Consider the following 61472-nt stretch of genomic DNA (forward strand, 5'->3'; position numbering starts at 1 on the left):
GTAGGCACCCTGTATATAGAAATGAGCAAACCAGTGATAGTTAAGGAGCAGGCTAGAAGGCCTTACATCTTAGGAGCCTATACAACACCAAACAATGTTGCTGTATGCAGGTTTTACTTTATTTCCGCAGGGCCTGCAAGACAGAGCTGTTCCGCCTGGCCTTTGGTTTGCACTCAGTCTGACCCTTATGCTTCCCGCCCCTTATGGTTTTGGCTACTTTTAAAATGAGGCTGCATTTTAAATTGTATTTTAACCTGTATTTTAAATTGATCTCTCCCCCCTATTATGTTTTTATTGTAATTTTACTGGTGTTAGCTGCCCTGAGCCCAGCTCTGGCCAGGGAGGGCGGGGTATAAATAAAAATTATTTATTATTATCATTATTATTTGTTTTTTATCTTATATTTTGGAAATGTACACCCAGTTTTTTCCCTTTACATTTTTTTTGGGGGGGGGGCAAGAGAGCTATAGCTTGTTTAGCTATATGTAAATCCGGCACTGCACCACAGTTTGCCCGGGCTGGTGAAAGTTAAGAGTATGAACACAGCTAGAATGCCACAGGTTCCCCCATCCCTGATTCAGAGCCTTCTTCATGGAGCTGTCTGGGATAGTTCATGTGGCAGAGACTCTTAATCTTAGGCTCATGGGTTCAAATCCCACATTCTGCTGCCTGAGGCGGCTGCTTCACCCCGCCTCATGGGTGGGTCGGACCTGCATGCAAAGCAGATGGTCAACCCTTGAGCTGTGTTCTTTCCAAGGAGAGCATCGGTCGGACGTGGATTTAAAGGACAGTTCCAAGCCTTTAGGGACGCGGGTGGCGCTGTGGGTTCAACCACAGAGTCTAGGACTTGCCGATCAGAAGGTCGGCGGTTCAAATCCCCGCGACGGAGTGAGCTCCCGTTGCTCGGTCCCTGCTCCTGCCAACCTAGCAGTTCGAACGCACATCAAAGTGCAAGTAGATAAATAGGTACCGCTCTGGCAGGAAGGTAAACGGCGTTTTCATGCGCTGCTCTCGTTCGCCAGAAGAGGCTTAGTCCTGCTGGCCACATGACCCAGAAGCTGTACGCCGGCTCCCTCGGCCAATAAAGCGAGATGAGCGCCGCAACTCCAGAGTCAGTCACGACTGGACCTAACGGTCAGGGGTCCCTTTACCTTTTCCTTCCAAGCCTTTAACGCCCACCCCCTTGCCCCACAGCACAGGGGCCCAGGGCTGGCGTCCAAATAGTGGACATTTTCCCAAGGATGCTATGTGTTGACACTGGATCTGCCACAACCCCACTTATACCTATGTTATAAAAAAAGTTCATACTGCTTTTCCCTGGTCTCTCTCCATGATAGTTTGTAAGGCAAACTTAATAAATATTCCCCACCCTTCTTCTCTCATTTCTTTTTCAGTAATGGGGGAAGGGGAGCCAAAATCCAGCTCCGCTTAGGAAAGAAGCAACTGTTCCAGTCCTGCTTGAAATTCCAGATTCTTTTTCGTTGGCTTCCGAGAGCTAAAGTGAATAAATATGCCCCTAAGTGATGCTAGGAGGTTGTAATTATTTTAATTAGAAAAGGTGGCCTCGGAGAGTCCCTGGGTCTCAGTCTATTTTATGAAAATGCGGGGGGGGGGGGGAGGGAGAGAAAGGATAGGAAAGGGGGGGGAGGAGGAGAACCACCAGGAGGTCTAGCACTTAATAAATGTGAACTGATTACAAATCTTCCTCCCGACAACTGTGCTTTTGTCTTAAACTGGCTTAATAGGGTTTTTGTGCATGGGCCCACGTGCGTTGTTTTTGTTTTTTTAAAAAGGCGATATAAAGGGGCATGACAGCTTAGGAAATAGAGGTGGATTTGGAATTTTAATTTGTAACACTGTTCCTGGGGAAAACAACTTGATTTGTGTTTGGCCTGGTGGAGCCCAATTGGAGGAGTTTGGGATTCATGTCCAGACCGGCCCTTGCAGCCAACAATTGATTTCATTCCCACGGCTGATATTTTTCACTCTAGGCATTCATCTTGTTGACAGGTGGATGTCCAATAGAGAGTGAGCCCTCCCTCCCCCAAACTCAAATTTTAGAGGGTTTTTTTCCTTCTCCCCCAGACGCTCCTTGAGAAGCTCTGCTGAGGTCAGCAGCAGCGGAGGATTTCAAGGGTTTAGGAATTCCTGGTGGAGGTGCCTCTGCATGTGTGAGCTGTTTTCTGATGGGGAAAGGCTAGGGAACAACAACAACAACAACAACAACAACAACAACAACAACAAGACTTGCCAAGTGTCCTTGTTTTCCAGGATCAGTCCTGGATTTACAGAAGCTGGCCCAGTTTCTGATTTGATCCTGGAACGTCCTGCTTTTCCTTAAAACGTTCCTATTTTCACCAGAGAAAGGTTGGAGGGAATGAAGTTATGTGGCCCCACGCCCCCGGACAAAGAGAAAAGTAACAATACAACCTTTAGAAGGCATTGAAGGCAGTCCTGTACAGGGAGGGTTTTTTAAAATGTTAAATGTTTTATTATGTTTATATAAAATGTATTTTTATTATATTAACTTATTATATAATTTATTATTATATTAATTTATTAATATTTATTTTATTATGTTTATATAGGGATGCGGGTTAAACCACAGAGCCTAGGACTTGCCAATCAGAAGGTCGGCGGTTCGAATCCCCGCTCCCGTTGTTTGGTCCCTGCTCCTGCCAACCTAGCAGTTCAAAAGCACGCCAAAGTGCAAGTAGATAAATAGGTACTGCTCCGGCAGGAAGGTAAACGCGTTTCCGTGTGCTGCTCTGGTTCGCCAGAAGCAGCTTCGTCATGCTGGCCACATGACCCGGAAGCTGTATGCTGGCTCCCTCGGCCAGTAAAGCGAGATGAGCGCCGCAACCCCAGATTCGTTCGCGACTGGACCTAATGGTCAAGGGACCCTTTACCTTTACCTTTATGTTTATATATGTCAGAAGCCGCACAGAGTGGTTGCAGCAACTCAGTCAGATGGGCAGGGTATAAATAATGAAGTTGTTGTTGTTGTTGTTAATGAAATTGTTGTTGTTGTTATTGAAAGGACGTTCCTATTTTCATCAGAGAAATGTCGGAAGGTATGCAACAACACACATCCTTAGGACAGCATTGTGTTTGAATCCTACCAAGTTGGTAAGAAGCTGTTGGGGAAAAAGCAAAAGAGGAAATTATCGGCCTGCTAAGACATTCCAAGCAGAGACAAAAAAATATTGGACTGGCTTTCCCGCAGCACTGTTAGAATGTGCCTGTTTGCTGCCAAACAAGGGCCGTTTTTCTTGTGGTCATTCCAAGGGACTTCATTTCCCATTCTGTCCCCACTACAGCTAAGATATTCAGAAGCCTTTATGGTGTCGCATGGAATTTCCAGTCCAGATTTTTTATGAGGACACTGTCGTAAGCGATGTTTAAATGGGTTTTCGAAAAAGCCTCCTGGCTAGCTTGAGGAAGGACAATAAAAATAGCCCTACTTGATCAGCCCACAGTCCCATCTAGTCCAACACTCTGTTCTCAGAGCAGGAACTGAGCTCAGCAGCCCTCTCCCCACTCTGTCCTCCTACCCTTTGGGAACTGGTATTCAGCAGTTCAGTTCTTCCAGAGATGCAGATTTTGCTATTTGCCATCCTGACTCATGGCAAATGGATAAACTTGCCCTCCTCCGTGAATTCGCCTGATCCTCTTTTAAAGCCTTCTTCTTTTTATTAATGCATTTTATTTTAAGTATTGTTAGGGGCAAAAGCCCTCCTAAAATGGCTTAATACAGCTGTACCTCGGGTTAAGTACTTAATTCATTCTGGAGGTCTGTTCTTAACCTGAAACTGTTTTTAACCTGAAGCACCACTTTAGCTAATGGGGCCTCCTGCTGCTGCTGTGCCGCCGCCCAATTTCTGTTCTTACCCTGAAGCAAAGTTCTTAACCTGAGGTAATATTTATGGGTTAGCGCAGTCTGTAACCTGAAGTGTATGTAACCCAAGGTACCACTGTATTTCAAATTATAATGCATCTGAGCTAGTGGCCAACACAACACTTTGTGGCGGCAAATTCTATTGCCAGTTCTTTTCCCCGAGTGACTGTGAGTTGTAGGATTATGGGAGAGTATGGATTTTTTTCCCCATTGGCCTTTCCTTCCCTTTCTTGCTACTCTCTTTCACCCCATTATGGAAGCCTCTGTCGCCTGCTTTTCCCTCAGATCCCGGCTTCTCAGCAGATTGCTTATTCTGCAGCTGTTTTGCATCCAATGTCCTTGCCCCTCAAGCTTCTCATGCTTCTCAGAATCTCTCCCACTATTTCGCCTGCACTGCAAATCTGCTCTTGGCTCTAGGACAAATTTCCGTCCTCCCACAGAAGCTGAACTGCAAGCATTCGGACAGCTTTTTGCCCTGAGTAGCTGGAGTGTTTGGGAGCATTCTGTGTCACCACGTCAGGTCAGCTAATGAGTGTCAGAGACATCATCATTATCATCAGAACAACGTAATATAAGCTAATCTAGAGTTTCTAGTGTGCCGTAAGCTTTGTATTAATATTTCAGTACCTTCTAAAATTTAGTTTATCAGTATTATTTATTAAATTTCTATAGCACCCTCTACCTGCAGGTCTCAGGGCGCTTCATGGGATAAAGCCACAATATGGTAACACAAAATATGACCCAATATGACCCAAAAGACAAGGAGGAAATGATACATTAATCTTATCCTTTTAAAGACTGGATGGGCTTTAGGTTGAAGGGAAACCCTGTGTGTGAAGCCATCCTGTTGCATAGCAGGCAACAGGACTGGCAACAAGGACCAAAATATACTTTTAAAATCTGGAAAGGTGTGCCCAGATGTTGTCTGGCTGTCAGGACTCTTAAAACCAAGCAGGCTACATAGCAATGGTCCGACTGTCATGGTGATCTGAGGTAGAGGGCTTCTAAATAAACCTATGTCTGTATGCATAGGTGTCTGCAGCAATGTTTCGCAGGGTTTCCCCAAACTAGGGTCTCCAGCTGCTTTTGGACTACAATTCCCATCATCCCTGAACACTGCTAGCTAGGGATGATGGGAATTGTAGTTCAAACTTTTTTTGGAAACCCTGTTTCAGGGGTGAGGAATAGTAGAACACCGAAAGGGAGGTGCAAGCTGGTTCTTCAGGGAAAAAATAAAAGAAAAGAATACATTGCCTGTATATTTCACCTCATATCTCAGGCTCTACAGATCCTAGAATCTTACTCCTTTTTGAAAATGGCATCTGGGGATTATGGTTCAGCTGGATGACCCCTTGCCACCACTCCCTGCAGACACTTATATGGATTTGGCTATGAAACTGGTGCAAGCACTCCACGAGGGCATTTTCACACATTAGCACATCAGCTCTTGAATAGCTTCCATAATAGGCTAACTTATTCAGTGCTCAGTTGCTAAAAAGAGAAGTGCCAGGGAGGCGAGCCTTTCCACAACTCTGAAGCCCTCTTGGGTTCATTCCAGATGGGTCAGAGCAGGCCACACAGGAAAGTCTGTCTTGCATGTTTTCAGATGTGCTCCATTATTGCTTCATATATTCCCAGGGCATTCAGAGAACGTGGGTTGTGTTGCGTGGTTGACCCTGCCGAGCCCCTGCTTCAGGTTGTGCCCCGACGGTAATATCAAGGGACAGGACAAGTTGGGATCGAACCAGATGTGGGAAGCTGTGTTTAAGACGGAGGACATGGGTGCAGACCCAGGCACTCCTTTTTGTGCCACCTGTAAATGTTGCGAAACGGGCCTCAGAAGCTCTCGCTTCCGGGGCTGATTGTGCAACAGGATGAAAGAGTGGTACGCCGTGTTGCTGCTTCTGAGAACCGAAGCATGCTGCGTTTGAGGCCTTGTGCCTGAAGCGCTGCAAAATTGCCACACCGTCATCCGCCCAGCCTCCCAGCTGCTGTGCTTTGCCTCCAATGCTAATGGCTTTTTAGCCTCTCTCTCTCTTTCTCTCTCCCTCTCCCTGACTCCCTGCTCACCCCCAGCCCGCCCTGTTGGGCCTGATTAGTAATGAGAAGAGAGCCTGCCATGCTCTCCATCGCAATCACTCAAGCTTCCTTCTGGGAAAGTTCAGCAATTAACTTTGGGTGAAGATGCTTTTGAAGCGCACAAGGCATCTGAGAGCCAAAGGGGAGGAGGAGGAATGGAGTGGTGAACCCAGGGTTAGGGTGGGGTGAGGCACGCCGAACCCAAAGGCATTCCACAAATTGGAACAGGCTGGGGCTCCTGGGAAGGGAAAGGAGGGGGCTGTCCCATATGGCAACAACAGATGTTGCTTCCCTCCTCCGCCCACCCCCCCTTCACCGTTGGATGCAGGGTCAGCCCAGTTCCAGAAGCACGAAGAAAAAGAAGACTACACTCGCTAAAACCAGAACTCCAAGGGTCAGAGGCATGAGAGAACAGAGGTCTTTCATGCAGCCTTAAGGAACTAGATTAGAAAGGTCTATGGAGTTATATGGTGCTGCGGTGGGCTGGGTAATCTGTGGGTCCCACGAGAGCTGGGGTTAACCATCATGCTGAGTAAACCGTAGATTGCTCTTGCTGTTATTACTGGTAGAGGCGGGTTATTACTGGTAAAGGTAAAGGGACCCCTGACCATTAGGTCCAGTCGTGACCGACTCTGGGATTGCGGCGCTCATCTCGCTTAATTAGCTGAGGGAGCCGGCGTACAGCTTCCGGGTCATGTGGCCAGCATGACTAAGGCGCTTCTGGCAAACCAGAGTAGCGCACGGAAATGCCGTTTCCCTTCTACTTATACCAGTGTGCTTTCGAACTGCTAGGTTGGCAGGAGCAGGGACCAAGCAACGGGAGCTCACCCCGTCGCGGGGATTTGAACCGCCGGCCTTCTGATTGGCAAGCCCAAGAGGCTCAGTGGTTTAACCCACAGCACCACCCACGTCCCTTGTTATTACTGGTAGAGGCAGGCAAATGGCATGGCTGTCTCCATTTGGTCATTAGCTTTCTGGGAAACATCTGGCCAGCCACTATTGGAGAGAGAAAGCTGGACTCAGCAGTAGCCTAGGAAAGCAGGGTGGCACAGGGGGGTGCAGGACAGCAAGGGGGCTGCAGGGTGGTGGAGCCACTGTCTGTCCCTCTAAGAGCCCCCCCCAAAAAAAAACCTCAATAAGTTTGACTGATCTCCGTAAAAAGCTCAACAACTTTGGGCAATCTCTCGCTCTAGGACTCCGTCTGATTCAGCAGAGGCTGCTCTTATTTGTAGGAGGGCAAAACATGGGAGGCCCCTGCTGTGGTCTCCTTGTGTGGGAATTAGTTGGTCTGGAGAGCACACTTCTCCTTGTTGTATAAAGCTTTCAGAACCCTCCACCACTCAGAACTAGAGCAACTCTCCAATGCTAGGCCTGGCTGTCAAGTCTAATGCTCACCGCTGGCTGGGTCCATTTGCCTGCTTTACTCTCACTCCTGCTGCAGTAAACAGGATCCCGGGTTTGCCCCAGGCAGCAAGACAGAAGAAACTTCTGCAAATGGAAGGCACATCCAAACCTGAAGGAGGGACAATCCCCAGCTGCATATTGCCTTGCTGCCCTGGAGCTCTTAGAGTTGGCAAGTAGAGTCTGGCAGCCCTAGACGCCATCACAAATTAGAGGAGCAGAAACCATTTTTCCAGGTGTGGGAAAATAGCAAAATTTGCCTGCCTGCTGTTACAAAAAGAAAAAGACTGTCTGCACAGCTGATACATGCGGGAATAGGACAGATTGAGGATAGAGTAAAACTGTATGTGTGTGTGTGTTTAAGGGGACTCTGTATGCTGGTGCTGGTGGAAGAACAAGTGTCATTAATGGCATGGATGGGAGATATGTATTGCTGGCCACAGTATAAGTCAAGGCAGGGCCCTATTCTATTTCAGGCTGCAAACCTATAACCACTTCCCTGGGAGTAAGCCTCACTGAGTTTATTTCTCAGCATATGTGCATGGGATTTTTGCTGCTCATTTCCTTTGGGCTACACAGGAAACTGAAGGAGTTGTACTATTCTACTGTTTTTGCATCACCAAGGAATAGGGATGTTTCTGGTCTGTGTCTGGCTTACAAGTTTGTGTTCCTTCACAAGTCTGCTCTATCCAGTTTCCGTATCAATCTGCAATGCATGTTGTTGTTGTTAACCCTACAAAAATAGCCCTGTTGCCCCCACAGAAGTCTTTGCATAGGTTGAACCTGGCCCGATAGACTGACGTTTTCAAAATGTAAACAAGTTTGATACCCTCAAATACATAAGAAGGGAAGGGCCCTCACAGCTCAGCGACAGAACACATGCTTGGCATGAAGAAGGTCCCAGTTGCAGCCTACAGCCCTTCCAGTTAAATGACCAGGAATTTGGTGATGAGAAAGACCTCTGCTGGAGACCCTGAAGAGCTCTTGTTAGTCGGTGTAGGCTGTAATGCTGTACTAAAGGTAAAGGTAGAGGGACCCCTGACAGATAAGTCCAGTTACAGACAACTCTGGGGTTGCGGCGCTCATCTTGCTTTACAGGCCGAAGGAGCCGGCGTTTGCCCACAGACAGTTTTTCCGTGTCATGTGGCCAGCATGACTAAGCCGCTTCTGGCGAACCAGAGCAGCACACTGAAACGCCGTTTACCTTCCCGCCAGAGTGGTACCTATTTATCTACTTGCACTTTGAAGTGCTTTCAAACTGCTAGATTGGCAGGAGCAGGAACTGAGCAATGGGAGCTCACCCCGTCGCGGGGATTCGAACCGCCGACCTTCTGATCGGCAAGCCCTAGGCTCAGTGGTTTAGACCACAGCGCCACCTGCGTCCAGTGCTGGACTAGATGAGCCCAAATTCCTGGTCTGAACTCATCATCTTCCTAGGTTTGCAAGATCCATTTCCCAGCAGGACCCATTATAATTGTGCCAGACTAATAGCTTCTGTATCAGACACATCAGCCCACGTCAGTTACAGGGAGTGGGGGGAAAACAGACACCGTGATTATTAAATAGGTGCTCCGGGAAGGAATGTGCTGTGGCAGTTGAAACTTCAGAATCAAGCCAGGAGTTTCCTTGTTACTGAGCCGACGCGGAGCCAATTTTGTGATGTGGGAAAGCATCTCATGACTGAACGTTGTTGTTGTTTTCCTCCTCCTCCCCCTCCCTAAAGCTTATCTCCTGTACCAGCCTATGTGAGGAGAGAGGGGTGGGGAAGATGCAGGCAAAGAACACAGCACATTGTAGGCCAGCTGAGGGCATATTAGCAATCAGCGTGTGAGGCTGTGCATGTAAGAAGCAGAGCAGTTAAGTAATGGAGCAGGCTGCTGTACTCTTGCAGCAAGCCGCATGGTGTCTTCGCAGGTACGTATTTTGTTGTACTTCATGAAATGGAGTACTAACAAGAATTCTTTCAAAGCGTTAATTCTATCACGCAATAACAAGCTATCACTCAGCTTTGGAACACATTTTTAAAAGAAAAGCCTGGCTAGCTTTTCCGACACCTTTTAATTGAATAACTTTCTAAAGAAATGCCTGAAGTAACTGATATTATAGTTGAAGTCTTGTTTATTCTGTTATATTTTACTCCCAGGAAGATACATTTATCCTAAATAAGGCAGACATTTTTAAATATGATCCCTTTGAGATCCCAAGATGAAATTTTGCAGGTAACTCTTAGAAATATTAAATAATCAATACAACTTTTCTGGAAATTTTTAATCAGATTAATTTTTTTAAATCACTTTTTTTTAAAAAAAAGTTGAAATTTTGTAACTTACGTTTAAACTTTAGAGTAAGTCCATCGTGTGACATATCATATTAAAGACCATGAAGTTCTGAAGAGATTGGTGTTTTTAGTTTTCATATGAGTCCACAATGTGATGCAGCAGCAAGCAAGCAAGCAAGCAAACAAACAAAAGCTAATGTTATTCTAGGCTGCATCAACAGCAATATAGTTTCCTGATCAAGGGAAGTAATAGTACTGCTCTATTCTGCCTTGGTCAGACCACACCTGGAGTTCTGGGCGTCACAATTTAAGAAAGTTATTGTCAAGCTGGAACATGTGCAGAGGAAGGTGACCTAGATGATAATGGGTCTGGAACCAAGCATTAAGAGGAACACTTGAGGGAGTTGAGTATGTTTAATAATAATAATAATAATAATAATAATAATAATAATAATAATAATTTTTATTTATATCCCGCCCTCCCCAGCCGAAGCCGGGCTCAGGGCGGCTAACAACAATAAAACAATACAAAAGTACAACACAAACAACACTCTAAAATCATTCATTATAAAATTAATTAAATTCAAGCCACTGGCCACCATTGGGCCAGAGCTCCACAAAGATTGCCGAGGGAGGGAGTCAGGCTGTGCCCTGGCCAAGGGCCTGGCGGAACAGCTCTGTCTTGCAGGCCCCGTGGAAAGATGTCAAGTCCCGCAGGGCCCTAGTCTCTTGTGACAGAGTTTTCCACCAGATCGGAGCCACAGCCGAAAAAGCCCTGGAGAAGAGACAACTGAGAGGTCATGTGGAAGATGGAACAAGTTTGTGTTGTTTTTTTTGTTGTTGTTTTTTTTGTTGTTGTTTTTTTGTTTTTTTGTTTTTTTTGCTGCTCCAGAGGGTAGGCTCTGAACTACAGGGTTCAAACAGCAAGAAAGGAAAGTCTGACTAAACATTAGGAATAACTATGATAGTAAGAGCTGTTTTACAGTGGAACGGACTGCCTTAGGAGGTGGTTGATAGACTCTCCTTCACTGGAGGTTTTTTTAACAGCTGGTACGGTCATCTCTCTTAATAAGGACGCGGGTGGCGCTGTGGTCTAAACCACTGAGCCTCTTGGTCTTGCCGATCAGAAGGTCGGTGGTTCGAATCCCCACGACGGGGTGAGCTCCCGTTGCTCGGTTCCATCTCCTGCCAACCTAGCAGTTCAAAAGCAGCCCAAAAGTGCAAGCAGATAAATAGGTACTGCTCCGGTGGGAAGGTAAACGACATTTCCGTGCGCTGCTCTGGTTTCGCCAGAAGCAGCTTAGTCATGCTGGCCACATGACCCGGAAAAACTGTCTGCGGACAAATGCCAGCTCACTCGGCCTGTGAAGCGAGATGAGCGCCGCAACCCCAGAGTCGTCCGCAACTGGACTTAACTGTCAGGGGTCCTTTATCTCTCAGGGATCCTAGGCAACTAGGATGATGAAAGATCTAGAAACCAAGCCTTATGAGGAATGGTTGAAGGAGCTGGGTATGTTTGGCCTGGAAAAGGGGAGACTGAGAGGAGCTATGATAGCCATCTTCAGATATCTAAAGGGCTGTCACATGGTGGGTGGAGCAAGCTTGTTGTCTCCTGCTCTGGAGGGTAGGACTCAAACCAATGGATTCAAGTTAGAAGAAAGGAGATTCCGACTACAGGAAGAACTTTCTGACAGTAAGAGCTGTTCAGCTGTGCAACGGTCTCCCCCAGGGGGTTGTGGACTTTCCTTCCTTGGAGGTTTTTAAGCAGAGGTTGGATGGCCATCTGTCATGGATGCTTTAGCTGAGATTCCTACATTGCACTAGACTAGACAACCCTCGTTGTAGAGTGGCTTCCGACTCTACAACTCTCTGATTCTACTGCTTCCAGATTCCTTGGAGGAAGCCATGTCTGTTTAAAGCGGCATCATAGATATATGGAGTAAATATGGCCTTGGCTAGACGCACCTATGTCCCTGTCACAATCACATGGGCCCTCTTAGCAGAATGGGCAAAAGATGTCGTGTGGGTCCCTGTGGTGTGGCCCTTTGGTTCTCTGGGGCCCTGGCACACCCCATTCCCAGAGGGCCACATGCAACACAATCATGGCCTTTCCTCCGCTTGCTGCCCTCTTCAAGCTCCCCTACAAACCAACCATAATTAGCCAGCGCTATTCAGGTCTAATGGTACAGAGTTTACCTCCTCCAACTAATGTGTGCATATCACTCCTAATCTGTCTCCATGACAACGTTGTTTGACATCTTGGCTAGCTAGCGTAGGTTTTATACATATATATCCAAATACACCCACTTCCACAACAGTTGGGTGGTTTTTCGTTCTACAGCAGCTAATTCCCCTGTCTGTAATTAAGACAAGAGGCATTGCTCCAGAAGAACACAGCCTCAAGCCCAGCTCAGGTTCAGCCATTTTGGGGTGTTTCTCGAGCATACTTAACTTGGAAGTAAGGTCCCATCAAAGAAGTGGGCTCCATAGATTTATTTAAGTATGTGACAGAGTAATCAGATTTTCTTGATGGTGTGAGCGGTTCAATAGTCAAACATTGCCATACAGACTGCACGATAATGTGCATTCATTGCTGGATTCAGGTGTCTTTTCGTGGTGCTGTACACACAACAACATTATTATTATTATTATTATTATTATTATTATTATTATTATTATACCCTGCCCGTCTGACTGGGTCACCCAAGCCACTCTGGACAGCTTTCAGCATATGCAGAAACATAATAAAACATCAAACATTAAAAACTTCCCTATACAGGGCTGCTGACAGATATCTTCTAAAGGTTGTATAGTTACTTATCTCAACTGATGGGAGGGCGTTCCACAGGGCAGGTGCCACTACCGAGAAGGCCCTCTGCCTGGTTCCCTGTAACCTTACTTCTCACAGTAAGGGAACTGCCAGAAGGCCCTCGGTGCTGGACCTCAGTGTCCGGGCTGAACGACGGGGGTGGAGACACTGTTAGAAAATACCCTGGGGTGCCCCTGCAGCCCCTGAACTCCGAACGTCCCCCGGTACGCGCAGCTCTAGAAAAGGCATTTCCCTTCTTCTCCAGTGTGCTTCAGTAACATATATCAAATGATATATGCACACTAATCTTCTAGCATAACACAGCAAGAAGTATGAGACATCATAGAGCTAATCTACGTATTTATCTACACACTATGTACAGACAAGGAGTCATGGTGTCCTCTCTCTCCAGCTCCGAGAGAACAAGAACAAGTAAAAGCAAAAGTACAGTACAATAGTACATACAGCGGAAGAGATAAGACTGTCTTCCTTTCCCACACTCTTCCCAGACAGGCGTGTGGTTTACACCAATCTCATCTGCAGCATCGGAGGTGTGAAATACTAACAGACACTCCTTCAGGTATACTGGGCAGTGGCCGTTTAGGGCTTTAAAGGTCAGCACCAAAACTTTTAATTGTGCTCGGAAACACACTGGGAGCTAATATAGGTCTTTCAGGACCCGTGGCCTAAAAGCCACATTCTGGTCCAGCTGCCACATTCTGGATGAGTTGTAGTTTCTGAGTCACCTTCAAAGTCATCCCCACATTGTCCTTGTCTCATACTATTGGTCAATCCAAAGTACATTCTGCTGGGACGGAGAATTGACTTTTCCAATATGCATGGGTACACAGAGAGCACTTTTCCCAGGTCACCTCCTACTGGGGCAGACCTAGTGACATGGCAGGGCTGGGCCACTTGCCCTCACCATGTTTAACTTGCCTGTGAATGAAATAGGATGCATTGCAGTAACTGAGCCGCCTCCGTATACTGATATATATACCTACGGTATATCAGTACATCGACACACCAGTTTCCAGTCCTCTTTCGAAAGACAGTGATAAATAATTTGTTTTTGTTTTTGTTTTTTTTAAAAAAGAAAAGTCTGTGGAAACGCTAATTGAGGGGTGGGGAATAGAAAACACCACTGCTCACTAGTTCGAAAACGTGCCCACCTGTGTGTATGGACAACATGGATAGCAGCTTCCGCTTTGGATGACATTGTTGCACGGAGGTGTGTACAATTGCAAACTGCTACGCACAAAAACGCACTGTGGAAAAGCAACCCCTCTTCACACAGCCTTGTAGGTTTTCAAACAGAAAACCGATCAAGTGGATCTCCTACATCCCAACTCACTGATTCCATTTAAGGATGCAACCTTCACGTTTTTAGCTAGCATCCCCACCCCACGCTGCCCCGAATTTAAAAACAAAACAAAGCTGGAAACACAACATATATATGTGAAAGCCACATATACTACTGAATTTGTTCTTTTTTAATCATATGATTTGTAAGCAGAAGATGTTGAGAGAAGTTTGCTATGGTATTAGCTTTGTTTCGCATCTCTGACAGCTCTTGCCATGGTGACCCTAGAAAACATGGTTATTTAAATCATAATAAAAAAGGTAAGATACTATGCTTGCATTAGTTCAATTCTGTTGGTGAGATTTAGCCCCATCTTTTCCTCATCCTGCTGCTTTTTGACCTCCATTGCCCAGATATGGTTGCTGTGTCGCAGTGCTGAAGTGACTGTAGACGTGACAACTGGGAGAATCCCCTTTTTAGGGTTTAGAGAAGATAGTAGGTTTAAGAAGCAACCCGATCCCTCCCTTGTCTGCTTTCTTCATTCCTACTAATAATGCACAATGCCTCAAGGCTCTGTTTACACTTTTTACCCAGTCCTGCTTTCTCCTTGACTCTTCTTCAGCTTCATGTCTCTCTCTGCTATCTATTTGTTTCCTCAGGTTTCTGCTTTTAAGGCAACTGGCTCCTTCCTTTAGCTGCTCTGTCTCTTGACCCAGGGCTGGCGTCAGAGGTAGGCAAAGCTGGGCGCCGGCCTCGGCCCACGTTCCTGCAAGAGGCCGGTGTTGACCCTCCAAGCCTCTTCTGCTTTCCACTTTCGGGGCCTGTTCACCCACCGTTTCTGAGCCTAGAAACAGCGAGCAGAGCACGGAGGAACACCCTTCATGTGCCTTGCACATTCCTTCTGGACAGTTGTGTCGACTGGGCCCACAGAAAGAGGGGAAAAGGAATGGGCAGTGATGAGCAAGAGGGAGAGGTCCACTCAGGGCATCTTGCTGCCCAAAGGCCCTCCAAACTCTAGAGCCATCATAGGCTTGGTCAGCCTCCCTAGTGCCCCTCTCTTTTCCCCCAGAGGAGAGAGCCTCTTTCCTTCTGGAGAGCCAGTGTGGTGTAGTGGTTAAGAGTGGTAGTATCGTAATCTGGTGAACCAGGTTTGCATCTCCGCTCCTCCTCATGCAGCTGCTGGGTGACCTTGGGCCAATCACACTTCTTTGAAGTCTCTCAGCCTCACTCACCTCACGGAGTGTTTGTTTTTGGGGAGGAAGGGAAAGGAGATTGTTAGCTGCTTTGAGACTCCTTTGGGTAGTGATAAAGTGGGATATCAAATCCAAACTCTTCTTCTTCTTCTTCTTACACACTATGATGTTCTTCCAACCCCTTGGCCTTCTGATCACTCTATCCTTGCATCAGTTCCTTTATGCACCTGTTTCCTCACAACTCATTCTGTGCAGCGGTTGTGATGGAAACACCAGCTGTATGAAATTGTGCATCTTACCCATTCAACAATCTGTGTGCCATTGGAGTACTCAAGGAGAAATGCAGTTCTCTGCAACAGAAGCGTTACTGTTTTCTTTTAATTCTTTTGGCGTTAAAATATGAGTTAGGCAAGTAAAGTAAATTGGATCCAGAGAGCGACAGAAGAACCATACACGATGGACGTAGTCTTGAACTCACTTAGCAGGGCACCAGTATTTTGGTATGGTCAGTGAAATATTAAAATGTCTCCTGTGCTAGTACCAGCAGCATCCTGGGCTGCACAACCTTCAAGTCCTTACTATTGCTTCTCCTACCAATATTATGACCCATTCGCTGCCTTCTTTGCACCCTTCCTTCAACATCTTGCCTCCTGGCTTCTTCTCCTTTAATTCATCTCCATCCCATAACCTCTTTGCTGGCCTCAATTTATCCTCAGTTTTAACCCCATCGAAACGAACAACTTTCCCAGTCCTGCATAAACTCTAAACTGCAAACTGTTTGATTCTTTTATTCCAATTCCAAGTCCCCACCACCAGCTACTTGGCCAGTGTGGAAGCTTTTGCTGCCACAAACACAATAGAATATGGAATATGGAAACATTCTGGGCAAATGGTTTATTTTTCCGGAGGGAGGGCCAATGGGGTCATTTTAGGGCGGGGGATAATATCGCTACCACAGACTATCTAGCCACAGTTTACATGAGGGGGGCATGGGCCAGAAAGTGATGCCTTTTACCAGTTTTAAAGTCTGTTTGGCCCCTATTTCAGCATTGCTTGCTGCTCAGAGGACTTCTAAAGCCTAGCGCTTCTGGGAAGAGCTGTAAGGATTTATCTAGAAGATCCTGCAAAGTCAACTCTGACTGCAATTCTTTGCCCCATTTGCACAATACTCCTGCAATTTCCTCTCGGCGCATTATCCGCTCCTCATGGGACGCGATGGAGAGATCAGAGGGAAGGCCTTGTTGTATAGCTTTGTCGCTTCTCCCTATCTAAAGCAGGGAGTTGAAATTGACAATAGTCCTTTCTGAAATCCAGGCAAGATGTGCCCAGAGTGGAAAGCATGCAGCCTTCTCAAAAGCTGTGCCTTTTAAACAGGGGAAGGTCAACAAAATGGTGAGCATTCTCATAGACATGGGGAGGGGGGAGGATGTTTTGCTATCGATCACCATTTTGGGGGCCTGAAAGCACTAGACCAGCATTCCCTTGCTGAGTGCTACATCGGAGAAGCCGTCAGCTTCCAATTATTTATTTACCTTGTGTTGTCATTCATTGGTGAGATCACTCACTGCATCACCAATCTGACATGAACTCTGTGCAACCATGCAACTGTGCAGCGGTTGTGATGGAAACACCAGCTGTATGAAATTGTGCATCTTACCCATTCAACAATCTGTGTGCCATTGGAGTACTCAAGGAGAAATGCAGTTGTCTGCAACAGAAGCGTTACTGTTTTCTTTTAATTCTTTTGGCGTTAAAATATGAGTAAGGCAAGTAAAGTAAATTGGATCTAGAGAGCAACAGAAGAACCATACACGATGGACGTAGTCTTCAACTCACTTAGCAGGGAAACAGTATTTTGGTATGGTCAGTGAAATGTTAAAATGTCTCCTGTGCTAGTACCAGCAGCATCCTGGGCTGCATAATCTTTCCTCAACCTTACAGCTTGGCATCACCGTGCTGTGGTCTAAACCACTGAGCCTCTTGGGCTTGCTGAAGGGAAGGTCAGCGGTTCGAATCCCCGTGACGGGGTGAGCTCCCGTTGCTCGGTCCCAGCTCCTGCCAACCTAGCAGTTTGAAAGCATGCCAGTGCAAGTAGATAAATAGGTACCACTGCAGCAGGAAGCTAAATGGCATTTCCATGTGCTCTGGCTTCTATCACAATATCCCGTTGCGCCAGAAGCAGTTTGCTGGCCACATGACCTGGAAAGCTGTCTGTGGACAAACACCGCCACCATCAGCCTGAAAGTGAGATGAGCAGAGCAACCCCATAGTCACCTTTCACTGGACATAACCATCCAGGGGTCCTTTGCCTTTTACCTTTGCCTGCCCCTCCATTCATATTCACATATATAAATCCCCTACATGGCCTTTTATCACATTTTCCGAGAAGCAGGGCTGAGACAAGCAGCAGCTCACCTCCTCAGATAGCTCAGTCGGTTGAGCATGAGACTCTTTATCTCGGGGTCATGGGTTTGAGCCCCACGTTGCGTGAAAGATTCCTTGAATTGCTGGGAGTTTGACTAGATGATCCTCTTGGGTCCTTCCAACTCCACAGTTCTGTGATTCTATATGGGATACACTTGGGAAGACAGGTGAACTAATAGCAGTGTACTGGAAGAAGCAAAGATCACCAGTGTTGAAGCAATGATTCTTCAACATCATCTTCGTTGGACTGGTCATGTTGTGCGGATGGCTGATGATCGTCTTCCAAAGCAACTACTCTATTCCGAACTTAAAAATGGAAAGTGCAATGCTGGTGGTCAACAAAAGAGGTTTAAAGACTGTCTCAAGGCAAATCTTTAAAAATGTAGTATAAACACTGACAACTGGGAAACACTGGCCTGTGAGCGCTCCAGTTGGAGAACAGCCGTTGCCAAAGGTGTCATGGGCTTTGAAGATACTCAAACTCAGGACACAAGGGAGAAACGTGCTGAGAGGAAGGCACGCTTGGCAAATCCATACCGTGATCAATTCCCACCCGGAAACCAATGTCCCCACTGTGGAAAGACGTGTGGATCCAGAATTGGCCTCCACAGTCACTCACGGACTCAATGTTAAAACCGTGTTTATGGAAGACAATCTTACTTGGCTATGAGTGATCGCCAAAGAAGAAGAAACATCCAAGGAAAAGAAGATAAGGGAGCTCTGTTGGAGAGATGAAGGGTTGTCCTTTACAGGGCACATCTTGCAAGTTAGCAGCCTTTTCTTCTTCTTCTTCTTTTTTGGTCCCAATTTTATACCGATGCAATAAGGAGAGACAGATAAAGCAAAACACAGCTTGTGGACGGGAGGGAAAGAAAATGAGAAACAGGAAAGTAGGGGGAGAAACAAGTCTGCGATTCACCAAGTCTCACGCTTGAACCTCCCAAGAACCAACCTATGAGTCTTTCAAAGAGGAAGGCCATACACCTCAGTTTCCCTGATAGTGCCACTCATCAACACATTTGGGAGGCAGTGAGTAGCCCTCACAGGTGGAAAGATGAGAGGTAGCAGCTCTAGCAGCATCTGAACAGCCACCCAGCTAGCATCAATGAGGAAACGAACGGAAACAAAAGGAGGAAGGGAAGATTGGGACATTTGCCGCTCCCTTCAAGGAGCTGCAACATTATTATTTTTTGACAAAATTGAAGAGGGAGGCCAGCTTGCTTATTCATATCTGCCATGGCTGTTTTGCCCCTGATCTTGTCAGTTTGTAAATGCCATTTCTGTTATCATCTCCTTCTATTTTACACGCATCTTCCTGCTCTTCAGAGATGCTCCTCTTGTGATTTCCCCATCGTGCAGGTGGCGGTGATTCTCTGCCAGGTTGTCAGACATAAAAAATTACAGGATTAGTTATAATACGGAGCTTGATGGATTTATGGGTGGCATCTTACAAGGGGCTGGGCCACTAGTGCGTAGGAAGGAGGCTCCTTTTGTAAGCTAGTACTACTTCAGTCGAGTTGCCTGCAGAGGTCACAGAAGAATTTCTGCTCAAATCTATCCCGTGAGTTCCTGCCCCACCCCCCTTTTTGTGTTTTGTTTTGCACTGTTTCTTTTCCCTTGGATCTCCAAGGCAATTCTTCTCAAAGTATTAGGCAGGTCTCCATAAGGAAACATGGACTATTGCCAAGGCAGGCAAATGAATGGGCCAGGAAGCACAGCGCAAGCCACGCCTTCCTGCTTGGTGCAATAGATTGTGTAATAGCCACCCTGCGTACTGAGTCTCACTTTCGACACAAGAGTTTGCATCTCAAAGAGCCAATGTTTTAGAGGGACTTGCCCTTTAGAGAGATAAATTGCCCCTTTGTGGAGGGGTATGTGCATGAATGATGGGGGCAGGGAAGGAGTAACTGGAGTGCCCCGATTGACATGGTTATTATGGGTATTTTAGATAGGCTGTAAGCCACCCAGAGTGGCTGGGGAAACCCAGCCAGTGGGTGGGGTATAAATAATAAAATTATTATTATTATTATTATTATTATTATTATTATTATTATGGCGCTGTGGGTTAAACCACAGAGCCTAGGACTTGCTGATCAGAAGGTCGGCAGTTTGAATCCCCACGACTGGGTGAGCTCCCGTTGCTCGGTCCCTGCTCCTGCCAACCTAGCAGTTTGAAAGCACGTCAAAGTGCAAGTACATAAATAGGTACCGCTCCAGCGGGAAGGTAAATGGTGTTTCCGTGCGCTGCTCTGGTTTGTCAGAAGTGGCTTAGTCATGCTGGCCACATTACCCGGAAGCTGTACGCCAGCTCCCTCGGCCAATAAAGCAAGATGAGCGCCGCAACCCCAGAGTCAGCCATGACTGGACCTAGTGGTCAGTGGTCCCTTTACCTTTACCTTTAAGGCCAAGCCTTACCTTTACCTTAGAGATGGCCAAGCCAGGTAAGGAGATGGGGCAACAGATGTCTCAAGGCTGTTGCCCTTCCTTGGCCACTTCCTTTCCATCAAGGTTTGAGTTGCCATACCAGCTTGCCATCCCAACTGATGGTGCTGTTGCTTAATCATAGAATTGTAGAATTGGAAGAGACCCTCAGGGTCATTTATTCCAACCCCCTGCAATGCTGGAATCACATTATAAAAAACCCTGATTATGGATGAGGAGGTTGACTTGGTGTGTATTACCGAGACATGAGTGGGTGAGCTGGGCCAAAAGGGCCTGGCCCAGCTGTGTCCCCATGGACCTGCAATACAGTGCCAGCTAGGGATGCCAGAAATCCCAGTGGCAATGGAAATGGCTGCAGAAATTGCTACTGATGACATAGTCACTCATTGTTACTCCATGCGAATGTAAGCAACATTTGTTGGCATCAGATCCTTCCCCCCGAAAGCTGTGAATATTATGTAATTGTTGTTGTTGTTTAGTTGTTTAATCATGTCCGACTCTCCGTGACCCCATGGACCAGAGCACGCCAGGCACTCCTGGCTTCCACTGCCTCCCGCAGTTTGGTCAAACTCATGCTGGTAGCTTCAAGAACACTGTCCAACCATCTCGTCCTCTGTCGTCCCCTTCTCCTTGTGCCCTCCATCTTTTCCAGGGAGTCTTCTCTTCTTATGAGGTGGCCAAAGTATTGGAGCCTCAGCTTCAGGATCTGTCCTTCCAGTGAGCACTCCGGGCTGATTTCCTTCAAAATGGATAGGTTTGATCTTCTTGCAGTCCATGGGACTCTCAAGGGTCTCCTCCAGCACCATAATTCAAAAGCATCAATCAATTAATGGTGTTATTGAAGAGAGGATTCTTCACCTATCTCAGCTGCGAAGGAAGGCAGGGGCGGGGGGCGCACTGGGCGCCAGGGGGGATTGCAGGGTGGCATAGGGGACTGTAGGGCTGCTGGGTGTCATCAGGGACTGCAGAATAGCAGGGGAGCTGCAGGACAGCACAGGGGTTGCTGGGCATTTCAGTCTTTTCTCACACGGTGCCTCACAAAGTTGTCACAGCTGGCTGCTGAAGGTCCAAATGGCCACCATTTGGGTTTGGTCTATCCGGCACCCTAATCGGCTTTTCTACATGGCTATCCAGAAATGCAACAACGTTGCGGAAGTGTGCTATTTTTTCACCTCCTTTGCCGGCCCAGGGCAGCCACCATTATACACTCAAACCTGTGCTCTGTCAAATATGCTATGAAATATACGTCCGTCCTCTGGTCTGTTTCACTGCTTGCCATTCCCTGGAAAAGTAGGGAGATGCACAAGCTGTACAGTGCCCAAGAGAGTACAGTGGTACCTTGGGTTACAGACACTTTAGGTTACAGACGCTTCAGGTTACAGACTCCGCTAACCCAGAAATAGTACCTCAGGTTAAGAACTGCTTCAGGATGAGAACAGAAATCGCGTGCCAGCAGCAGGAGGCCCCATTAGCTAAAGTGGTACCTCAGGTTGAGAACAGTTTCAGGTTAAGAACGGACCTCCAGAACGAATTAAGTTCTTAACCAGAGGTACCACTGTACTCAGGAGTGATGGAGTCCAAGGCTCTTCCCATCTCACAGTTCCATAGCGAGACCATCTGCCATGACAGTCAGAAACTCTTCAAAGCATTCAGGAATCCTTCTGATTCCATTCATCTCTGGGGACAAACCATCTGAATTGGTCTCCTACACCTGCAGGGGGGAACTGCCACTGCCAAACCAATCCTCACCATGGAATGAACCATCTGTGGCAATGGGGATCTTAAGTCTATCAGCTGATTGTTTCCAATCAATTCTGCTGCAAAAACTGGGCTGAGAGTGCAGCTTGCCAATGATGTACTGAGATAGCGCTAGGGTTGTCATGGCGGCCATTAAGTCCTGAGCTGAGCCAGATAAGGCAGCCATAGTGTGAATTTTCTCCAAAACCACCTCTGAGCTCACCTCCACCAGCTCAGGCAGAGGAGGTCATTGGGCAGTGGGGTGGGTGATACAAAATCCCTGTATTGTTTCTTTGGCTCAACACCGGAAGCAAATCTCCAAATCCACCTGCCAAATATATGGGTCTCCTGGTCAGAAAGTTGGAATTTCTGTGAAGGGTGCCCTCCCCCCCCTCATGCCAATCATCCAACCTGTGTTGGAGTTAGGGGTGTAACATGCTGTCAATTTCCTTGCTAACATGCTTTCGTTAAAGAAAGGACATTCTCCATCTCGCTGCTGCTTCCATTTAGCATCGCAAACCACAATTCAGTTTGTTTTGTTTTTTCACTGCTGAGTCTTTATATAATTAATATCATCATGTTTTCCTTTCGTATTGGCTCTAGAGGCAGACATGCCTTATCCCCTCAGGAGGCTAAAGAGATGCCCAGCACAACTACCTGCGGCGGAGAGAGCTTCCATATGTCTGATGCTCAGGCAGGGGCAAGTACTGATGACTGAGCAAACGTCTTACATTTTGGATACAGATAGGTAGCCGTGTTGGTCTGCCATAGTCAAAACAAAAATTTTTTTTTCTTCCAGTAGCACCTTAAAGACCAACTAAGTTAGTTCTTGGTATGAGCTTTCGTGTGCATGCACACTGTGTATCTGAAGAAGTGTGCATGCACACGAAAGCTCATACCAAGAACTAACTTAGTTGGTCTTTAAGGTGCTACTGGAAGAAAAAAAAAATTTTTGTTTTTACATTTTGGAGGAAAAGAAATTGCAGTTATAGTGCAAACCTAGATATGTCTGCTCAGAAGTGCCATGGAATTCAATGGTACTTATTCCCAGTAAGTGCATAGGATTGCAGCCTTAAATATTTAACAGTTTTATTAATAAGTCTTATTATAGTGGTACCTCGGGTTACAGACGCTTCAGGTTACAGACGCTTCAGGTTACAGACTCCACTAACCCAGAAATAGTACCTCGGGTTAAGAACTTTGCTTCAGGATGAGAACAGAAATCGTGCTCTGGCGGTGCAGCAGCAACGGGAGACCCCATTAGCTAAAGTGGTACCTCAGGTTAAGAACAGATTCAGGTTAAGAACAGACCTCCAGAACGAATTAAGTTCTTAACCCGAGGTACCATTGTATAATAAAGCTATACGGTTCTTTGTTGCTGTCATAGACTAATAATGTTTTCATTCTAGATCTTCAAAAAAAGCAGCCATGTCAAAGTTATTATTTATTGATTAAATTTATATCCCACCGGCTCCAGGGTGCCAAGGCTCTGTGGGCCCCCTCAATATTTTTTTTTAGCCCCCCCCCCTTGTTGAGACCAAATGTGGAGCCAAGTGCAGAGCAATGTCAGGATGTTGCGCGTGCGACATCAGGACATCGCATCGGGGTCCCTCAGTGTTACTTGGAAGATGGCGCATCTGCTTCCCAAGGAGTCCTAACCCCATAAGTGGTTTAGAAAGAACAGCACGACATCACATGTTGAAGGACGCCCCTCTATTTTAGAAATCCCCCAACTACTTGCTCTGTTTATGGAAGGAGCTCCAGCCTAAGATGTGGTTTGGAAGGCACAACATCCCTGAGGTGCAACATCTTGGACACATTGGGAGCAAAACTTTTCTGTTTTAGGAATCCACCATTCACCTGCTCCGTTTCTGGAAGGAAGCGTTTAGAGCCCTGAAAGGATGGTCTTGGTCAGATAGGCCAATAGTGTAGGAACCCCTGCCAGCGCCTGGGGCAGAGCTTTTTTTTAAGAGGCCAAAGTAGTTGAGATTTTCTTTTTAGGAGTCAAAGATGGAGTTTTTTGCGCACATGTACACACCACATGCATACAGACTAAAGACACACAAGCATCTCTCTGCCCAAGTGCATCTCTTCTTCTCTCTCACAGACCACACATTCACACTTCCACATGTACCTTCCCCCCCCCCGCTCACACATTCACAGACCTTTCCTTCTCACAGAACATACATACATACATACATACATACATACATACATACAGTGGTACCTCGGGTTACCGATGCTTCAGGTTACAGATGCTTCAGGTTACAGACTCTGCTAACCCAGAAATAGTGCTTCAGGTTAAGAACTTTGCTTCAGGATGAGAACAGAAACCGTGGTCCGGCGGCACAGGGGCAGCAGGAGGCCCCATTAGCTAAAGTGGTACCTCAGATTAAGAACAGTTTCAGGTTAAGAATGGACCTCCAGAACGAATTAAGTTCTTAACCCGAGGTATCATTGTACATACATACATACATACATACATACATACATACATACATACAGTATATCTCCCCTCTGTCTCAGTCTCTGTCTCTGACTACATGTGCATCCCTTCCTCTATCACAAACAACAATATCCACAGGATTTTTTGCAAGGGGGAAGGGTTTTTCCAGGAGGGCATTTTTTTCCTTGGTAGTGGGGGAGAAAGTAAAACACTGAAAACACTGGGTAGGCTAATTTCTCACAACAAAATGAGAAGAATTGTATCTGTACATTTTTGCTTCGCATTTCAGGTTCTAAGAATGCTAGAAACAGCATTTTGTTTTGTTAGAAATGAAACCTGGGAAACTGGGAATTATCGTTCATCCTGGGGTCACCAAAGGCAGCCTTTATGGCACCTGAGGGCACCAGGTTGGCAACCCCTGCATTAACAGAGTTGGTAGATACTCCATCAACTACAATAGCTAGAAGCAGGAATGTTCACATTCAGACTCAGCATAACTTATTGCCAAAAACTGGGAGCAAACAGCGAGGGGTGCCTGTATTCCTCATGCTCTGCTTCTAACACTTTTTCTGACACAGCTGCTCTGATTTGGCACGGCAGTTCTTTCATTCTGAAATCAATGCAGAATTGTGCTATTTTTTTATGACTGTTCTTTCCTTGGAGCAGAATTTCAGGTTTGCCGGAGGAAATTTTCCCTCCAGCTCTGAGCGTAGAACTGCAGGACTCCACGAAAATACTTTATAGAAAATACTTGGAAGTTGAACAGCTTAGTTCCCGAACGTTTTGGCTCCCGAACATTGCAAACCCGGAAGTGACTGTTCTAGTTTGTGAACTATTTTTGGAAGCTGAGCGTCCAATGCGGCTTCCGCGACTTCTGATTTGCTGCAGGACCTTCCTGCAGCCAATCAGAGGCCATGCTTTGGTTTTCGAATTTTTTGGAAGTTGAACGGACTTCCGGAATGGATTTCTCTTGCAGAACCTCCAGACTGTCCCATATTCTGATTGCTGCTCTAGCCTGCAATGCCCTAACACAATCTTGTGGCTTCTGTGGAAAATCTAAACAAAATTGTAGCATCGGGGCATGTGAAGGGAAAAGACACCAGCATTTTATCTGGGCTAGCCTGAGTCAGTCTAACTGCGTTCTCTAACCACTCCATCCTAGCCAAAATTTCTTGATAGCACAATTGTTTGAGTTGGGGCCCACAGTCTCAAGGCTTCCTTCCACCATGCACGTGGGTCTCGGCTGTTTCTCAAGTGTTGCTTGTTCTGCCATCTGAGTTATAGCAAAGGTGGAATGGACGCACTCTGTGTGTGCTTCTCTTTTTGAATTCAGTAACTCTTTGTCCTCCGCAAACACGCTAAGGAATAGTCATCAGCGGAGCAATTGGGCTCCTGCGCACGTCTCCTGCCATTTTTCTCCTTTTCGTTGAACGCGGAACTCTCCTGGCGTCAGACAGATGCCTGGCAGGGCCCAATGAAGAAACTCAATGAGGATTTTCCAACATAAATTAAAACAAATTGCATTTTTATATCGCAAATAAGGGCAGTTTTATAGTTTTTATTGCATAACAACCATTAATGAAGTGCAGTTTCAGGAGGCCTTAATTGCTCAGAGACTAAAGTTCAATTCATATCTTCAGTGCACACTAGAAAGATGCAATGTGTCATTGGTCACGTATCTGGCATATTAGAAATGTAAATAAATTTATAGTCACTATTAGGAAAATGGGAGAGAAGGGGCTCTATTTATCCCATCTATGTATGTTAAAAAAAAAAAGGTGGTTAAACAGCGCAGGAATAAAAACTCTGAGGAGAAAAACAAAGAACCAGGAGGACTTTTATAATACCTGCACCCACTGAAAAGCGCCAAATATATGCTCAAGACTAACAGCACATAGACTTTATCTTAAGGAACTGACACCCTCGGGAATTAGATGGAACTTTAGGACAGTTAAGGCAGGAATAGTTGGGTTTTTTAACATGCTCTGCTCCCATTTGGCAAACTGTCTTAAAAATCTGAAGTATGGAGCAGTGACAGATTCTGGAAGATGTGGACAGTCTCCAGAATCCTTTCTTCTAAGTGAACCAATGACTCAATATGAGATGTGTATCCCAGGATCCTTTGCAAAGCCAAACAGTTATCTAGGTCCAAACTCCCAGGCTGTCCATAGTTAGGCAGCACCCAGGAGTTTAACTGCAGCATCCTCAGTGACCTTGTAAAGCATCTTTTGAACTTAAGAAGGTGTACTGTTACAAGTATTGGGGACCTCCAGCCCATGGCAATATTTGACTCACCAGGCCTCCATTTGGCTTGAGATCCCATTTTCAAAAAAACACACGGCCATTTGCTCCACTCGTGATGTACTATCAGTGGCGGAGCAAGACGATCGGGCGCCTGGGGCGGCGTGCTTGCCCTGTGCCCAGGGGCAGGGCCAGCCAGGGCAGAATGCTCCATGGGGCCTTCGAGGAATCTGCCTGCCTCCTCCCACTCAGCCGCCCTACAGCTGAGGGGGAAGAAGAGTTTGGATTTGATATCCCGCTTTATCAGTACCCGAAGAAGTCTCAAAGCGGCTAACATTCTCCTTTCCCTTCCTCCCCCACAACAAACACTCTGTGAGGTGAGTGGGGCTGAGAGACTTCAAAGAAGTGTGACTAGCCCGAGGTCACCCAGCAGCTGCAGGTGGAGGAGCGGAGACGTGAACCCGGTTCACCAGATTACGAGTCTACCACACTTAACCACTACACTACACTAGCTCTCAATTTGGGCCACCGCGTCACGCCCAGGAGAGATCTGTGGCTCGGGCATGCTGCAGGCCCTGCGGTGAGTTGCGCCCGGCATTTTGTCACCCCCTCAGTGGTGACACCCGGGGCGACCCACCCCCACCACACACCCCTTCCTCCGCCCCTGTGTACTATGTGTTGTGGGGCAGGTAAAGAAGCAGCTGGATTTGCTGCTCATATGGCTGGTTTCTGCTGAAAGCAGGATTGAACTTCCTGCTCGTCAGCCACTGCACAGGGAGTTTAATTCTATTTGGTTCAAGTGTGCAAGAGAGCTCCCAATAGGAAATTCACACACAAACCCTGAAGAAAGCATGACTGAATTTGTTATGTACTGAAGTTCTCACCCTGGGCCAGCAGGGGGGATACTGTAGATAATTTTCACTCAGGTCCACATATGCAAATAAGGAATTGAAAGTGACGTTCAGTGACTGGATAGTTATAGAAAGTTGTTACTGTTGCGTTGTAGTGGAGCTCTATAAAAGCAGGCTGGCTGAACCCTTCAGTTCAGTTCACTTCTGACCTGTGAATAAACAAGAGCTGTTGAAGAATCGCTGTGTCGTCTGATATGTTCACCCACAAGTTAACAGAATTCCCCATGGATCAGCTGATGCACACCCCTGTGGAAAGCACAAATCTGCACTGATTTCAGAATGAAAGCCGATTTACAATGGAGTTCAATCCCCATTGGTCACTATCTCCTCCCACCCCTGCTGCCCACCTTTGACAGGTGGGCAGGACCAACTGCCTTTCAATCACCTGACCATATTATGACACCAGATAATTGACAGGTGAGTGTTTCCACCTAGTTTTCAAACTGGGCCGGGGGTGGGGTGGGGAGAGAGATAAACATCTCGCCCACCAGGCCAAAAAAGATTCCCCACCCAAACACTATTAGATTGGAGCAAACCATTTGTCTAATCCACATCCTGTTTCTATCAGTGGTCAGCCAGATGTTTCTGGGAAGCACCCAATATAGGCATGGAAGCAATAGCCCTTCCCTGTTGTGACTTCCTAGAATCTGTTTGGCAGAGATTTACTGCCTCGGAACACACAGGTTCCATCTAGCATTCGCAAATAGCTGCTCCTAATAAGCAAATGGTGCTTATAAAGCCCTAAACAAGTTGGGACCCAAGTACCTGAGGAGCTCCTCTCCCTGTTTCAGCCTGCCCATGTAATGAAGATCTTCTGGAAAGGCCCTACTCCAGGTCCTATCGCCAGGAAGCATGCATTCCCTGCTGGCGTGAGAAAGGGCCTTCTCTGTGGTGGTGCCCTGCTTAAGTAATGCTCTCCCCCCTGAACCAGTTCTTCATCCAGGCATTTGTGGGAGGTTAATACAATCACATGATGCCCAGGGTTGAACCACCTGCCCTGTAGTATTTAAAGGCTGCTTTGATATGTAATTTATTGATAAGTGTTTTGATTGTGTCATTTATTGTCTCTGCTCCGCTCTGGCTTCACTATAGCTTGAGATTATGTTTGATGTTGCGGTGAACTCTGGATCAGTTATGATGGGAGACAGGTTTAAAATATCTTAAATAAATAAATAAATGTCCACTATAGTTTTTTGTTTAAAAGAACATGATCCTGCAACCCCCAAGCAACGTTAAAAGTCAAACAGACAGACAGACATAGAGATACAGTGGTACCTCGGGTTACAGACGCTTCAGGTTACATACGCTTCAGGTTACAGACTCCACTAACCCAGAAATAGTGCTTCAGTTAAGAACTTTGCTTCAGGATAAGAACAGAAATCGTGCTCCGGCAGCAGCGGAAGGCCCCATTAGCTAAAGTGGTGCTTCAGGTTAAGAACAGTTTCAGGTTAAGAACAGACCTCCGGAACGAATTAAGTACTTAACCTGAGGTACCACTGTATATACCTTTCCTGCAGCTTACCGAGCTGTATAAACCTATGCCATATATCCTATTAGACTGCGACCCATATTTCAAGAAGTAAAAATAGGGGCACAAAAGGTGGGTTTTTTTAGGGGGAGGGGAATTGCCCAACTCAAAAAGTTGTTGAGAAAATTTTTCAAAATCCCCCCACAGCCAAATCGAAACGTATGGCAACCCTTTACCATCCTCCAGCCTTTCTCGACCTGTGGGTCCCCAGATGTTGTTGAACTACAACTCCCATCATCCCTAGCTAGCAAGGCCTGAGCTCAGGGATGATGAGAGTTGTAGTCCAACAACATCTGGGGACCCACAGGTTGAGAACCGCTGCAACACAAACTTGGTTTTTTGGACTACAATTCCCATCATCCCTGACCACTGGTCCTGCTAGCTAGGGAAGATGAGAGTTGTAGTCCAACAATAGCTGGAGACCCAAGTATGGGAAATCCTGCTGTAAACACCTAAGTGGAAGTAGCTCACATTGAACTCACGTTTGGGCTTTTACTGCCAGCCCTATCTTCTTCTACGGCCGGCATGGGTGGTGCAGTTGCTTGGAAGCCGCAAGTGTCTTTTTGGCTAGCCTTTTGTTGGTGCGGGTGGCGCTGTGGGTTAAACCATAGAACCTAGGACTTGCCAATCAGAAGGTCGGCAGTTCGAATCTCCGTGACGGGGTGAGCTCCCGTTGCTTGGTCCCTGCTCCTGCCAACCTAGCAGTTCGAAAGCATGTCAAAGTGCAAGTAGATAAATAGGTACCACTCTGGCAGGAAGGTAAACGGCGTTTCCGTGCGCTGCTCTGGTTTGCCAGAAGCGGCTTAGTCATGCTGGCCACATGACCTGGAAGCTGTACGCCAGCTCCCTGGGCCAATAAAGCGAGATGAGCGCTGCAACCCCAGAGTCGGTCACGACTGGACATAATGGTCAGAGGCCCCTTTACCTTTACCTTTACCTTTCTTGGCTGAAGTTTGTATTAGCCACTCAGCCTGGGACAGCAGTGTGAACTCTCTCTCTCTCTCTCTCCCTCTCTCCTGCCCTGCATTCCACTCATTCCAGGACAAGCCAGCCCATGGTGTCAAAGCAGACAGGCCTCCTTTCCCTGCTGCATGTTGGTAAATAATGCTAATTGCCTCCAGTTATCCTGAAATACCAAACATGTGGAGGTAGCCAGCGGGGCCAGCCTAGCATCAAAGCCAGATAAATTTGCACCAGTTTCTGCTCCTGGACAACTGCTGCCTCACACAGAGGCTGCATCTCCCACTTACGCATTTATTAAATCAGGCTCCAAACATGACAGGTCTAATACCCATAACAAAATACAAGGAGTGTGTTATACCCCCACAATGTACAGTTGTGCCCATTCCATCACGAACCAACCGTGTTCAGCTTCGTGCCCGGTACATTATGTCCAATACATTCAACATAATACATTAGATAGATTACATTCAGTGCAATGCATTACATGCGACGTTGTACAAGATGCCCTTCAGATACAGCTTGTCCAATGAAGCATATGGAAATCATTCCTTTGGCCACATTTTCTGGGTGCTGACCATCAAATGGTAGTGCCCTTGAATTATGGGATCACTCTTTACTGCTTCCTGCAGAAAATGATCGCCTGCCTTCGTTTCTGCATCTGCCTCCGCCTCTCGTCTCTCATTTGTGTACACACCCAGGGAATCTGAACTAGGCTTGCCATGTCCTGAGCTTCCTATTACATTGGCCACGCAACGCATCAATGAAAAGAATCAAATGGACCACGAAAAAGGATGGCATACATATATTTTTTTGGCATAAAATCTGCAGTGGTCAATTTGTGCGGATAGATGCAAATTTAGAAATGATTGCTATTACAGTTTAAAGAGAGAGACAATAAGTCTCACTGTTGTAAACAAAATCTGCCCTTTTTCCCTTATGGGGTATCCAAGAGCCCATATAGAGTCCTTACGTGGGTTCCCTGTTGGTAGGAGAAAATAACAGAGGCCGACCAGAGAATATTGAGAAGCAAAGCAGCTAGTAAGCCTGATCTTTTATTATTACATCACCACAGCGGGGAAATCTGTGTGCTTTCACAGTCTGTGTGCTATCTATTGATGGGCCATGTTTTAAGGTCCTTGCTGCTCTCCCTTCTTAGGGTCCATTCCCTTTAAACCAGAATTGAGCCAAATGGGGCAGGGATGGGGAACCTGCGGCCCGATGGATGTTTGTTGGACTTCAACTCCCATCAGCCCCAGCCAGCCTGCCCAATGATCAGAGGTGTTGGGAATCATAGTCCAACAAATGTCAAGAAGAAGAAGAAGAGGAGGAGGAGGAGTAGTTTGGATTTGATATCCCGCTTAATCACTACCCTAAGGAGGAACTGTGGGTCAGTGGCGTAGCATGGGGGGTGCAGGGGAGGGCCAGCCGCACCGGGCGCAACATCTGGGGTTAGGGCAAATCCACGGGTTAGGGGGCGCAAATTACTTGCCTTGCCCCGGGTGCTGACAACCCACGCTACGCCACTGCTGTGGGTTAAATCACAGAGCCTAGGACTTGCCGATCAGAAGGTCGGTGGTTCAAATCCCCACGACGGGATGAGCTCCCGTTGCTCGGTCCCAGCTCCTGCCCACCTTGCAGTTCGAAAGCACGTCAAAGTGCAAGTAGATAAATAGGTACTGCTCCGGCAGGAAGGTAAACGGCGTTTCGCTGCTCTGGTTCGCCACATGACCCTGAAGCTGTATGCCAGCTCCCTCGGCCAATAAAGTGAGATGAGCGCCGCAACCCCAGAGTCTGCCACAACTGGACCTAACGGTCAAGGGTCCCTTTACCCTTTACCTTTAAGGAGTCTCAAAGCAGCTAACAATCCCCTTTTCCTTCCTCCCCCACAACAGGCTTCCAACCCCTAAAACAGAGGATGCCTTCTAACAGAGGACGACGCTCTGTAAAGTGGGGCACACTTCCTATATTTTGCTGAAAGCGCTGAGGCTGGGGATAACCTATTGGGTTCTCTCTCTCTCTCTCTCTCCTGACACCTAACTGGCGGGATCAGAGAGAAGCTTGCAGCACCCTGATGATATAATGCTGCTTCCCAGGAAAGCCAGTCTCCTACTTGAAGAACCATGCATGACCTACACCTGCAGTTCTACAGCAGTTGGAAGGCTTGCTTCTTAGTGTTGCTGACCCAGCGATGATCAGTGATCCCCTTTCAGTTTTGTGGATTTCATGAAGCATGAAACTTGAGGCAGTTTCATGGCGAGGGGTGCACTACATTCCCCACAATCTGGGAATGCAACTGCCCTGCAACTCTAGAACAATTTTTTTTTTAATAAAACCTCGATTTGTTTAAATGCTTTCTAGCATTAGTACCACTGCTCCTCAGGGTTTCCAAAAGAGCTTGGATCCTGGTGTTTTTTTTTAAGGAATGGGGGGAGGTGATTAACCCTTTTAGGGAGGGAAAGAAGAATCCTCCCTTACTTTTCCCTGGAAGGAGTGACATGACAGCCTTCTGCCCTCTGTGCACGGAAATGTCAACATGAAGGGAAGCCAGAGACTTTGTCTCTCTGCAGAGATTCTCCCAGAAGGGGGGTAAGTCCTGTAATGTTTAACATCAAAACAAAGAGGCCCTTCTCTGAGCTGCTGAAATGGTAACTACAGGGCCCTGTTATCTCTTCTCTGCACAGAATACCAGCCTCAGCGAGGTTGGCTGCTCGGCTTGTTTAATTTTTAACCAACTTCTGATTGCAGCTTGGGGGGGGGAGGGGAGTTAAAAAACAACAACACAGGACTTAAAACTCCTTCCCCAAGACTGAAACTAATCTCCAGACTCTGATGCTTGTGTTGCTATTTGCCTCTTTTAAAAAAACAACAATTAATTTTGTCTTATTTTCCAAAATGGGGACCTTGTGAAAACATTCCAGAAGTGCAGCCATGTCTGCCACAAGAGAAAAAAGACAGAAACGTCCTGCCCCTTTAGAAACGGGTTTATTTTTCGGCAAATTTGCGTAGAAGGGTAGGTCCTTGTGTGATAGGGCTTTGAGGCAGCTGTCTATTGGAAAAGCAAAACAAAACCCTAAATTGTTACTTACGTGAGTATGTTAAGCCATCAAAATGTATTCCAGATGAAAACTGCCCATTGCCCAGCGCTGAGGTTGGTCTTTAAAAGAGAAGAAAAGTAACAGCCAGATTGGAAAAGCAAAACAGAATAAAACAAACAATGCTTCAAACCAATTCAAAATTCATTATGTGATGTTCTCCTGAAGCCTGACAGAATATATGAAAACTTGTCTATTTCACATTCTTCCTGATTTGTTCACACAAAGTTTACACAGAGGTTAGACTATGCTCGGTCTTTATTGAGCGTTTATTCTGACCTGCATGCATAGATGAGCATTCATCTGATTTGTCTGTTCAGTGGTTATACATCTTCCTGTTAATCATTTGGTCGCTCCTCACTTTTCAGTGCATTTCCCTCTCATTTTCCTATCTGAAAAAGTGCATTTTTTAAAAAGTGGATTTACTTTGTTTATTAAATTTGCATACCACCCTTCATCTGAGGATACAGTATAAAAATACAAAAATACACAACGAACAAACAATAAGACAGTGTGTGTGTGTGTTTTTAAAAGGCCATGTTGTTGTTGTTTTTTTTTTTTTTTTAAATATTTTATTAAGGGTTTTCTTGTTTTACAGTGTAAGTGTAATGCCTCGTATTTTTTTTTTCTTCCATGTAACAATTTTACAAATCTGTTTCATTTGATGAGGCATTAGGGAGAGAAGAAAAGAAAAAAGAAAAAAAAAAGGAAAGGGGGTGGAGGGAGGGGAGATGGATGGGGGTGGGGTCGGGTAGCGGTGTTTCTGTTATGCTTAATGTATGTAGAGTTTGGTGTCAGCGTGCTTGTGTTGTTCACTTGTGTTCCTTTGGTGGTGAGAGAGGTTGGGGTTGGCCTAGGGTGTGATTGTTTGTTTGTGATTGGCTGTGGTGATCTTTGTTTTCGTGTGTGAGTGAGGTGGGTGGGTGTTTTGGATCAGGTTAGCCATATTGATTTGTATGCTGTTGGTGGATTATTGTCGTTGTCCTGTTGGGCTGTGTATGTGATAAAGGGGAGCCATACCGGGGTGAAGGTGTCTTCTTCTGTTTGTCCCCGTGTCAGTTTCAGTTTATTAGTTAATTTTTCTAGTAGGGCTGTTTCCCATACTATTTGGTACCATTGGTCCATGCTTACTCCTGACAGGTCTCTCCAGTGTCTGGTTATGGTGTTTCTGGCTGCTGAAAGTAGGTGGGTTATGAGTTCTTTGTGGTGTAAATGGGCATTGTTGTCTTGGAAGATGTTTAGTAGGGCCAATTCTGGGGTGATGTCTATTACTTGCTTAGTTATTTTACATATTTCTTGTATGGCTGTTGTCCAGAATAGTTGGATTTTGGGACACTCCCACCACATGTGGAGGTATGTGCCTGTGGAGGTGCACCCTCTCCAGCATTTTGGTGAGGTTCCTGGGTGTATTAGCGCTAGTTTCCTTGGTGTTAGGTACCACCTGTAGGTGAGTTTCAGTGTGAGTTCTTTTCTTTTCGTTGATATGGATTTAAAGGGGGGTTTAGACCACATTCTGGTCCATTGAGTGGGGTTAATCTCATAGCCTATGTCATTCTCCCATTGTTTTTTGATTGCGTCTAGGGGATTTGCGGGGTTTTGGAGTAGTATTTTGTATATTGCGGATACCGCCCCTTTACCGTTTCCCTTTGTTGTTAGGAGGAGGTTTTCAAAGGTTGTCAGGGGTCTAGTTGCTGCTGATTTTACTGTTGGGTTGTTTAAGAGGGCATGTAGTTGGTGTTGTGTTAACCAGGGCATTTGGGTGTCTTCTAGTTTGTCTTGTATTTCTTGTGTTGACAAGGGTTTGTTATTTTTATAAAAGTCTATTAGGCGATATAAGCCTTTGGTTCGCCAGGTTTTTATCTGGAGGTTTTGTGCTGCATGGTGGAATAATGGGTGGTACGCCAGGGGGATTAGTGGGGATGGGGTTGGGGATAGTTTGAAAAGGCCATGTTGTTGTTTAGTCGTTTAGTCGTGTCCGACTCTTCGAGACCCCATGGACCAGAGCACGCCAGGTAAAGCGTGTGTGTGTTTTTAAAAGTGTGTGTGTTTTTAAAAGGCCATAGACTGCTTAATTAACCAAAGGCCTGGGAGAAGAGGAATGTTTTTGCCCAGCACCTAAAGATATGCAGTGAAGGTGCCTGGCAAGCCTCCACAAAGGGGGAGCCACTGCAGAACAGGCCCTCTTTCATCTTGCCACCTCTCGTGGAAATGAGAGGTGATGAACTCAGGGTCTGAGTCGGTTCATATGGGGAGAAGTGGTCCTTGAGGTAGTACAGTGGTACCTCTGGTTACAAAATTAATTTGTTCCAGAGGACCGTTCTTAACCTGAAACTGTTCTTAACCTGAGGTACCACTTTAGCTAATGGGGCCTCCCACTGCCGTGCGATTTCTGTTCTCATCCTGAGGTAAACTTCTTAATCTGAGGTACTACTTCCAGGTCAGCGGAGTCTGTAACCTGAAGTGTTTGTAACACAAGGTGTTTTTAACCCAAGGTACCACTGTACGGTCTGAGCCATTTAAGGCTTTATAGGTAAAAACCAGCACTTTGAATTGATACCAGAAACTGATTGGCAGCCAATGCAGTCAGGCCAGGGTTGGTGTTATATGCTCAAACCGTCTTGCCCTGGTGGGCAACATGGCCGCCAAATTCTGCAGCAGCTGAAGGTTCCAAACTGTCTCCGGAGGCAGCCCAATCATAGAATCATAGAATCATAGAATCATAGAGTTGGAAGAGACCACAAGGGCCATCGAGTCCAACCCCCTGCCAAGCAGGAAACACCATCAGAGCACTCCTGACATATGGTTGTCAAGCCTCTGCTTAAAGACCTCCAAAGAAGGAGACTCCACCACACTCCTTGGCAGCAAATTCCACTGTCGAACAGCTCTTACTGTCAGGAAGTTCTTCCTAATGTTTAGGTGGAATCTTCTTTCTTGTAGTTTGGATCCATTGCTCCGTGTCCGCTTCTCTGGAGCAGCAGAAAACAACCTTTCTCCCTCCTCTATGTGACATCCTTTTATATATTTGAACATGGCTATCATATCACCCCTTAACCTCCTCTTCTCCAGGCTAAACATGCCCAGCTCCCTTAGCCGTTCCTCATAAGGCATCGTTTCCAGGCCTTTGACCATTTTGGTTGCCCTCCTCTGGACACGTTCCAGTTTGTCAATGTCCTTCTTGAACTGTGGTGCCCAGAACTGGACACAGTACTCCAGGTGAGGTCTGACCAGAGCAGAATACAGTGGCACTATTACTTCCCTTGATCTAGATGCTATACTCCTATTGATGCAGCCCAGAATTGCATTGGCTTTTTTAGCTGCCGCGTCACACTGTTGGCTCATGTCAAGTTTGTGGTCAACCAAGACTCCTAGATCCTTTTCACATGTAGTGCTCTCAAGCCAGGTGTCACCCATCTTGTATTTGTGCCTCTCATTTTTTTTGCCCAAGTGCAATACTTTACATTTCTCCCTGTTAAAATTCATCTTGTTTGTTTTGGCCCAGTTCTCTAATCTGTCAAGGTCGTTTTGAAGTGTGATCCTGTCCTCTGGGGTGTTAGCCACCCCTCCCAGTTTGGTGTCATCTGCAAATTTGATCAGGATGCCCTTGAGTCCATCATCCAAGTCGTTGATAAAGATGTTGAATAAGACCGGGCCCAAGACAGAACCCTGTGGCACCCCACTAGTCACTCTTCTCCAGGATGAAGAGGAACCATTGATGAGCACCCTTTGGGTTCAGTCAGTCAGCCAGTTACAAATCCACTGAGTGGTAGCATAGTCAAGACCGCATTTTACCAGCTTCTTTACAAGAATATCATGGGGCACCTTGTCAAATGCCTTGCTGAAATCAAGGTAGGCTACATCCACTGCGTTCCCTTCATCTACCAGGCTTGTAATTCTGTCAAAAAACGAGATCAGGTTAGTCTGACATGACTTATTTTTCAGAAATCCATGCTGACTATTGGTGATCACAGCATTCCTTTCTAGGTGCTCACAGACTGTTTGCTTAATGATCTGCTCCAGAATCTTCCCTGGTATTGATGTCAGACTGACTGGGCGGTAATTATTTGGGTCCTCTCTTTTCCCCTTTTTGAAAATAGGGACAACATTTGCCCTCCTCCAGTCTGCCGGGACTTCGCCTGTTCTCCAGGAATTCTCAAAGATGACTGCCAGTGGTTCTGAAATCACATCTGCCAGTTCTTTTAATACTCTTGGATGCAGTTCATCTGGCCCTGGAGACTTGAATACATCTAGACTAGCCAAGTATTCTTGTACTATCTCCTTAGTTATTCTGGGCTGTGTTTCCTCTGCTGAATCATTTGCTCCAAATTCTTCAGGTCGGGCATTGTTTTCTTTATCGGAGAAGACTGAGGCAAAGAAGGCATTGAGGAGTTCAGCCCTTTCTGTGTCCCCTGTTTGCATTTCACCATCTTCTCCTCTGAGTGACCCCACTGTTTCTTTGTTCTTCCTTTTGCTACGAACATACCCATAAAAGCCTTTTTTGTTGCTTTTAACCTCTCTAGCAAGCCTGAGTTCATTCTGTGCTTTAGCTTTTCTGACTTTGTGTCTACACGTGCTGGCTATTTGTTTGAATTCCTCTTTGGTGGTTTCCCCCCTTTTCCATTTTTTGTACACATCCTTTTTTAATCTTAACTCAGTTAAAAGTTCTTTAGATAGCCACCCTGGCTTCTTTAGGCACCTTCCATGTTTCCGTCTCATTGGTATTGCCTGAAGTTGTGCTTTTACTATCTCCCTCTTAACAAACTCCCAGCCATCATGAACTCCCTTTCCTTTTAGTATTACTGTCCATGGGATCTCACCAAGCACTTCCCTAAGTTTTATGAAGTCGGCTTTCTTAAAGTCGAGAAATTGAGTCCTAGTATGCTTGGCTGCTCCTTTCCGCTGTATAGTAAACTTCAGAAGAGCGTGATCACTCGCGCCTAATGATCCTTCCACTTCTACCCCACTAACCAGGTCATCAACATTGGTTAGGACCAGATCTAAAATGGCTGTTCCTCTTGTTGCTTCTCCCACTTTCTGGACAATGAAGTTGTCTGCAAGGCCAGTGAGGAATCTGTTTGACCTTATGCTCTTGGCTGAGTTTGACATCCAACAAATATCCGGGTAATTGAAGTCCCCCATTACTACTATCTCCCTTCCTTTTGCATGCTTGGCCATCTGTTCCAGGAAGGCATCATCTATGTCCTCCGTTTGGCTTGGGGATCTATAGTAAACTCCCACAATGAGGTCACTGTTATTCTTCTCTCCCTTAATTTTGACCCAAATGCTCTCACTTTGGCTTTGAGGTTCTAAATCTTGGATCTCTTCACAGGTATACACATCCCTGACATATAACGCCACTCCTCCTCCTTTCTTGTCTGGTCTGTTTCTCTGAAATAGATTGTATCCCTCCATTATTACATTCCAATCGTGGGACTTATCCCACCAGGTTTCAGTGATTCCTATTATGTCATATTTAGTTTGCTGTACCAAGAGCTCAAGCTCATCTTGTTTATTTCCCATACTTTGCGCATTAGTGTACAGACATTGAAGTCCATTAATCATTCCCCCGTGTCTCTTATTTAAGGATTTTTTCCTCCCACCACTAGGTCTGCGTGCTGTTTGCTCCGTTCGGTCTATGACATTTGGATGATCATCTTCATCAATTGATAGACTCCTACCTTCAGGAGCACTGTCTCCCTCCCCCACATTAGTCAGTTTAAAGCCCTCCTGATGAGGTTTCTGAGATTTTTTGCAAAAACATTCCTCCCAACCGTTGTGAGGTGCAGCCCATCGCTTGCCAGAAGTCCATCTTCAAGAAACTGCATTCCGTGATCTAAGAATCAGGGCAACAGCCCCATCATCCCCATTCATTGGGCAAATCTAAAGTTCTGGTATTCACTTGTCAGGGACTGGGCAGAGGAGGAATGGTGGAGACCGCCTGCCCAGCCTGACCCTTCCAGAGAAGAAGTAGACAGTCCAGAATTACAACAGGGGTTTGAGGGAGATCACAGCTCAGAGGCAGATGAGGTGAAAAGTTGGGAAATAACGGGAGAGGAGGAGGAGGCAGAGCTGGAGCAGCTGGCTGACACATTATCGCTAGAAACCATTATCCAGACTCACCATCTCCCAGAACCTGGCAAGCCTTAAAAGTAGGAGAGCAAAGGCCTCAGAAGCAAAGGGATGACAAATAAGGAAGTGGGAGAGAAGGAGAGGGGAGATTTACTCTGGGCAATGCCATTACAGTGGTACCTCGGGTTACATACGCTTCAGGTTACATACTCAGTTAACCCAGAAATAGTGCTTCAGGTTAAGAACTTTGCTTCAGGATGAGAACAGAATCGTGCTCCACTGGCGCAGCGGCAGCAAGAGGCCCCATTAGCTAAAGTGGTGCTTTAGGTTAAGAACAGTTTCAGGTTAGGAACGGACCTCCGGAACGAATTAAGTTCTTAACCTGAGGTACCATTGTATTCCAAGAGGCAGCATTTCCAAGCCTCTCTCTGTGAATATTGAATAAAAAGCAGTTGGTAAGAACTTTTCCTGGTCTTATCCATTCCTGGCGACTGGCCGTGGGGTTTGGATCCACTGCCGCCTGACATCACTTTAGAAGCAACCTACGTAAGGCTAATTTGGGGGGGTTTAACTTATTGCCCATTGTTTTCTTTATGGGACACCCTTTAGGTAAGGAGCGGAGGTCCCAGAGTAACTGTCCATTCCCCACCATCACCTCCAAATTCACAGCCAGTGTTTCAGACCACAGCTGCTTGTTCCTCTGGACCACCTCTGCTTCTGGCTAGCTTACTCATTCTACACACCGACTATTCTTACGCACAATTAAAAATGGGGATAGGTATGAATGCCAAAGGCATAAATCACGTTGCTGCTTTTTTTTTAAGGTAATTGTTTGACATGTGTTGATATAGCACTGCTATATATAAAAATGTAACCACAACAAACACTGGGGTAAAATACGCACACCCTGATCTAGCCCTAGCCAGGAACTAGTCATGCAGGACATTTGATGCCTCCAGGCCTGGATGTGCATCGGAAGAGACATCCAGCCACTTGGGGGGGGGCATGGCGAACACGACAATACAGATGGGGATTTGCATCTAATTGCGGAAGAGGAAGCCTTTAAACTTGGCTGAGGAACTTCCTCTCTCCCCACGGAAAGATCGCCCCTGACTTGTGGTGTTAGGTTGCCTTTCATTTTTAATTGCTGCTCTCCACTTGTGAGACATAATGTTGAGAAGCGGCTTATAAATTTCTTAAATTCACACAAGCAAGGATGGGCAGAGATACAATGTCCACACTTCTGGTTGTGTGTGTTTGATTTAGGCCTGCAGTTTGTGATCCACCACGTGAGAAGGAACATAGAAAGCTGACATACCAGGTTAAGACCTGTTTCTCCATCTAGCCTGTTATCATCACTTCTGTGGTCTCGTGTACAGGTGATTTCCTCTTCCTTCCTATCTGGTCTTTTTTAAACGGGAGATGCCAGGGATGATCTACCAGTGAGCCATGCTCTCTCCTTGTTTCCATGCATAGATCTTATTATATCAGAACCATGGGTGGGAGATGCAGATGGAGGATATAAGGAGAAAATGTATACAGTGGTACCTCAGGTTAAGAACTTAATTCATTCTGGAGGTCCGTTCTTAACCTGAAACTGTTCTTAACCTGAGGTACCACTTTAGCTAATGAGGCCTCCCACTGCCGCCGCAGGATTTCTGTTCTCATCCTGAAGCAAAGTTCTTAACCCGAGGTACTATTTCTGGGTTAGTGGAGTCTGTAACTTGAAGTGTCTGTAACCTGAGGTACCACTGTACTCCTGCTTGCTCTATCTCTTCCTCCTCCTTCATCGCCATCAAGAGTGTGAGTAACCTATAGGAAACATGGTAGTTTGTGCGGGTATATACACTCATATCTATACAGTATATGAAATTATATAGAGCTGCCATATGTCCGGATTTCCCGGACATAAACGGGATTCGTCTGTCAGAAATAACGTCTGGGCAGAATTTCCAAAAATCGGTAAAAATGTCTGGGGAAACCTGGGTGTATGACAACCCATGTCATAAGTGTTGTTGTTTTTTGGTGAATGTACTAAAAAAATAGCTAAAAAACCGCAACAGGTAAAGGTAAAGGGACCCCTCAGCATTAGGTCCAGTCATGACCAACTCGGGGGTTGCGGTGCTCATCTCGCTTTACTGGCCGAGGGAGCCGGCGTACAGCTTCTGGGTCATGTGGCCAGCATGACTAAGCCGCTTCTGGCGAACCAGAGCAGCACACGGAAACGCCGTTTACCTTCCGGCCAGAGCAGTACCTATTTATCTACTTGCACTTTGACATGCTTTTGAACTGCTAGGTTGGCAGGAGCAGGGACCAAGCAACGGGAGCTCACCCTGTCGCGGGGATTCGAACCGCTGACCTTTTGATCAGCAAGCCCTAGACTCTGTGGTTTAACCCACAGCGCCACCCGCGTCCCAAAAACGTCAATAGTATTGGGGGGGGGGGAAAGATCAACAACTTTTGTTTCCGGATTTTCACTTTTTGAAATATAGGAATCCTAAATTATGGCTGTGTACACTTTGTAAAATGCCCACCCCAAGAATCCTACAGTTCCCATAATTCTTTTGGGGGAGGGGGTGCTTGAAAATGCGCTTTAAATGCATGGCATGTACACAGCTGCGGCTCCAAACATTCTGTGCCCCTCTCCAAACAATCTGTCGCACCGTGGTGTGACCAAGAAACAAGACAGAAGCAGACCTGCTTCTCAGTAAGTCACACGGGGAAGGGAAAAGTTTAGCCTCCATCCCACATACCCTAACATCCTCCTACATGAAAGGGTGCCATTCACTCTTGTGTAGGAAAGCAAAGCTTTGGGGAGAGGAGGGACACTGATGTGGGGAGGGCAAGACTTGACTGCCTCTCCCCATGACCAGTGCAGAGGCTACTGCAGAAGAAGGCAATGCACCCAAAAACACACTGCATGCCACTGGGGTGCTATACACAATCCTACTCTTCTAACATGTGACCTCACCCTCATTTCTCACCACCTGTCTCTCCTTTAGGTAAAAGACTCTGTTCAGACTGCTTTTTATTGTTTGGGTCAAATCCAGCTTGCATATTCAGGCCCACAGCAGGGGCCCATGGAAATACCGACCCCAAGCCTCTCTCTTTCCAGGCCCAACTGAACATTATGCACCCTCTCTAACAGAAGGCATGCTATCGCCTTCTATTGGAGAGTTTCTCTGCCAAAAACACGGAAGTATTCCTGTGCCGTTCCTGTGCTGGTACCGGGTAGAAAACCTAGCAAGAGATCTGGCTGGTGTGTAACCCTGAGGTAGCAATTCGACTGCAGTGATGTCTCGTCTTCTCAGGGCTCAAAAGATTTTGATCCCTAGAAGAATCTCCTCTCTCACATACACACAGCTAGCACATCGCTTGCTATTCTGACAGCCTGTAGGGAGGAATGGAGGACCAAAGGTCTCCCTGACATTGTGCTTGTGACATCATCCAGAAACCTAGGAATCTGCTTCCTACTAGGTCATTGGTCCATCTGTGTCCACTCACTGACAGCAGCTCTCCAGGGTTCCAAACAGGGAACTGTTCCCAGCCCCACCTGGCAATGCAGTGGCGCAAAGCTGGGACCTTTGGCATGCAAGGCAGAGGAGCTACAGTCCTTTCATAAGCGATGAACATTTCCCCCTCTGGGCCTGCCCCAACCATTTTGTGTTTTGCTTCTTTAATAGGGTGAGCCGTTTCTCACTCAGATGCAAGAGCTGTCATCTAGCCTTTAAAAAAAAATAAAAATGAACAGCATCAAGGTTTTCCCTCCTCTCTGTCTCTCTCATGCCACAAGCGCTCCACCATTTTGAGACTTCTTTGCTTTTATTTTATTTTTAAAGGGTTTAGCGGATATTGTTGAAAGCTGTGCAAGCTTGCCTCTTTAACCGTGTTGAGTGCGCACATTTTGAAAAAACATCTAGGGAGGCTTCAGTGGAAAGCTGGGGTAGCGTAGTGATGGAAGATATATCATACCTTTAAAGCATGTGGCTTCCCCCAAAAGAATCCTGGGAACTGTATTTACCCTTCACCAGCGCTACAGTTCCCAGCACCCTTAACTAAAGTTCCCAGGATTCTTTTTCGGGGGGGGGGAGCCATGTGCTTTAATTGCAATTTAAATACAGTGGTACCTCGGGTTAAGAACTTAATTCGTTCTGGAGGTCCATTCTTAACCTGAAACTGTTCTTAACCTGAAGCACCACTTTAGCTAATGGGGCCTCCCGCTGCCGCCGCGTGATTTCTGTTCTCATCCTGAGGTAAAGTTCTTAACCTGAGGTACTATTTCTGGGTTAGCGGAGTCTGTAACCTGAAGCGTCTGTAACCTGAAGCGTCTGTAACCTGAGGTACCACTGTATAGAATATGTATGCAGCCTATGTTACATCTCAAGATGTTGTCACTGGGTATAGCTCAGTCGGGAGAGCATGAGACTCTTCATTTTAGGGTCGTAGGTTCAAGCCCCATGTTGGGCAAAGGATTCCTGCATTTCTGGTGTTTGGACTACATGGCCATTGTGGTCCCTTTCAGCTCTACAGTTCTGTGATTCTAAGTCTTTTGTTCAAATCTCACCTTTGACAAGAACTCATAGGCCGTCTTAGGTAAGCTGCGCTGTCTCAGCCTCAGTCTCTCCTCACACCTCCATTTACAATATGGGGAGGGAAACAAGCTGGAACATGTGCAGAGGAAGGCAACTAGGATGATCAAGGGTCTAGAACAGGGGTCAGCAAATGTTTTCAGCAAGGGGCCGGTCCACCGTCCCTCAGACCATGTGGTGGCCCAGACTATATTTTGAAAAGAAAAGAAAATGAACGAATTCCTATGCCCCACAAATAACCCAGAGATGCATTTTAAATAAAAGCACACATTCTACTCATGTAAAAACACCAGGCAGGCCCCACAAATAACCCAGACATGCATTTTAAATAAAAGGACACATTCTACTCATGTGAATACACGCTGATTCCCGGCCCGTCCGTGGGCCGGATTGAGAAGGCAATTGGGCTGGATCCAGCCTTAGTTTGCCTACCCATGGTCTAGAAGCCAAGCCTTTTGAGGAATGGTTGAAGGATTTGGGTATGTTTAGCCTGGGAAAGAGGAGACTGAGAGGAGATATGAAAGCCACCTTCAAATACCTAAAGGGCTGTCACATGGAAGATGGAGCAATCTTGTTGTCTCCTGCTCTGGAGGGTAGGACTCGAACCAATGGATTCAAGTTGCAAGAAAGGAGATTCTGACTACAGGATTCTGACAGTAAGAGCTGTTCAGCTGTTCAGCAACGGTCTCCCCCGGGAGGACTCTCCTTCCTTGGAGGTTTTTAAGCAGAGGTTGGATGGCCATCTGTCATGGATGCTTTAGTGGAGATTCCTGCATTGCAATGGTTTGGACTAGATGACTGTTGGGGTCACTTCCAACTGTACAATTCTATGATTATATTATTATGTGAATCAACCCTCCATAGATTATTTTGGAACAAGCGGCTAACCCGGCTAGTGCAATTATAGTGTGTAAAAGCCCTTCGCCTCGCTTTGCACACCTTACACTGGTAGTGACCTGCAGCTGATACACACTTTATAAAAATAATATAATAATAAATTATTATTTCTACCCCGCCCATCTGGCTGGGTTTCCCCAGCCAATCTGGGCAGCTTCCAGCAGAATATTAAAAACACAATAAAATATCAAACATTAAAAGCTTCCCTAAACAGGGTAGCCTTCAGATGTCTTCTAAAAGTCAGATAGTTGTTTATTTCCTTGACATCTGGTGGGAGGCCGTTCCCCAGGGCAGGCGCCACTACCGAGAAGGCCCTCTGTCTGGTTCCCTGTAACCTCACTTCTTGCAGTGAAGGATGAACAAGTAATAGTCTGAGCTACTGCATCTTAGTGCCCCTACCTGAGGCCCAGGAGTGATGACAAGACTTGTCCCTCTCACTTCTGTGAAATGGGAACACTCTTAACTAGGCTGCTGATTTCACAGAAGGGCTCAGAAGATGATCATCGGCTCTTAGTTTTTTAAGGTGATTGCGTAACTACTGATTTTAAAGTGTTAAATAATGACACTGCGCATTTCATATTGGGTTTTTATGTAAGATTAGAATTCAGAAGTGGCACTTAGAATAATGGCATGAGGCAGCCCGGTGATATTTCTAGCAGGCGAGAGAAGATCCCATTTTAGAAGCAGCAATCTTTAACCACAGTGGCAGATGCAGTTTCCATTCCTAGCTCCATCTAGGACATGTGTTAATTCAGTTCTTTGGATTGTCCTACATTTTAAATGTGCTTTTTCATTTGTTGGGCAATATATATTTAAATATATATACCAGGACCCAGAACAAACATGTCTGACGTCCTGTTTGATGCTTTCAATTGATGCTTTCATTACTAACCCCCCCCCCAATCTCTTTCTGTGTCACATCCTCTTTTAAAAAGTATTCCCATTTTACAGGTGGGAATACTGTCTCATCCAGGGAGAATAAAGATCTACTGCTCCTGTGGATCCTGTCGCCTGATGCGATCATCTCACCTTGCCTCATGGGCAGGCCCATCCCTGTGTACAACAAATCACAAAATACAACACAGAGCACAAAATTCAGATTGAATTAATCATATCCAATACATTCTTAACTTTCTCATTCAAATCAATGGGACCAAAAATGTGGATCACATTCATAGTTTAGGCCAGTCAATAAATATGGGGGCCTCCAGTTGTTGTTGGAACTCAGCTTCTCTCAAGAACCCACCCCCACCCCCAGCCAGCAGGCCCAGAGGTCTGGGATACAGTGGTACCTCGGGTTAAGTACTTAATTTGTTCCAGAGGTCCGTTCTTAACCTGAGACTGTTCTTAACCTGAAGCACCACTTTAGCTAATGGGGCCTCCTGCTGCCGCTGCACCGCTGGAGCACGATTTCTGCTCTCATCTTGAAGCAAAGTTCTTAACCCGAGGTAATATTTCTGGGTTAGCGGAGTCTGTAATCTGAAGCGTATGTAACCTGAAGCGTATGTAACCCGAGGTACCACTGTAGTGGCAATTGAAGTCCAGCAACATTTGCCACTATGGCAGGGAAGTCTGATCTATTGAGCAGAACAGGAATGAGGAAACCTTAGCCCTCAACTGTTGACAGGCTCCAAATTCCCATCAGTCCCAGGCACCGTGGGCAATCGTTAAGGATGATGGGAGTTATAATCCAACATGATACGAAGGACCACAATTTCCCCATCTCTCCAATAAATGAATGGCTAAAAGAAATCTTGCAATGAAGTTGTCACATTTTATCCAGTGATTCATACTGAGCTTCCAGTGAGGAACAGAGGACTCTCTTCTGAACTTGGCACTACTTTAAAACACACACACAATTCTCTGGTCATCTAAGGACTGGTGTCATGTAGTGGTGAATTTTCACATGGGAGCTTAGAATTCCTTTCATAAAATCTCACCACAGCTATTAACTGATTAGGTGTGACCCAATAATAAAATGTGTTGTTTTTAGGTGGTGTTCAGCAAACTCCTCTAGTGAAGCTGCAGCATGGAGACTTTAATTCTGACCTGCTTTGCACAGTTGTTTGGAAGAGTTCCCGAGATAATGAAGTGTTTGAAATACTCTGAAGCACCATATAAATTTTAAGAATTATCGCTGACTGTGCCTGATGAAAAACTTCAGTGATACCCTTAAACTTTTTTTTTTTTAATTTCAAATGGATAAAGTCGGTCTTTCTTAAAAGCACCATCTGAAGCGATTTTGTGTCTTTCGTGCATTGGGTCATTTTCTCCAGTCCACTCAGGGATGACTTCCACCGTACCTGCAAACAAATCTTCCCAAAGGTAATACTATAGATGGTTGTTTCGTCTGGCACCACAAAACTGCACTCTCCCCTGTTGCTTCCATTTTTTAACCTGAGACAACTGTTGTGATGGAACAGTCTTGAGTGACAAGGAACCTTCAGACAAGGTGAGATCACAAGCTTGTGCCCTGTAATAGCCAGGGCAACTATCAGCCAGTCACATCTGCTAATCTTTTTGTTTAAAGCAACTTTTTTCACACACACAAAATTGGCTCTGCTCATGTGTAAGCCCAAATTAAACAGCTCAGGCTTTTCCTGGCATAGGGATAAAGAGATGAGGCAAATTTTGCATGCTTAATACCTGCATGCCAAAAAGTTATTAAAGGCATGAGATTAGGTCCAGTTAAAAAAAACACCACCAATCTATCCCCTCCCCCCCAAAAAAAACTGGCAACCTTACCCAAGTGGGTAGCGGCAAGGAAGAAAGGGTTTTTAATTTTTTTCTTGCCTACATAAAGCAAACAAACATGTTTGTAAATAGACTGCGTTTCCCAAGTAGTGCATTGGTAGCACCAGGGCATATACTGGTTCTGTACACCATACAAAAATAAAATAAATCTTATTTGCATTGATGTCATCTCTGGAGACTCTTCTCCAAGTGTCACTATCATCATCATCATCATTTCTACTAATACATCAGAGCATACGGATGGGTACCTGCCCCACAGAGCTTACAATTTGGAATTCAACCCATAGGAAACAACAGAGGAAAGGAAAGGAAGGGAATTAAATTGAAGGCAGGGCTAGACAGTGGAGGAATATGTGATTGTTTCAGTTTTCAAATAATCATACAATTGTAGAGTTGGCAGGGACCATCTGTTACATGTTATAGACTCTGTTATAGACTTAGGGTCTTCCAGGTCATGTGTCTGAGCCTCATGTTGGGCAAAAAGATTCCTGCATTGCAGGGGGTTGGACTAGATGACCATTGTGGTCCCTTCCAGCTCTATGAGTTAGCGATTCTGTAATTTAAGGAACTCCTTCTTGAAAGAAGTTTGCCTGTCACCAATCTTCCTGATGCCCAAATGAAACCATTTTTTAAAAAACAACCCCCAGCTTTTAAACATGTTATTTTTAAAACACTCTGAACGTTAATCAGTGTTAAAACACTGATTAACCTGACTTAAGAATTTCATCTCATTTTTGTATACAAAGCTGATGGGCAGTATATAACGGATGTAAATAACCAAACAAATAAGTCTGTCCACCGGTACCACTGAAGATCTGACTCAAGCTGTTTGGGCAGGAAATCTAAATCACACCCCTTCTCTGAGGGCAATCACAACAGCAACTGACATCTTGTTCTCATTGGTTCCATGCTGGCCTCTCACCTGTCCATATACCAAGAAAGGATAAATCTGGGACCAGAGCTGGATGTGCAGTCTGCATGTCCAACCTCCTGCTGTCATCCTGGGTTTGGTGAGAGAGAGGCTTTTCCAGGTAGATGTCCCACACCTGGTGTTACACTGCAGCACCTAGCTAGTGGCTATACAGGCTATACAGGCAGCTGCTGGATAGACATGTTCTTAGAGACAACCAAACCCTTTTTAACTTCCCAAGGAAGGCTCACTACTAAAGCAAAGTTGAAATAATGCTGATCCAGTTCTTCCCCTGCTTATCTGTCCATCAGTTGTCTACATCCGTCAGCTGTTTTATGTAATATTTAGATGGAAAGCTTCTACAGTGTGAGTAATGTTAACCAACAGGAATGGCCTTCCATGTTGGACCATGTGCGTAGAAATCATACCCGCACTCTTGTGTTTCGGATTGTGTGTGATCAGACTTTGAGTGAGACCGTGTTGCGTGCATTTCCACAAACCAGTGGCCCACCGCTGCTTCTGGAAAGGCTGCTCCTTCATAGGGCTCGATTCATGGGTGAGTTTCTCTTGCTCAGGCTCCACAGAATGAACCAGAAAACTGTTAGAATTCCTGTGCTCCATGTGTGTTTATATGTAAATAAAGTAGATTAGCCAAAATGCTGAGTTGTTGAGGTCTGTTACACAAGCTGTGAAGACTCTGCGGATCCCTAAGTGTGCCGATGTCTGTTGGCATCGGTCGCTGTGATGTTCGGGCTGAATAAAGCTTTTGAAGCTACCGAACGAACGACCAGGAGGAAGAGAACATGCCAGTCAGGCTTGTGTCTCTACCAGGGTCCTACTTGAGTGTAGGACGGGTTCCTGATAAAAACATGCCAAGAATGATTGTGCCCCCAAAGCACTGAGTCCCATTTCCTTTACAGAAAGCTCATTCCCCATGAAGTCCCATTAAAGTCTGTGGGGATGAATCCCATGAGTAACTGCGGCTTCATACAAATGCAAGTAATGGTCAAGGAAACCCCCCACTCCAAAACCAGACATAGGCTGGCCCGGCCCTACCATTAGGTAGAGTGAGAAAATGGCTTCAGACACCAGGGAGAGCAGTGGTATCTCCCTAGTTATTCCTCCTGAGCCCCTTGGAGGAGTAACAGTTCTGTTGGGAGGACAGAACTATGTGCACCACTTGAAGCCCCATAGCTTGTCTGCTCACGCATGGTAGAGGACACTATCCCGTTGCCACTTTTGAAAGATTCAGCTACTAGTCCAGTTGGTTGTCCGTACTTGGGATGAGGTTGAGGACTGCATCTTGTCCTTTGCCTCAGACAACAAACTTTCTTGAGCCAGCCTTGCACATAAGGCTGGTCCTGTCATTGGGTCACATGAGGCAGAACACTTCAGCTAGCAGATCTTGAGATTTCATTAAGGTGTAGCAAACTGTTGATCATTTAGTTTCCTGTTATGTTTTCACAACCACAGAAGTGACCAGCCAGCCATTGGGACTTTCTCTATTGAGGTTCTCAATTGTTTGTGTATGGGAGAGGGCTATGGCTGGACAAAAATTATAACTTGTCAGTGGTGAGGGGAGTGAAGGGTGAATTCCCAACTATTCACAAACTTCTGTAGCATGAGGGGGTACCAAGGAACCCCTGCACTGTGTGGCCTGGCAATAATCCCTTTGCTGAAATGGCCAGAGCGTTTTTCTAGCAGGGCAGTCCCACGTTCCGAATTGCCTTTCTCTCAAGGAATCTCCCCTGTGCCAGAAACATGTCATCCAATGGGTAAAGCAGAGGGCCCTGTGGCTTTAAGTTGTCCTCCCTCCCAAGTCATTTTGATTTAATTGTTTGCATTTGTCCGGTGATCTCATTTGTCCGGTAAACTCAATAAATTATTTGTGTAGGCTCGAAAGCTGCTGCTGTGTGTGAGCTGTGACAGTTCCTAAAGGCGTCCAAAAAAGCAAGGCTAGGGACAGGTGAGCGCTTCCAAGACTTTCCTCACCAAAGCAGAAAGAAGAAACGTGGGACAAATTACAGTGGTACCTCGGGTTACATACGCTTCAGGTTACAGACTCAGCTAACCCAGAAATAGTGCTTCAGGATGAGAACTTTGCTTCAGGATGAGAACAGAAATCGTGCTCCGGTGGTGCAGTGGCAGCGGGAGGCCCCATTAGCTAAAGTGGTGCTTCAGGTTCAGAACAGTTTCAAGTTAAGAACAGACCTCCGGAACAAATTAACTTAACCCGAGGTACCACTGTAAATGCATCTTTGCCATTTGCAGTAGGCCACCTGGTTAGCAGAAAAACAGGCATGTGTTCTCAGAGAAGAGGGACCTACAGGTGTCTTCAGGTCCATTCACTTGCAGATGCTCATCTGCTGAAACAAGACCCCAAACCAGGCAGATGCTCCATTTCCAGAGAGCATGGACCACGAAAACGGAGGCTGTTCAGCTTTGACACATATCAGCATCAGCACTGCAAAAGGGTTTAGTTCCCAAACCTCAAAATTAAAATGAGCCAGTAGGACCATCACAGTAATTAAGAAGAGTGAGAGAGCCAACTTAGGCAGTGGAAATGGGTGGCGTTATATCAGGTGTGGACAACCTTTTCTGCACTCACACCCTCCCCCCACGCAGCCACAAGGCGCATGAAACACCTGCAACAGTGCATGGATACCTGGGGCTGCCTGCCAGTGGGTGCAACTGAAAGGGATGTGGCTGGAGCCAGTGATGTGCCGATGGTGGATGAGGCCATTCACACACACACACAGAGACTTATTGAGAAGAGACATCATCTATTTATTTGCTTAATTTATGTTCCACCCTTCCTCCGAAAGGAACCCACAGTGCCAAGGCTGTTAACTCTCCCCTCCCTGAGCGACGCTCCTCCCATCACAATTATGTAATTCTTGACCCACTCAAACTGCATGGGGGATGGCAGAACGCAGGAAGGGTGCTCCCCAAGCTGCATCCTGCCCATCAGAATGGTACCCCTCCAAGGTCTCCAAGCAGCTGTTTGGCGGCCTGGCAGGAGTCCAAGTGTCATAGGAAGGATGGCTTAGGTAAGCACAAACTCTGCAGGGAGGCAGCAGAAATGCGGTGGGCGGTGAACACTTCGTGGACCTCGCTGAAGACCTCAGAGGGATGCAAGTGCCTGGTGGTCACAGGTGCATAAATTTTCCAGCTCAGGAGTCAACATGGCTTAGGATCGGGCCTGGGAGCCATTTCCAACATTAACCACGTGAGAATACAATTCCCATGTTAACCTTGCAAAGGAAAGGGAACTTTTTTTGCATGAAAAACAAAAATGTAATTTCTGCCTTGCCCAGAGTTGTACATCTCGCTCCAGTTCAAATTCTTGCTAGTGTGTTTTGGATTACTTTTATTCCAGACGGCCCACCCGCCCAACAAAACAAAACAAAGAAATCAGTTATTGAGCTATTTATTTATTTACTTAATAAAATTTATATACTGCTTGCTTGATTATAGAAAAAAAACTGCAAAGCTGTTTACAAAAAGATAAAACAATAAGATTATCACTTTTTAAAAAAATTGCAACCATAATCTAAAACATACAACAGTTGAAACAGCAACAGAATAGGCCAAAACAAATTAAAGCTCATACCAACTTTCTAAACATATGGGTAGGTCTGTCTAAATAATAATGTCTTCAGCAGGCACTGAAAATAATACATGGAAGGTGGGTATCAATCTGCTGGAAGAAACCATCTAGATTCAAGGGTTGCCTTTTAGGCTTGTGCAATAAAGATGGAGCGGGGGGGGGATGAGGGTCATTCAGGATATGCTCACCGTTTTGCTCACTGGTTTCAGAGACTCAGAACAGAAGCCTAAAACTGCAGTCATTAAAAATACATCCTTTGGGGTAGTCCCATAGAAATCCATTGGGGGTATTTTTTTGCTAGTGCCAGCATATACCGGGTATATAAAGTTGAACTTCATAATGCACTACATACTAAGACTGGAGACAAGCATTTTCCAAAGTGTTGCAGGAGGGATCGTTGTTGCTTGTGAGGTGCGCAGCTATCCCACTTTTGCCTGTAAGGAAAAGGTTTGTCAGGTTTTTATCCTGGGCCAGAAACCTGCCAAACCTGCTTGACCAGAGGTGACTGCTTGGGTGGGGGTGGGGAGACAGTCTGTTCACACACACGTGTGGATGTACAGTATGGGAAATCCTTCCTCAAACCACTTTCAGCTCTCTCAAAAACAATTGTCTGCATCCTGCCAAAAAGCCTTTTGCTGTGAGGTTTATATTATAAACATATAAATGCTATTTAAGTGCAATGTGCTTAAGATTTAAAATTGCAGGGTAAGTGTATAATATTTGTCTGTTCCCCTTGTTTGCTGTGATCGCGCTGTGGCTTGCTGAGGGCATCATTTCCTTCCCACATTTCTTTCTTTTACAATTCTGCCCTCGACACAAATTTATTTAGAAGCCGGTCCCATTGACTTCACTAGCCTGTACTCAAGATCCAGTTCAATATGCATTTTTTTCCTGACTGTGGTGTAGATCCGCTCCTTAATGTGTCAAGGGCGTGTTCATCCTCACAAGGACCCTGCAATGTGGGTCAGCACATTTATTGACTAAGCGAGTCAATAAATGAGCCAGGATTTGAACCCAATGCACCTCTCAATATGCTATGAAGCCGGTCTTGCATAGCTGCCATGCTTAAAATGCTTTCTCCAGAGCTGCCCTGTAGAAGCATTGTGGGGCTGCATTCAGAAGTGTTGCTCAGTGTGACAGTAAAGCTCCCACCTGCAGCACAGGGAGGGAAGAAAATGTTGGCAGTTATTGCCTCTCCCCCTTGCAGATTAGTAAAGGTAAAGGTAAAGGGACCCCTGACCATTAGGTCCAGTCGCAGATAACTCTGGGGTTGCAGTGCTCATCTAGCTCTATAGGCCGAGGGAGCCGGCGTTTGTCCGCAGACAGCTTCCGGGTCATGTGGCCAGCATGACTAAGCCGCTTCTGGCGAACTAGAGCAGCACACAGAAACGCTGTTTATCTTCCCGCCAGAGCAGTACCTATTTATCTACTTGCACTTTGTGCTTTCGAACTGCTAGGTTGGCAGGAGCAGGGACGGAGCAAAGGGAATTCACCGCGTTGCAGGGATTCGAACCGCCGACCTTCAGATCGGCAAGCCCTAGGCTCAGTGGTTTAGACCACAGCGCCACCCTTGCGGATTATATAACCCTAAATCTACTCCAGAGGGTGGGACCCCTCTTGAGCAAATTTAGGGGGTCATGGGGGCTGCCATGGCAAAAAAACAAACAAACCATGCTTCTGACATGGGCACAGCCAGGATTTGTGCCAGGGGTGCAGGCTTTATGTTAGGTGGTGCAGAACCTCAGTTAGTTAAGTATTTTTATTGATTTACTTGATTTGTGGCGCTACGCCCATGGCTTCTATCCCTGTTCTGCTACCAGAAGCCTTACCACCAATGAGCAGTACCACTACATACATCCCACTGTTTCCACGGGTTTTGGCTACAAGACAACTTTGTATGCTTTGAAGTCTGCTCCTATATGGATGCCCACAAATGATTCAATTAAACAGGAGGCAATTAGGCAAGCACCCCCATGCATCACTTTGTCTATCATCATGTGCTATCTGTTCCATAAGGCAATTTGGTACACATATTCAGGTCACAGTTCTGAGTTTCATGTTCAAACAGCGGCAATACACAACCCAATAGACTATCACCATTTAGTTGGGTGGAATAGAAGAGGCTAGAAAAGAGGCAGAGCACAATGGAGATCCAGTGCAACGTGGGGTGTGTGGGTGGGTGTGTTTGTGTACTTACACGGATGATCCAATTCCCTCTTTGAAGTTGGAACACCTGGTCACCCCCACACCCATTTTCAAAGGAGAAATGCAAACGACATTGTAATGTAATATATGCCTGGGAGATTGAGATATCAAGATGAGAATCCTTGTGCTCATTCAGGGTACATTTGTAAATTGCATCTTCAAAGATTACTGAACAAGGCTCTCCCCAAAGCCAGTGGAACCTCTTAAACATTGTGCATTATTAGTTTATGTATATCTATCCTGCAGACTAGGCATATCATCTTGGCTTCCTGAACTTGGGGGAGGGAAAGGAGGTAAAGGCAAGGGAGGCTTTCCTATGGAAAGAATGGACAGCTCTGATTTTACTGAGACAAGAGATTGTTTCTCCCTTGCATCTTTCCCTCAACCAAGCAAGGAAGGAGAGAGAAGGAGCAAGGTTTCAGAGACTTGGGCACAAGGCAGCCTGACGCTGTCAAGAACATTTTTTTTAAACTCACACTTCCGTAGTAGAGCTATCACGAGGGCCATGCAGGAGTGGGGGGGGCTTGAGGGGACTCCTGCAGGAGGAGAATGAGGGTGGTTCTCCCCCTTTCCTTTGTGTGTTTGGAGTGGGCCTTCTCAGCTCAGGATCTGGCCCCTCCAGCCGGCTTTTGTGGGGTCGGGGGCGAAGCCAAAGATGCTGAAGATCGAGAACTGAGGTTGGCCCCTTCCGCTGCTCCTGCCTTTTCGTGCTCGGGCGCACCAGAATGGACACGTCCTGGCCGAGCTCTCAGGCCTTCGTGCCGCGCCCCCAAGTCGCCCCAGGAAGCCAAATCTGCACTGAGGCAAAGGATGAGGGAGACACAGCAGCGACCAGCCATCGCTGCGGGGGGAAGGTTGAGATGCTGAGGCCCGGGAGAAAAGGGGAACTTTGTAGAGGTGGAGATGCGCGCTGGAGTAGGAGAGGCAGAGCCTGGGGGAAGGAGCTGGCGCCAGAAGGTAGATGGGCGCAGAATCCAGAATGCGGGAGTTTGGGAGCATGGCAAAGGAGGGAGAAGGGTCTGCGTGGATGGAGCTCCCCTGTCTCGGGTGCCTTGGCTCACGTTCAGGTCTCCCGCAGAACAGGGAGCCCACCCAGCAGATTGGAACAAGGGAAAGGCGCGCTCCTCCTGCCTTTGGGCCTCATCGCAGCTACAAAGGGAGGCAAAATCCAGAGATCCAGGAGTCCGGAGAGAGACGGGACCCACGCAGCACCTTCGGGCTCAGCACAAAAGGCACTAGGAAACACCGCCCCCGCGGAAATCCAGGCGTCCCCGCCCTCCTCTCTCCCTGCGCGCTCCCACAGATCCCACCGAATCTGTGCGTCACATATTTTGATTTAAAGCAACTATAAATTCAAACTGGGGAAAAAAATAATCCAAGCCTTCCACCTATGCGCACATGCCAGGCTCTCTACAGATCCTTAGCGAGGGAATCATTAAAAGGTGGGATGAGATAGTGAGAGATTCAGGCGCTTTTTTTGGTGTTCAAAAAATATTTTGAAAGGTAGTGTGTAATCTACGAGTCTGTGATGCGTTAGGCAGGGTGCATTGGGGGGGTGCCTCTCCCCCTCCCCTTGCTCTACAGAGAAGAGATTTCTTTGAACAGAAGAAATTCGCCGTGCAAGCTCCTGGAAGCTCCGAAGGAGCTGGCGTTAAAATATTAGCCTTCTAGGCAGGTAGCACCGCCTTTATGTAAGCAACGAGACTTAGCTTAGCCCAGTAGGTATCAATATATGCTTGAGATATGGGGGTGGGGGGAGGAGAGAGACAAGGCCCAGCGCTGTTTCCCTAGATCCATTGTAAAATACCTGATTAGGTAAGATTGCATCAAGTTGCCTCTGATCTCCGTCGGCGTCATTCTTTGCCAGATGCTGAATTCGCTCTCGTCGTGGGCATCTAAGAAAGAACGGGGTGCGTCCACACAGCCCGCTTGGGGCAAACCGATAAACACACGAGGCAGCGCCCGGTGGCGACCCCAGCCCTCAATGCAATACAATGCGGAGTTGGTTGGTTCGGTCTGCAGTTTGCAAACTGTGGGATCTCACTCCCCTAACAGCCAGGATCGCAGCTTCGGCGCAGAGCGCTCTCCTGCTCCCAAACTTCACTCTCCCACTGAAATTAAAGGGACTTGGAAACGCCGGGGGGGGGGGAATCCCACCCTGCCTGTAGGGAAAGGTCTCTGCATAATGCGCGGCGCAAATGCACCGACACGTAACGGGGAAGCCGCGCGGATTCAGCGTGGAGCCCGCTCCGCCTGCGCGCTTTTAAAGTGTGTGCTTTAGAGGAGACTTCGACTCCTCGTCGTTGGCTAAATTTGGGGTCTCTTCTCCCTAGCACTTCTTTAATCGTGGGGGCGCGATCCTGGATCCTGCTGGCAACCAAGAGCGGGGTCCTGGCTCCGCTTTGCGCGGGTTTGTTGCCCGCGGGGACGCGCTAACCAGGCCCAGGAAATGCAGAGGTAGGTCTAAGAGCCGGCGCGCCCTCGCCCATTCCAGCGGCGGCGCTCGGCTCTCGGCCGCTTTCTGGAAGCGCAAGAAGCCGGAGATCCTTGGAGCTCCGAAGAGGGAACCGAGAGAAAAACCCGCGTCCTCCCGACGGCACCGGGGAGAGGCAGCGCGGAGCCGACGGCACAAGGTGGCCTGCGCAACCCGCGCGCTCTGCCCGGCTCGCCGGAAGCTTCTGGCAGCCCACCGAAGCTGGAAATGTGCCGGATCCAGAAAACGCCGGCCAAGCTCTCTCTCCCCGCCTCGCCGGCTCCCAACAGGACGCCCTGCTTCCTCTCTCCTTGCTGCCGCAAGATCTCTGCGTTGCGGCTCGGCTTCTCCGCCTACACCAAAGCCGCCGCCGCCACATCGGTCCTTGAATCTGCTGCGAACTGGTTCAACCGAGCCGGAGAGGCGACTCCATCGTATCTACCTCCTCCGAGTCCAGCCCTTTGTTTACAAAGGAAGCTCTGGGAAAAAGAACCGTTAAGGGGGGGGAACTGCCCCCCCACCCGGGTTCTTTGTGTGCATAGGGACGAGGACAGGTCTGTGATAACACAAATTGTGCAACTCGCATTTATAGACGTGCATTTATATAGACGCACAATTACTGTCAATATTAAAGAATCGGTTCGGAGGCGGATGGCGAATTGAACGGTTCTACAAGAGAGTCCGTGGAGCGTAAAAAGTGCGTGTGTATGCATATAAAATTGGACACCCATTTCTGTATTAGGCTTCTTAAAATGTGCGATTTGGGGCTTGCGTTGCAAGAGGAAAGGGCTCTTAAATTAAGATTAGAATCTTTAAACAACTCCCTCTCCCGTCCGCCCTTTTTTTTTTTAAAGGTTCCCTCTGCTTTTGTCTTCCTCCCCAAGGGCTCGAATAGAAGATCCACCGGGAAAATTCCCCCCCGCCCCCGCGCCTTCCTTGCCCCATCATAAATTTGCGCCCTAGTTCTGTCTTTCCAAATTTCTCCGCCGTGGAAGTTTCCCCTAGTACCCCTGGCCCGATGCTCAGCTCCCGATGGAAGGCAACGAAAGGAGAGCTCCGTTTGTTGCTTTTACCAAACGCAAATGCGGTCGCGGAAGCAACGGTTATTATCTCTTATTAATCTCTCCAGTTACAAGTCACCGGTAAACAAGGAATGAAAGTGGCGGTTTCCTTAAAATTTAAATAAAGCAACTACCCCCTCATGTACGTCCCCAAACTGTTTTTATTTTATTTTAAATAGACAACACAAGGCTACCCAAGTGTGATCAAATCCTCAAGAAGCAGAGGCTGCTGGAGCCGAAGCGACGAAATGGCCCTATAGATCTGGTCGGTTTCACGGCTGCCTCGGAAGGAGCCTCGTCCCTTTCATTTCACTTGCTGGGTTTTTGTTGTTGTTGCAGATCGCCTCTCTCTTTCCAACTCTTGGCCTCCAGAAACTACATTTGAATCGTTTGTGTCCTTCCTGGCTTTCCCAGGCCCCTAGATAATTTTGTTCCCCTGCCCCCACCATCGTATATTTTTTTTCTTACTTTAAAAATTATATATCTTCATGTCACAACCGTTTCCCTTTTAAAAGCACAAACATCCAATTTGGCTCAGTGTAATAAAATCAGTCGGAGATCCTTAAACGCGACCATTCCGCTGAATTAAGTTGTGAAATCTAATCTATTATATCCATAAAGGAGAATGCTTTCATTGTAAATTCAGGTTATAAAGAAAACTCTACCTGGAGCAGTCAAGTCCCCCCCCCCCAATTTCTCCCCCAACTCCTCTCCCTCCTCCCCATTCGGATTTGCTACTTGATGGCTTATCAAATTACTTCAAAACGCCGGGCTCCCCTTTTTCCATATCTCATTGGAACCAAAATTAAATGTGGCAAGACGTCCCTTTTAACAGCATGAAAAGGTCATAAACCAGCAACAACAACACAGGAAAGAATAAAGACACACAAAATTATTCCAGCCCTTTGCAACTAGGGTTCTGTGATTAATTTGGACCTTTAAAAATATCTCATATATATCTTAAACAAAGGCAGCAAGAACCCAGGCAACTCTGCAGAGTCGGGGTTCGACAGACACGCACGCGGTTAGAAATCTATAACGATCCGATCGTGGAAGGAAATTCAATAGACAAGAAAGGGGACCCTTTGAAAATGGATCGAGTTAGCTGGATCGAGAGGTGACAGTCACGATATGTTAAAAACCCCGAACGAAAATGCCCCATATTCCTTAAAACGCAGAGAGGTCTTATGAGTATATCAGAGCAACTGGGGAGGGAAAGGGGGGGAGCGAAAGAGAATGAACCCATCAAAATTAAAATTCTGGAAGTGTGGGGAGGGGAGGAGAATACGATCTGGCGCCTGGGCTTTCTCCTGGTTCAAAGAAATCTCTTTCCCGGAAGAAAGAAAAGAAATCCCATCCCCACCCCACAAAAAACCCCACCATCCACTGATTACACTTTATCTTTCCAAACAAATTTACAAACGCACACAGTGAAATTAACCTCCATGTACCTGGCAGCTTCGAGGCACTGGGGCAAAAATAACTCTAAAGCAGATGCAAAGTTTTAGTTATTAAAGGGAGAAGTGGGTGGAAAGGGGGGGGGAGGAGGAGAGGGAGAGAAATCTGTAGGATGCAGCTTTTGTCAGATCTTGGGAGAAAGATTTATTAATGTGTGGCTTATGTCCCTAGTGCTATATCCTCCTAAAGCCCTGCCCGATTTCCTAGTCTAATCTTTTATTTCCATCTAATTATTTTTTCCCCCTGCCACTTTCAACTCAAGTCTTAAAAGAGGGGAAAAGGGGTGGGGGATAAGCAGGGAGGGAGAAAGAGGCAATATGAACTCTGCAAAATCTCCGGAGGGTTTCCCCCCCCTTCCCAGCGCTGAAAACATGAACGCCCCAATCCCAGCTAAAGAATATTAACAAGGGCTTCTCGACACAAGCCCTGTACAATATATAAATCGCAGGAGGGGAAAATCAATTTATAAAAAAATATATATCTTAACTCGAGAGGGGAAGGATTGGGCGCGGAGGGGACGACGAAAGATAAGAGCCGAGGACCCGCGAGTTTAAGATGTTAAGCTCAGTATAATAAATATGCGTAAAGGGGAAGAAACCACACTAGCCAGGGCGAGGGTGCAAAGATTTGGTTTAGTACTAAAGGATATTCCAAATGGAAACATTTTGCAAAACAAGTACCTATAAATAAAGGAATGGAAGCAAAGAGTCTAGCTCCGAACCCCCCTTTTCTAATTAAAATAAAAAAAACATTTGCACGGCGAGTTTTAATTCCAGTGTAAAACTCCAGAATAGTGGCGATTTCGATGCAACAATACGGGGGCAAAAGCTAGATGTTCAATATTAGCACCACTTAATCTTTTGAGGTGGGGAAAGACTCAAATGGTGGGTTATTTGAACAAAACGAAGAGAACGTTCAGCTCCATTTTCATTCTGGCTCAGTACATTTTATCAAAGAGAAAAACTGATTTTTTTCCTTTTAAATAGGATTTACAGTTCGAGACTACCTACGTTTACTCGGAAGCAAGGATTTCCACAGCATCTACTAAAAATTAAATAGGACTAAGAATTCCAAACTTAAATAACCCCCCTCAAAAAAAGCCATGTGGCAGATAAGATTGGATCTAAATTATATTCTTTAAATATATGGATACTTTTAAACGCTGGAGAAAGGGGGGGAAATGAAGCTTAAGGCACCCATAAAGTAAAATAGAAAGAATTGCATAGGTGGGAAATCTTGCAAAGAAATCTACTACAAAAATAGTGTTGTTTTTCCTGGCTTCCCCTCTCCCCAGTTAAATCGAGATTGTTTTTTAGAGGGTGTTTTAATTAATAAAGAGGAAAAAGTGTTTTAGGTATTCAGAGTTGGGCTCTTCGAAACTCCCGATGCACAATATATTTAATGTGTGTCTCGCTAAAATCTTGTATAGAAATATCTTTTCATTTTTAATTTATTTTAAAGTTCTAGTGAATTCAGCTTTTATATAACCAAAAACGACCACCCCCCACCCCCAACACACCAGCGCTCTAGTTAATTTAGAATATTTGTTCATTGCAAACTGGAATATACTAGAGCAAAATTTCCCACGCCTTTAGGAAGGAAAGCCCTTTAAAAACGCCTGGGAAATACAATGCTAAGACTGGCTGTGGTATTTGTGTATTATAGAGCCATTGTTCCACAAACCATTAACGTTTTTATTCATAAAAACTTGGAAACAAATAATAACGTCATGGGCAGTTTTCAAAGGGAACTGGCGAGTCTATTTTCTGCAATTGAAATTCTGAATCCTTAAAAAGGGGGTGATCGTTCATAAAAATCCCCACTTGCTTGTTCGTATTTGTTATTACCAACAAAAATTAAATTTTCTTCATTTTATCCATCCATTTTGTTTTCGGCCTTAAATCTATTTCCTTTAAATTTAGAAAATTTAGGGTGTTTAGAATCTGCCGGGCCTCTTGCATGTAAATAGGGTTGTTTTTTTGTTCAATTTAAGGGGACAGATTTTCCAACTTTTCCTGCAATTTCGTATTTAATACAATTATTTTCCTTTTACATTAACAACCGCCAAACCCCGACAAAAATGGTTCCACCTGCCCGAAGCCTAGATTTAAATTAAAATGCCAACCGAAATATTTGAACATTTACTAGTTTCTGACCTAATCACCTATAACTGTTTCTGGGGGGGACGGGACTTTGAGTAAAGGAAAAAAGAAAAAGTTCAAATGAAGGTCCACAATGGTCCAAATATTACCGTTTATTTATAAGTTATTAATACAGTATTATTGGAAATAATGTTACTGGTATTACTGTGGGAAATTATGTCATGTGCCAGTTAGCATTAGGAAATCCCCCCACCCCTTTACGAAAGTGAATTATCATCAGTGTTTCTAACGTTCAGAAATCAAACGCCTAGTTTTTCCCAAGACCCACTGTTTTAAAAATAACTTTACAATACCGTATATGTAAAACCACCCTAATTTTAATACACTAAGAATTTCTTATTACATTTTAGGCGATATGTGACTGTTATAATCCTGCATTTCCATTTTGGGCCCGTTTTGCATTTGAATAAAATCCTAACACGGATTTAATTAATTAATTGCTTTTTTAAAAAAAATATGTTATATTTTCGCTCCAGTACGATATTTTGCGCGTTCCATTTCCCAAGTATTCGAAACAATCAGATCGAGCATATTTTTTTTTG

At 46.1% G+C, this 61472-nt stretch overlaps 1 long non-coding RNA gene across 2 annotated transcripts; it reads right to left on the reverse strand.

The window, feature by feature from the left end:
• Nucleotides 1-24097: 24097 nt before the first annotated feature.
• LOC128407299 (uncharacterized) lies at nt 24098-56383 on the reverse strand. 2 transcript variants are annotated; one of them, XR_008328758.1, is made up of 3 exons: nt 55584-56383; nt 32740-32807; nt 24098-25471 (listed from the first exon to the last, which is right to left on the reverse strand). It is a non-coding gene; the product is annotated as an uncharacterized LOC128407299 (long non-coding RNA). The 2 variants fall into 2 exon arrangements; XR_008328759.1 differs by lacking the exon at nt 24098-25471 and adding an exon at nt 26749-27311.
• Nucleotides 56384-61472: the final 5089 nt, after the last annotated feature.

Source organism: Podarcis raffonei, chromosome 2 (assembly GCF_027172205.1).
Source record: "Podarcis raffonei isolate rPodRaf1 chromosome 2, rPodRaf1.pri, whole genome shotgun sequence".
In the NCBI taxonomy this organism is placed as follows: Eukaryota; Metazoa; Chordata; class Lepidosauria; order Squamata; family Lacertidae; genus Podarcis; species Podarcis raffonei.